The sequence below is a fragment of the Juglans microcarpa x Juglans regia genome, chromosome 2S (assembly GCF_004785595.1).
Source record: "Juglans microcarpa x Juglans regia isolate MS1-56 chromosome 2S, Jm3101_v1.0, whole genome shotgun sequence".
Classification (NCBI taxonomy): Eukaryota; Viridiplantae; Streptophyta; class Magnoliopsida; order Fagales; family Juglandaceae; genus Juglans; species Juglans microcarpa x Juglans regia.
This window is the reverse complement of record NC_054597.1, coordinates 12,195,064-12,267,152: the sequence shown is the minus strand read 5'-3', so window position 1 is coordinate 12,267,152 and position 72,089 is coordinate 12,195,064. Positions and strand designations below refer to the sequence as shown.

The following is a 72,089-nucleotide window of genomic DNA, read 5'->3' as shown; positions in this document are numbered from 1 at the left end:
TTAGCATAGTAAGGGACATGTAAGAGCCCTGGATAGAAGGAGAGTGTTTCCAAGGGAAGTGTAGTTCTATTCCTAGTTTAGTTGCTTACGTACTAGATAGAGAATGATGTTAAGTTTATGTGTATGCATGTAGGTTGGTTGCCGTCTGACATGCACATGAATGGACAACATATTATGAGAATAGCATAGAGACCAAGTAAGTATTATGTTCATACACTTCTATAGTTTTCTAAAGATACAAAAGAAACGAAAAGAAAATATTTCTCTTTACAACGATTTACAAAATGTACGAACTTTTATGAAAACATGCTAAGTATAAGTCTTCAATTATATGTACGAAATAGTCATTCTTGGCAGCCTCTTTTTATGCAAACAAAGTATCTAATTATATGCATGTGATGGATGACTATACGTAGAAGATATTGGATGTAGCCTTTTTAAAATGAAAAAGTGAGGCTAGTGCCTCATGCTTTTACGAACCGATACTTTAAGCGATGCAAAGAAAGTGTTTTAAAGTGTCCCTATGAATTGTATGCTTTATGGATGCCATGGACTGATGGTTCCAATGATGCCTTGATGACGTGATGTTTAAGTTTATACTTATGCATTTAAATGATGTTTTTCTATGAATGAATTGACTAATGAAAGAATGGAAGAAATGACTGAATGAATGAATGCTATGATGTATGAAAATACGTAACTACCATGATGAACGAACGAATGCATGAGGGTACCAATGAATGGGCAGATTGCCATGCCAGGTAACTAGTGCTGGTAATGCACCCAGATCGATGGATTCCCAACCCGCAGCATTAGGCAGAATCAGGGTCCAAAGGTAGATCCACTAACCCTAACACACAAGGCGTAATAGTGTGTAAAGGTCGATGGAAAGTGATAAGAGAATGCACAAGTCTTCAGACTTTTTAAGAAATGAAGGTACTGTCGGGAGAAATGTTTTAAGAAAAGAAAACCGTCTCTTTTAATAGAATCTCCACCTAATGACGTTTCCAAAATGAATGTATGCTTATTGTCTTGTATGTATGTACGTATGAGTGATGAATGCATAACTGAAATCCTATGTTGCTATATCTTTACGGTATGAAGTAATGCTTACTAAGTATTCGACTCATTTCAATTTTTATGTATGCCCCTCACCCCATAGGAATTAAATGAGTAGAACACGTCCGGAAGGACACGGCCCAAGGAGAAGAGCACAAAAGTCTAGGCATGAGAGTTTTAAATGTATGAGAGACATTTTTTATTTTTTATGTTTTCCGTTGTAAACCTCTTTTATTCTTAAAACATATCTTATTTTATAATGTAAAGTCTTGCACCCTGGGTATAGAAGTAAAAAGTTTTAAATCGAACAGTAATTCTTGTTGACCTTTCTAAAATCATTTTCTTAAAAGTTCCACCACAAGGCAGGCATTACAGCAGCAGAGAGGTGGGTTGGCCAGATATTCCTTAAGCCCCTTAAATGCTTGGTTGCGTTCGTCATTCTAAGACTTTGCCTTTCACAACACCTTAAAGAACGACAAGCACGTGTCCTTTGACCTGGAGAGGAAACTATTGAGCATTGTTATCCATCCCGTCAGCCTTTCTACCTCGTTTATGTTTCGATATGACATCATGTCCATTATTTCTTTAATTTTTTACAGGTTGACCTCTATTCTCCTTTTCGAGACCATAAAACCCAGAAATATTCTTGAATCTACCCTGAAGACACACTTTGCTAGATTTAGCTTAATCTTATATTGGTGCAGTACAACAAAGGCTTCTCATAAGTCATCAAGGTGTCGCTGGGCTCCTTACTTTTGATGATTAAATTGTCAACGTAAACCTCCATGTTGTGACCTATCTGCTCTTTGAATATACGGTTAACCATCCTTTGACAGGTGGCTTCCGCGTTCTTAAATCTGAATGACATAACTTGGTAACAATACAACGCTCAATCTGTTTTTTCTTCGTCGTTTGAGTTCATCAAGATTTGATTATATCCCGAGTAGGCATCCATGAAACTCAGCATTCGAGCGTCCTACCATGGAGTATACTATCAGGTCGATGTGGGGTAGTGCGAAACTATCTTTCAAGCATGCTTTGTTCAAATCAGTGAAGTTAACGCATACTCTCTATTTACCGTTTGACTTTTTTACCAATACCACATTGGATAACCATTCGAGGTAATGGGCTTCTAAGATAAACCCCGCGGCCAGTAGGCAGTCGACTTCATCAGCTATGGACACATACTTCTCTATGCTAAAACTTCTCCATTCTTATCCGACCTTCTTGGTTTCTGGGTTTACGTAGAGGTGATGCTTAATTATCTCGGTGTCTAACCCAAGCATGTCTTCGTGACTTTAGGCGAACACATTTTTATACTTGACCATGATTACTTCATCAACTGCCTCATCTCTAGCCCATTTTGGTTCCGAGTCTCATGATAGTCTCAAGATGGCCCGAATCCAAGGCTACCAACTCCAAGGGCTCGTTTGACTTTGCTTACTTTAGGTTTTGTTCATCCCTAGTTTCCACCTCATGGTCGATGAGCATTGGTGGTGGTGGTAGTGTCATCTTGTCGCATCTCTGTCATCCAAACATCTTTTCCTCTAATTTTGAGTTCTTGCATATAGAATTCTCGTGCTAGTACTTGCTTATCGCAGACCTCCCCTAGACTATTCCTTAGTATTGGTGGTGGTACTTCCTCTAGTTTTAGATGGTAGATGGATGTCACAACCCTTAGACTATTCAGGATTTGGTGCCTTAGGATGGCACCGTAGGGAGATGGAGCCTTCACTACCAAGAAGTTGGTCATGGTTTTGGTGGTGTGGGGACCTTTGCCTGTAGAGACTGACAAAGTTATGGTGCCCACGAGTTGCACTATATCCCCTGAGAACCCTTTCAGTGGCCTGGGTGATGGATGCAGTTGGCTACGATTGATCCTCATTTCCGTTAAGGCATCCAAAAAAGGATGTTGGTCAAGCTACTGTTGCCTATTAAAATCCTTTGGGTGGTATAGTTGGTGACTAGCAAGGTTACCACCAGTGCCTTATCATGGTGGTAAAACACCTTTTTGCAATCTTCATCACCAAACAAAATGGCGACTGTATCCAGACACCTTATTTCTTTTGGGGGTATTTCTAAGGAAAATACCTCCTCGTACCTGGCTCTCTATGCGTATGCCTTCTTGCTAGAGAAGGTGGTGCCGCCTCCGAAGAATCCTCTTGCTATTGTCCGGATCTAGCCTAGGGGTTTTCGCCACGACCTGGACTTTGGCAAGGTGTGTTCCAGGTATCCCCTTGATCTATTATTCACCATTTGGGGCTTTCACTCCTATGCGGCCTTTGGGGTGGTTCCACCCTTTGGCCTGGCAATTGCCTTTGGGGTGTTCAATGGTGGGCGACCAAACGTTCCAATTTCCCGCTCTATCTTTTTCTTAAGGGTGTAGCAGTCTCCGATCCTAAGGCTTTCAGATCGATGGTAGGTATAAAAGCGGTGAGTTCTCTAGTTGCGGTCATTACCGTCTTGGTTGCCTAAATCGTTTTCCACTTGCACGTTCAAACTGGCGTGTGCGTGCTTGGCACCCTACCCTCTTGAGGATGTGTTCCCGTCTCGCCTTAGGTCATGTTGGCTCTTCTTAGCTCTCTCCAAGGCTTTTTCGCTACCTAGTCTATTGGACCTTCTTTTTGCCTGCTCTAACTTGATTTTCATTAGGGCTGTCAAGGCCCTAGCGTATCTTTGGCATTGATGAAACCGCCAGTCTTGTTCATGAACTATCGCAGTGTTCTCAGAGTCTTTCTCGCCAACTTTGTCATGAATAGGATCTTGGGGCTAAATGCCCCCTTAAGAGTGCTGACAGCGTGAACTTTTCATCCTTATCATCTGTCGCCATATGTTCTTTGTCGTCATATGATAATATGATTTCTTATAAGTAATGTGCATATACTATAATAGCTTTACTAGAATTCTAATTTTTTGTTGCATATCATTTTTATATCTAGACAATTTTTTTAATTTATTGGTTTGTTGTTCTAAGCTTGACTTCCTAAGTGCTCGACCTTGCTAGTACATTGGGCAAGCCGGTAAAATCAGACCGAACCGGACCGAACTCGATAAAATCGAAAGTACTGGTTTCGGAGATGAATTGGTCCGATATTGGTTCTTCAATTCTCAAAAACGGTGTATACTAATTTGGTTATAAAATACGTTCAAAACCTGACTGAACAGGACTAGTTACACCTCTGCTCAAATACAAAATATTTTTCAATTTCAAATTTTTAATTCTTTCATCTGATCGTTACATAATCGTTATAACTTTTACAAGTTTCAAAATAAGGTACAAACACCAATACAACTTTTTCAAACTTTAAAAAAAAAAAAATATATATATATATATATTAAGTCATTTCTGTTTTCTTTCACAAAAATAATATGAAATTATTTCTATCTCATTTTCAAATGTTCAATAAAACATCTCAACTCAAATCATTTAATTACTAATAACAAAATTTTGAAGTACTTAAAAGTATGGAAACGAGTCCTTCCTAAAAAAAATTGTAAGATTTTAAATCATGTTCGAAGTAGCCATCAAGGCCATTAAAATGGTCATTTCGATCATTTGAATAACAAGTTATTAGGATTAGGTGCAACAATCAAATCTGTTGACGTATTGGACTAAGTTATCAACCTATTTTACCTAGAATTTAGAAAAAAAAAAATCCTTAAAATTTAGAAAAAAACATCCTTAAAATAATTGCAAAAAGCCAGAAAAGTGGATGGAACGAGAAACATGTTGCTTGGTTGACTCATAAATTTTGATCTTGTGTTGTGTGGGTCATCCCACAATGTCTTCGGTATTTATTATTTATAACTTATAGTTGCATATTATTATATTTCTATATTGCAATATATGTAGAATAACTTATACACTATAACTATATAGTTATGTCATAATGCACTTGTAATACACTAAACATAATATTAATTAGAGAAATGACATGATATAGTTAAAAGAAGTAGATAAATCTAACACTCACATGAAAAAATATGCGAGACTTGCACACATTAATACTATATTTAGCATTATTCTATTTAGTAATGTATGGTATATATAATCTCTTCATAAATATTTATATTTAACAATAATATAATATTACGGAACTGGGACTACTTATAACTTATCATGTTATCTATCCATAAATAAATAAATAAATAAATAAATAAATATATATTAAATGGTTTAATTTATTAAGTTCCTATATATTACTTTTTCAATTTAAAAGTCCAAGTTAATTTATATTTTAAAATGTCCAATAATAAGATTTATTTTTAATAAAAACTATTTGGTTGTAATAAAAGTACTATTTGATTGATGAATAGTTAAATGTTTAGAATTTATTGCAAAATTAAAAATATTTTATATTGATTAAAAGAAAATAAGTTAGTTTTTTTTAATAAAAAGTGCTCGATGAGCCGAATTCAAATAAATATATTAAAATTTTGAGTAATGTTAGATACAGTTCTAGAATTTACAAGTCTCATATACTCATTTTGAAAAAAATGAGATCTACTATTAAAAATTTGATTTTTTTCATAGTGATCTAGATTTATCTAATTTTTTTAAAGAGAATGCGAGAAACTTGCATATTCTACCATTGTAAACATCAATTCTCTAAAATCTTATTTGAAGAACTCGATATATATATATATTCCTTATTTGAATTAGTCTCCACTGAATTCGTTAGCAGCTCAATGGCAGCCTAATCATATTAATGATCGGTCGCCATTAAAATTAAAGGATATACTTTATTGTGTCCATCATCCTCCGGTAACAGTTGATGGAAATTAACTTTGGGAGCTGATATATATCTCTCGTACGACGTTAGAACACCCACCCAACGATAAAACACATGCACACAAATTAACACAGAAAGCAAAATAAGAAGAGCCGCTCAAAGAAGGGAGAGAGAAGAATGGCTACTACTGTGGTAGAGAGCAAAGAATGGTACATGGCAGCCTATGCACCAGAAGGAGTTCTGACCTCCGATCATCTCAAACTCCGGTCTGTGACTCTCTCCGTTGCCGGAGATTCCATACCAGATGGTCATGCCGTTATCGAGACCCTATTTATCTCCGTAGATCCCTACCAACGAACCAGAATGACCGGCATGCAAGACGGGCTTTACTTCTCCCAGTTCAACCTTGACGAGGTACGTACGCACGTAACCTATCTACAACTAAATCGGAGATTTACACCCTCTAATAAAAAATTCAACATCTATCTTTTTAAATAGAGAAATTCTATTTGCTTGAAGACTGTGTACAGTTTTATTGATGAATGAATGTAAAAAAGAAAAAAAATTATCATTTTAAAAAAATATATTATTGTAATTTTAATTTTTTTTTTATTAAATATAATCTATACACGGACTTGACAATATAATTTTTCTATATCAATCATGTATATATATAGGGTGTATGGCTACCCACTCCAAGAGATCATATGCACCTTGGTGCATGTAATTAAGGCAGTTTCCAATGCCGGGTTGATGAGATCGACTTTGGGCAGGGTGGTTTGCTGGCACCTCGCATTAGGGTGGCTAGATCCACCCTCAGTGTGTGGTGGTGCATGTGCAGCAGCCATCTCCATAGCTAGGGTGGATCTCTAGCTAGCAAGAGGTGACGACCCAGCCACCCCCTAAATTTTTGGTATCTTAGATCTAAAGTTTTGATACATGATATGCAATTAAGATTAAAAGGTTCCTAAATAACACGTTCTTAAAAGATATCATTGGGTTTTCAAAGAAGGGTAGTGATCGGGTTACTCGTACTATCCATTTACTACTTATAGTGTATTTGAAGGTTTTTTATTTTTTTATCATTTCCTTTTAAGTATTTTTTTAATATCCTTAATCATTAAGAAAAAATTAAAAAAATATATAATTTTATTAATAGTCACTTTATTAACTATTAAGTAAAATAAAAAATTAAATAAAAAATTAAATAAAAATAATAATAAATAAATAGTAGGAGAGTAATAACCCTATCATTCTCCTTTCAAAGAATCAAGACATGCTCTTAAACCTTAAGTTTTGAGTACTCAAACACGATTTAAGATTTTCTCCTTTGTTTTTATTCTAAAAATAAAAGAAAAATTGCATAAACTCTGCCACTCTGGTCATTTTTTTTTTCCTTCAAAAATGATAGAAAAATATTTGATGTATAAAGAGATTTTATAGAAGTTTCTTTTTTATAAATTCACGTGATCTGTTAAATAAATACGACATATCAAAATTGTCAATTTTATAAAATTTTTATAAAATTATTCAATAAATCTAATATAAGAAGAAAATATTATTTTTAAAAAATTACGTTTCATCCCTACATATACTATACTTATTTTCATTTTTTAATTTTTTTTAGTTTTATTCTTTCTAATCTAATTAAATTTTTCCATTCTTTATTCATACACTACATTTAAAAAAAAATTAAAAATTATGTATGATATATGATATAAAAATAATTAATAAAATTTTCCATTCTCGCGAAACTTGGATGTGGTAACCTTAGCGGTGGAAGGATATATTCAAAGTTGGTAAAATATTGTTTAGATAGTGAATTGAAATATGATAAGTTGAGATGAAAGTTAGAAATTAAATAAAATATTATTATAATATTATTTTTTCATATTATTATTATTATTTTAAGATTTGAAAAAATTAAATTATTTATTATATTTTATATAAGAATTTAAAAAAATTATAATAATAAAATACAAATGTGAAAGCGGTACCGCAGGTAATCACTGCATCTTCAATTGGAAGAGTAATTAGGTCGAAGGACAATAATTACAAAGAGGGTGACATTGTCCTTAATCCTTTCTCTCCGATTGCCGACTATTGTGTCGTACCGTCCAAGTCGTTAATACGAAAGATTGATCCAACATCTGGGGTTCCACTGCCAGATTATCTCAGTTCTCTGGGTAATTCTTGTTGTTGGGTTTTTTTTTTTTTTTTTTTTTTTTGAGTTTTTTTCCTCAATCATTGATGTTAATATCTTCAAGCTAGGCAGTACAATGAGATATGAAAAATGGGGTATATATATCTACATATACAGGGGTACCGGGATTTGCCGCATGGGTGGGGATAGAAATGTTGGGAGAGCCAAAGGCAGGGTCGAATGTGTTTGTTTCAGCTGCGGCTGGAGCGGTCGGAATGTATGCCGGACAATTGGCTAAGCTCAAAGGTTGCAGGGTTGTTGGCAGCACCGGGTCAGATGAGAAGGTATGTCTTATGCTATGCAACCCCGGTATCTGGTGCAGTGCTGCTAGTTGTTAATTGGAATATTAGATTGTTTAATAAGAATACTAGAGGCCATACATGGTGTTTTATCACGCATCAACACTTGAGATGAATGACAGCGTTAAAACCCTTCTATCAGCAAGCTTGTCTAAAGAGTTGTTAATGTACTTATTCTTGGATACTTGCCTGTCATAACCAAATCAGGAAACAAAAGGGGCACAGGGCACTCTAATATGTCCCAGATTATAATACTACCAGTTACATTTAAACAATTGACTGCCTTACATTAGTTAAATTACGTTCTGTTACCAAGTAGCTGAATGCAGAGTGGAGCTTGGAACCCGTTCTCTCTTTATATAGGAGGAAGAAAGATTATTAAAACCATAAATGTTCTTTGTTAAGGTTCGAATCAACAATCTCGACAAAGTCTAGGAAATCTAGAAAAGCTTTTAGCATAATCTACGCATTAAACACGACAAATTGCTAGAACGACAATAGTCTAGACAAATACAATCATTATATTTTTTGTCTCTTCAAGGCACTTCTATTGGAGTTCTCTGTTGGAACTATTATGCTTAGGTATTTGCAACTACTTCTGATGTTTAGTATTTTGCATTATTGGCCTATATTATGACGAATCCTTGTGTTATGCTCTTGACTCCCTACATATACATGAATTTCATTATTGTGTGCCAAATTTAGCCATATCATTAGGATTATATGCATTGCTTGCTTGTTTCTCATGATCAGACTCGTGACCCTGCAATAATTGGTAAACAATACATATGGATTTTTATTAATTGAGAACTACTAAGCTAGAGAAATAATGAGTGGAAACACAAGGTATTAGGTGGCATGTGGTTTTAGAGGTTGGAACTGGTTGCTTGTTCAAATCCCAGATTGATGAAATTTTCTAAAGATCAAGGGTTAAAACATGATACATGTGTCCTGTCTTAACTTTGTTGTTTCTTTTCTCACTTCAGGTGTAAGATGTTCTTACTAGTTTCTTACATTTTATATCTTTGTTGTTTGTGATTCTTAGGTAAAAATCATAAAGGATGATTTTGGATATGACGATGCATTCAACTACAAGAAGGAAACTGATTTAGATGCTACTTTAAGAAAGTAATTAGTATTTAACATTTTCTCCTGTATGTAATTAAATTAGTGGTATCATCACCACAAGCATATCTTGTTTTCTCAACACATAATTATCCATCTTAAATGTTATAGGTACTTCCCTGATGGCATCGATATATATTTTGACAATGTTGGTGGCGAAATGCTTGAGGCTGTGCTCAACCACGTTAACAAGCATGCACGGATCCCAATATGCGGCATGATATCTCAATATAAGAAGGTGAAACATATGAATAAACTACCATTGCAGTCACCATATATTATTCCTTTAAAATGCACGCACATGTAGTAGTGGAGATGCAAATATTTATGATTCTCTATATTAAAGTTTCCCGCTTATGTGTTTGATGCAGAAATGGACAGACAGACATGGGGTAAGAAATCTCCTGAATATGGTAGGTAAAGAGATAAGGATGGAAGGGTTTTTGGTGGGTTCATATTTGGATCGTTTTGGGGATTTTGCAAAGGAAATGGAGAGCTACATAAAAGAGGGCAAGATTAGTTCTAAGTACACAATCTACCATGGAATAGAGAGCTACTTGGAGAGCTTAGGCTCCCTCTTCACAAGCTCTAATATTGGGAAAGTTGTGATTGAATTCAAATGATAATTTGAACATTATCAACTCTATTTTCCTCTGGCTTAAATAATTAAATGGTGAGATTAAAATTTCTGTCATTGGGTTTCTGTGCCATGGTGAGATCTTTAATTATGGAATAATTTTTTTCATCAGTCACTTTTTACTACCCCACATCCTGTGAAAAAAAAAAAAAAAAAAGTCAGGTGTGAGATGTTAGGGTGAATAGTGACTGATGTATAGCAAATCCTTAATTATGAGCTCTCCATATTGTAATTGGAATAATTCTGTGATTGCAGCCTTCTTTTTTATCTAATTTCATTCAGTATGCCGCTGCTTCTACTTGTGGGAACCATTGGAGTTGATATATATATATATATATAAATATATATATTTATATATATATAACCTTATTGTGTGGAAATGAGAGAATTGCTATTTATTAATTTTCGATTGTAGATTAATCCCCATGGACGAGTATTGATTAATTCACTCTTTTATTCTTGCAATCTCTATGCTCCTCGGAAAACCCAGCAATATCTGATATCAGAGCAATCTGGTAATCTCCTGATGGGCAAAAAACAACAAAAAATGAGATTTTGTTCAATTTTTTCTATTTCCATTTTCAAATTTTTCTCTCATATCTCAAAACTCAATAAAATATTTGAATTCAAACTATTTCATTATTATTCAAAGATCGTTTCATTATTACTCGCAAAATTGAAACTACAAATGTTCAAACGACTTATTCCTCAAGAAAAAAGAAATCATGTAAGATCTTAAATAATGCTCGAAGTAGCCATCAAGGCTGTTAAAATGGTCATTTAGATCATTTGAATAACTAGTTGTAGATGAGAAAACGAAAAAAAAATAGTAAGGGAAATACTGCAGCTCTGTTATTCAACGTGAACACTCGACTACAAAACTTCATTTTACAGAACAGTAACGTCAACTATTAAATATGAAAAATGAATAATTTGTTACAGGAAAAATCGCATGACAAATAACGTAAAAAATCCTAAAAGATTGCATGATATCCGAATCTGTTCCGGCAACTTCAAGTCTAAGATCTCCATGATTTGCTCTTGTTATCATCTTTGAAATTCCAATATTGCCGGTGGATGATTTTTAGTTGAATCCGAGATATGCTCAGCTCCTTCCTAGGAGATCCTTATCTTGTTTGAATTACCATTTTGGATTGAATCTATTGCCCCTTAAGACTCCTTATCCTTCAAGATTGCATGATTTGCGAGATTTCTCATCAATTTCTCTAAAAGTTTTGAGACACCTTATCCTCCATTGAATCCCACAAATCAAGCCGGGCTGCTGGGTTGTGCTATTAGTTATTAGGATTAGGTGCAACAATCAAATCTGTTGACATATTGGAGTGAGATTGAATAAATCAACCTAGTACAAGTTGGTGGCACTTGAACCTCGACACTAGAGTAATCCATCTATTTACTTGGGATTTCGAAAAAACATCCTTAAAATAACTGCAAAAGGCCAAAAAGACCAGGGACGAACCTGGAGACTAGAGTAATCCATTTATTTACTTATGATTTGGAGGTTTACTGCTCATTATTTTATATACTATACATCACATTTATTTTTATTTTTTTTATTTTTTATTTTATTTCTGCTAAATTAATTGAGTCCTTCTACTCATTATCCCTATACAACATGCTTACTAAGAGAAAAAAAATAAAATAAAAAATCATGTATGACGTGTAGTGTGTGGATGGTGTGTAGAATTTTTCTTGCTTCTTGACCATCCCACAATCATGTCTTTGGTATTCATTATTTTCTGTTTGAATTTTGCAAGAATCAAATAATGACATTCTTATGTTGATGTTTTAATATTTTGGGCTCTGAATGTCTCTTTTTTCAAGCTTAATCTTAAATTAAAGGTGTGGTAATACAAAATATTGAAGAAAGGAAAAAATAAAATCAAAATAAAATTACAAGAGAATATATTGTATAGCATTAATTAGTGAATTCTTTTATTTGTAAGCTGGTGTGGAGAATAAAATATTTACACTGGTTGCATGATAAATTTTAATTTATAACAGATTTTATTTTTAAACTTGTCTTACAAATTCTTTATATTAGCTTGAGAAATTTGTTTTTCTTAATCAGCATTATGGTCTCAAGAGATGAGATCATTCATCAAAAAAATCATATTTAACACTAAATAAATATTATCTACTCAAGGTAAAATCTAGAATCCTATTCTGTCTACAATATCCAAATTAATTAATGAAACATCTTTTTACAAAGTTTTTGAAAAAAAATAAAAGCAATTTTACAGAATTTAAAATTCAAATTTAATAATATGAAAACCTAATTTAATATTGTGTTGATTTAAAAAAATTATTATTATTAAAAATAATATTTTATTATTATTTTAACTAATAAATAGATAATTCAACGTGAAAATCTCTCTTGAATGACAAAAATAAATGACAAAACATATAATTCTAATTAAATTTTATCTTTATCTTTGCCTCCATTATTATTAAGACCACTTGCATCGGTGTATGCATACACCAATGCAAACCAACTTTTACCTAATAAGTCCATTAAATCTACAAATGCATTTTTTTTTCATAATAGACTACATAATTCTGCATGTTTGGAGAAAAATTGTTCATCATCCATATATTTGTTAATATTCAATTTTAAGACAGCACAATTAGTGTATATTTGTAGATCTTATGTAATGAATTTTAATTGCAAAATGTATAAAAAAAATTAATTTTAAGAAAAAAAATAATAAATTATTATTATTTTAACTCTAATATGCATAATCTAAGAGTTTTTAACCATTTTCAAAATATATAATCTTGCATTTACATATACTACTGCCAATACTCTAATGCTAGCTCTAAGAGCACATCCAATGAATTTTATAAAACTTATTTTTATGTAAAATTTGAAGAAAAGTAGTTTAAAAGTGCCTCCAATGGATCATTTATTTTCAAATCTATTTTACATTTTACTACAATGTTCAGCTACATTTAGCATGAACTATTTACAAATGTAAAAATATTTTATTTATTTATTCTCTTTTCATATATTTTATCTCTCACAATAATTTTTTTCTCTTTATACTTTTTTTTCAACAAATTATTAAATAATATAATATAAAAAAATAGATAAATTAATGTATAATATATTATAAAAATTAATATATAAAATAAAAAAAAAATTTTAATAATATATTTTAAAAGATAAGATACATAAATCATTATAGTGCTCTAACCATCTCGTTTGAAGTAGGCTCCGGTGCTCCACTGAATATGCGTGGAGCTCAATATACCTAATCATCAATCATGGTTCATAATGTTCACCTTTCAAATCAAAGAACATACTTTATTGTGTCCATCATCCTCCGGTAACTGTGGTGGAAATTAATTAAAGTTTGGCTACTGACTTCTCTCCCGTACGACGTTAGATCACCCACCCAACGATAAAACACACAAATTAACACAGAAGACAAGATAAGATCAAGAGCCGCTCAAAGAAGGGAGAGAGAAGAATGGCTACTACTGTGGTAGAGAGCAAAGAATGGTACATGGCAGCCTATGCACCAGAAGGAGTTCCGACCTCCGATCATCTCAAACTCCGGTCTGTCACTCTCTCACTTGCCGGAGATTCCATACCAGATGGTCATGCCATTGTCCAGACCCTCTTCATCTCCGTAGATCCCTACCAGCGAACTAGAATGACCGGCATGCAAGACGGGCTTTACTTCTCCCAGTTCAACCTCGACGAGGTATGTAATTTAATTATCAACATCATCTTTTTCTTTAAAGAATCATATGGGTTGGTGAGATCGAGTTTGGGAAGGGTGGTTTGCAGGCAGGCACCTCGCATTGGGGTGTCCAAATGGTCTGCAGTCGCCTCGATACGGGTGGATCTCTAGCAAGAAGTGGCGGCCCGGCCAGCCACCCCCTAATAATTAATGTTTATTATCTCCATATATCTGATTTGTTATTTTTTTTATTTAAATATATATATTTATACATTAATATGTGTTTTTAATAGAGAGACAAAAGTAACAAATTATATGTTAGAATGTAGTATAAAAAATGATAAATAGAATTATTCTTATTTCTACACACCACATATCACACTTATTTTAAATTTTTTTTTCATTTTTTCTATAGTAAATATGTAATGTAGGATTATAAGTAGAACAAATCAATTAATTTAATAATAATAAAATATAATATAATAAAAAAAAAATATAATTTTAAAATATGTAAAATTAGTATGAGATGATTAGTAGCATCTCTCTTTCTTATATGATATTTAAAATGGTTCCTCAAATATTATGTTTCTTAAAAAATTTGTCGTGGCTTTCAAAGAATCAAACCATATTAAGTACTTTGTGTTCAATTAATAATGGCATTTTTTTATTCAAGTACTTTTGGTTAAGCTCGAAAACTGGTATGGACCCTTTCAATGAATCGATTAGGAATATTTTATTGTTCATAAAACTATTAAAAATAATATTTAATGCAATTGGGGAATTAAATATCATATATAAAAGAGTATAAAACAAATTTATTGACTAATTTTAATAAAAATATGACATGAATCTAAATAGTTTCAATAAATATATAATTTATATATTTAACCTCAATTGTTTTTTTTTTTTTTTTTTTTTTTTTGCCTCATATATAAAGTAGATAAAGACTACTAAGTTATAAGTACATAAAAAATATAATATTTTATGCACAACCAGAAATTTAATATAAAATACTCATTTATCTCTTAATTTTTTATTTAGCTAAAGAAAATAAAGAGCTGCATTTTTTATATTTTAATTTTTTGTGAATCTTATTGAATACAATGATGAGAAAGTTATATATGTTTAATTCTATTATATTTTTGTATAAAAAATTTAAAAAAAAAACTTTGTTCTTAGACAATTTTAAAGTAAATACAGTTTTGAATTAATTAGAATTAATTTAAATTGGTCTGAATCGGCCCAAATCGGTTGAAACGGTTTAATAAACAATTAAAAAAATCACAAAAATCGTTTTGATTTCTAATCGATTCAGTTTGAATCAGCCTAACACTTTTTTCTACTCTTACCTTTTTTTTTATTAAAAAATATATACATTTATATATTTGTTTTATTTTGATATGGTTTTGTAAATACTAAAAAGTTAAGATTTTATAATTTTAACACGTGTCAAGGGAGCGTTTTTTAAGAAAACACGAAATCTAAAAATTCAGTTTTGAAAACATTGATATTTTTTAAGGGTGTAGACTGTAGAGAACTCGAACACGGTTTAAAATTTCTTCCTTTATTTTTATGCTAAAAATAAAAGGAAAATTACATAGACCGGTCGTTTCTAACAAACACACATCATTTTTTTTTCCTTACAAAATGATCGAAAAATATTTGATCTATAAAGGTATTTTATAAAAAGAAATTTAAAAATTGAAGTGGGTTTGATATAATTTGTTAGAATCTTCTTTTTTTATAAATAAATATGATATATAAAAATAAATTACGCCAATTTATAATGTTTTAAAAAATTATTTTATAAATCTAATATAATAAGATAATATTATTTTTAAAAAAGCTTACACTAGACTTGCATGTTCTAGAAATATATCTAACATTACTTAGTAATTCTACCACGCCACTTAATTTATACTATTAAAAAAGTTAAAAACATGAACATAAAAAGATAAGAGGAATCTAAGATTTTAGTCTTCATCTTGTTGTGTTTTAAAGCGCTATTTTGTTTTGAATAGATATTTTTAATTTTTTTTAATTGTTTTAATAAGCCACATGGCGTATTGTGATACCACATTAATGAACAAAGTGTGTGATATAAGAGAAATGATATTTACAGTCATAGAATGTACAAACGTTGCGTGCTTATTTTAAAAAAAATAAATAAATATGAGATTCATTTATAAAAATTAATTTTAATTTTAGACTCTGCTATTTTTTTTAAAAAAATATACGGCACTACACATTTTATATAACATTAGCTGTTATTTGTTATATAAATCGGGGAGCATTACTCACATTGTGGTAAAAGTATATATTCGAAGTTGATAAATGTGAAAGCGGTAACGCAGGTAATCACTGCATTTTCAATTGGAAGGGTAATTCGGTCGAAAGGCAATAATTACAAAGAGGGTGATATTGTCCTTAATCCGTTCTCTCCGATTGCCGACTATTGTGTGGTACCCTCCGAGTCGTTAATACGAAAGATTGATCCAACATCTGGGGTTCCACTGCCAGATTATCTCAGTTCTCTAGGTAACTCTTGTTGTTGGGTTGTTTCTTATTTTGATTTTTTTTCCTCAATCATTGATGTTAATATCTTCAAGCTAGGCAATACAATGAGATATGAAAAATGGGGTATATATATCTACATATACAGGGGTACCGGGATTTGCAGCATGGGTGGGGATAGAAGTGTTGGGAGAGCCAAAGGCAGGGTCGAATGTGTTTGTTTCAGCTGCGGCTGGAGCGGTCGGAATGTATGCCGGACAATTGGCTAAGCTCAAAGGTTGCAGGGTTGTCGGCAGCACCGGGTCAGATGAGAAGGTATGCCTTATGCCATGCAGAAAATCTGGTTGGTGGGAGGTGTCTTATTCAGTTGATTAGGTGTTTGACACTATTTTAGGTGGAATTTCTTCTCAGTTCTTTTTTTTTTCTGTTAATATAAATATAAATAATTAAATCTACCTTTTTTTTAAACTTTTGAAACAAACGATAATTTCATATAGTATCATACCAGAAGTTGTCCCGAGTTCAAAATAATGGGTGATTTTGCAGTTTTCTTTCGAGTCCTTTGTTAATCTCTTTTCTGTGTAGTTGGAGTCAGATTCGAGCTCACACTAACTTCAGCAGGTACGGGCCGTGAGATGAATTTGCAATCTTTTTTCTAATCTAACCATTATCTAGACAAGGACATGTCAACTAAAATATCTCTGTACAGTAGATAGTAGGTGGAGACTGGGGATTCATTTCTGCTATAACACAATATTGCCGCCATAACAATAAGAAGAAGGCGAGGCAGCTTGAAGTGCTCGCTTTTAGCCCTTGATTTCTTATTCACGAATGAATTCCTTTGGTGGGGGGCTACGAGATCAGTTTACGACTGACTATAGAACACCTCATGATGGGCTTGGCACTTGGGAACGTATTACAGATGCAAAACCCAATTCCTCAAGAACTTCTTCCATTATGTCAGCCTATGCAACTATCTGCTATCTATAAGGATTGGATTATCTGATACCCAAGCAGAAGCCCAAGTCTTGGTTGGTTGTTCACCAATTCCATGAATCAAATACAATAGGCAATCAACTTCTTTTTGGTTTTAGGCCGAACAAAATTACACTTTAACCCCACATGCTGAAGTGTGTGCATGTGGGTCTCAGTATGTATGTGTGTGTGTATATATATATATATATATTGAGACCCACACGTGATACCAGAATTCTCACCCGTGAATTCTTGCAGCAATCATGAGCAAGAAAAAAATACAAAGGGAAGATTGTCACTCCTCCCCCAATTCCTGATATCAAGCTTGGTAAATATCTTCAGCATGTGGGTCTCAGTATGTATGTGTGTGTGTATATATATATATATATATTGAGACCCACACGTGATACCAGAATTCTCACCCGTGAATTCTTGCAGCAATCATGAGCAAGAAAAAAATACAAAGGGAAGATTGTCACTCCTCCCCCAATTCCTGATATCAAGCTTGGTAAATATGAGTCTGCTACTCATTTGGAAATTGCTAACAAGTTTACTGGTCTTGGTAGCATTCTTATTATTAAACCTGCTTTATTTTCATCTGCTGTCAATACACCTTATGATCCTTATGCTAAGCCTTTTTCTTCTATCTGATATTACCCTGCTTTAAAAATTTAATATATTAAAAAGCTTTATGCTCAGAGTCTGTTCTACATTGAACCAAACAGGTCCATGTATAAAGATACTTTCAAAACTGCTTAAGGTTATTTTCCCCTAGGTTTTCACTGGATTCCTGAGAATCTTGCTAAAAACCTCCAATATTATTCTGCTATTCTTTTACAAACAGAATCCTTAATTATTAAGCCTATCTTTGATACAACTCATAAAACCAAGCTAATCTACCATAATGCCTATATATTGAACATTGTTACTGAAGAAAAATGGGGAACTCATCCCTATACTTCAAAGAAACTCCCTCATTCTGATATTGTTTACTGCCATTATGATTACATTGATGCTTAGTTCAAATTCATGTTATTCCAAACCACAGAGATAACACACTCTTGGTTTCTTAGTTTCAATAAAAAATTCAAAACTGATTTCCCTCTTTGGTTCCTGAGATGATGGCACCAATTTGACCCTAGTCCAAAAGTCTTTCCTGATAAACTTCAATCATTTTGCCTTTTTGTCACTTCCAGGAACTTTTGTTTGAGTTCTCTGTTGGAACTATTATGTTGACTCTATTTGCAACAACTTCAGATGCTCAATGGTTTACATTTTTGGCCTATATTATGATGAATACATGCATTATGCTCTTGAATTCTTATATATAGATGCATTTCGTTGTTGCATGCCAAATATAGCCATTTCATTAGGGTCATGTACATTGTTTAGTTGTTTCTCATGATCAGCCTCGTGACCCTGCAATGTTTAGGAAATAATATACATGGATTTTTATAAATGGAGACCTACTAAGACAGAAAAATGAGTGGAAGCATAAAGTTATGTGCATTGTGTGCACGTGATTTTTGAGGTTGGAAATGGTGGCTTGTTCAAATCCTAGATTGATGAAATTTACTAAGATCAAGGGATAAAACATAATGCCTATGCCAGATGTTCTTACTGGTTTCTTACATTTGATTTCTTTGTTGTTCCTCTTTCTTAGGTAAAGCTCATAAAGGATGATTTTGGGTATGACGATGCATTCAACTACAAGAAGGAAACTGATTTAGATGCTGCTTTAAGCAAGTAATTGGCATTTACCATTTTCTCCCGTATGCAATTGGATAATATGTTTGCAAGCGAAGAGATGGCTATTTATGAAGTTTAACTTGCGATTGGATTATACTAGAGTAGTGGTATCATCACTACAAGCATATCTCCTTTTTTCACCGCATAATTGTCCATCTTAAATGTTTTTTAGGTACTTCCCTGATGGCATCGATATATATTTTGACAATGTTGGTGGCGAAATGCTTGAGGCTGTCCTCAATCACGTTAACAAGCATGCACGGATCCCAATCTGCGGAATGATATCTCAATATAAGAAGGTGAAACATATGAATATACTACCATTGCAGTCGACAGATTCGTTTACGATGCATGCAAATATCCATGGTTTTTCTATTTGAAGTTGCACGCTTTTTTGTTTGATGCAGAAATGGACAGACAGAGATGGGGTAAGAAATCTCCTGAATATGGTAGGTAAAGAGATAAGGATGGAAGGGTTTTTGGTGGGTTCATATTTGGATCGTTTCGGGGATTTTGCAAAGGAAATGGAGAGCTACATAAAAGAGGGCAAGATTAGTTCCAAGTACACAATCTACCATGGAATCGAGAGCTACTTGCAGAGCTTAGGCTCCCTCTTCACAAGCACTAATATTGGGAAAGTTGTGATTGAATTCAAATCATAATCTGAAGATTATAAACTCTATGCTTCTGGTTCGTGTAGTTAAATAAATGCTGGCATTATGTGCTTTATGAGCTCTTCATATTCTAATTGGAATGATACTGCCTTGTGATCTAATTTTGTTGCTTCTGCTTGTGGGAAGAATTGATGTTTATGAAAGAATCAATTACTTTGTGTTTTTTCTTCTTCTTTTGAAGTATTTATTCATTTATTTAGTAACTTTGAAATTTATCGATTCTAAACTTTCGCTTGTAGATCCATCCAGTTGAAACTCATCCTAATCAGAAACAAAGAAGTTTGAGTTCATAACTTGGAAAGCAATATGGAAGCAATACAATACCCTGTTTACCATGATTGGCATTAAAATGCGTTCAATTTTTGGGAGTGATAATCTGAAAGCAGATATGATTTTGCTCAAGTGGATTTCTTAGAGATCTACGAAAGGAACCGATTATTCACATGAAGAATGTTTTAAGAGTATCGGTTTAAACAAGAACCAGAGATTCCACCAAGCGGAAAAGGCATAGCTTTGTCTTTGAAGTAGAGAACAAAACTAAAAAACTGGGATCATTCACTTCTTCATGGTAACGTTAAATCTTATTGGAGGATGGACATTATATTCACATAAGTGGAGGGATAAAATGCACATAGCCCATAATTGGGCCCAGCCTACCAAGCTACCACTAGAGACAAGAGGGATATGAGGGCCTATAAGTGTCAGAGGGTCAAATGGAGAAGGGAAAGAGTTTACTCAAGGGAGACCTGCCACCTCATGACAGGCTGACATGTGCAATAAAGGGTTAGACAACATATAAATAGGGATGCCCAGACAACATCAACGAGGATTTAACTACTCACGCCAACTCAACTCCCCCTCAATCAGATCATCTTCTTCAACAGCCTTTCGAGGAAGATAGTGTCTCCAACAAGAAGAGCTCCAATATTCTCTATACAGTGAGATATGAAAAACCATGAGTAACAGTAAACAGATATATTATAGGGACTCCACTCTGGATATAGGCCTGTTACCGAACCACGTAAATATTAGTGTCCATCTCTCTTTACTTTCCCTGCACTTATTTTCCATTCACCGCCATGGACGTACGAACCGCCTCCATACAGCCGCACTAAAACACTGCCAGGGGTTCCAAATAACACCTATCGTAGCACTGTTAGCATAACTGTTAGCATAGAGTTGCCTAAGCCCACGAAACACGACATCAACAGTGACGTCGTCTGTGGAATCTTTGTTGTCCCATAAATAGCGTGTCTTTTATATGTCGGCAACGACACGCTCTCAAAGCTCACGATATGGAGAAGAACAACCTGAAGCGATTGAAGGAAGAGCTAACGAACAGGTTGTGATAACACAGAAGAAGAACGCAATGAAGGTGGAAGAAGGACGATTTTCCGGTGCGCTGAATAAATTCCAAATGATGAATAAAGCTTCCTCCAGATAAATATTCTTAGCTTTATGAATTTTTACATTCACAAAAAAAAAAAAAAAATGTTGTTAGAAAATGGGCAAGTAAATCTTCCCACGCCCAGGCAAAGAACCAAGCTCCTCACTATTGCACTTAGTTCATTCTAATAAATTGTGCAAAGATTAAGCGCCAGTAAAGACTGACTGCGTAAAAGTCACACTACCCGGACTTTACAGGGTGAATAAGTACACAGTGGCACACAAGCACTGCACACCACATGCACAGTACTCGGGTGGGCACTTTGCACTTAAGTGCACAATGCCATGTATACATGCACAGTGGACGTGCACTCACAGTGCACGGGGCACGACCTCTCGTGCGCCCAGAGCTCGCGACGCTAAGCTGCGAGCCCAGTCACCAGCTGGCAGTCACCACCTGGACCGCCGACTGTCTTTGCCTCCAAAGCCACGGCCCCCACTAAGGGGTCGTGAACAGTGCATCCCATGCGCATCACGTCGTGCGCACGGAAACCAGACCACCACTAGAGATAAAAGGGAGACAAGAGAGACATGAGAGCCTATAAGTGTCAAAGAGCCAGAGGGAGAAGGGAAAGAGTTAACGCAAGGGTGACCTGCCACCTCATGGCAGGCTGGCATGTGCAATAAAGGGTCGGACAACATATAAAAGAGGATGCCCAGACGACAACAATGAGGATTTAACTACTCACGCCAACTCAACTCTCCCTCAATCAGATCATCTTCTTCAGCAGCCTCTCGAGGAAGATAGCATCTCCAACAAGAAGAATTCCAACCTTCTCTATACAGTGAGATATGAGGAACCATGAATGACTGTAAATAGATATATTATAGTGAAGACTCCCTTCCCCAAACTCCCGTGGATGAAGGCCCGTTGCGGAATCACTTAAATCTTGATGTCCATCTCTCTTTACTTTTACTGCACTTATTTTTCATTCACCGCCATGGACGTATGAACAGCCTCCATACAGCCGTACCGGAACACTGCCGAGGGCTCCAAATAACACCTATCATAACACTGTTGGCATAGAGTTGCTTAGGCTCGCGAAACATGACATCAACAAGGCGCACGTTACTAAAGCAGTAGAAGTTCGGAATAAAGTACCGTAATTTCCACTAAAATCAAATATAACTCATTTTCCGAAGCTTCTGTCATGAATAGCTCCTAATTTTGGTATTTAGTTTTTCAGTCAATACTCTGCAGTTTCAATTGTCTGAGAGTTTAGATGTAATAGTCAACATTTGGAGCTATTCCTGAACAGCAATCTGCCAGTGAGAGGAGGATGGATAATCCGACTCCTTTACTTGAACTGTGTGTATGATTTGGGGCTAGAAGTTGCAGACTTCATAAATCCAAGTCATAGTATATAATAAAAAATAAAATTATGAAAATGCAGCAAATCTTAAACGATCAATTTTCTTCTTTTTGGTCGGGAAACATCAATGCCCAAGAAGGGTGTATAGGAAACAACAAATACGATGATAATATGAGCAAAGGGTAGGAAGAACTGGTTGTGCCTTCTCTACTTAATGAATTTTAATGTATTGAAGATTATCAAATCCATTTACAAAAGCGAAATAACTCTATGGGAAATAAATAGGAGATAGAATATCATAAAAAAAAAGTGTGAAGAAAATAGTTACTACCTACATATTGATTGGAGTGTTGGAGTACTTTCCTCCGCCATAAGTGAGGACTATCAAGAAAGCAATGAAGGTACTGTCCTATTTCATTAAAAAAAAAAAATGTTGGAGTGGAACAGAAGATATCTATCATCCAAAGAACTTTCCAAGTTCCAACAAGAGACACCCAAGAGAGCTCAATTACCAACCATCAAACAGAAGAGAATGTAACTGAATATCTTCATAGGATTTGCAGGGCACAAGATATTAAAGTTCAAAACACATGTTATGCCGCCAATATCGTTAATAAAAAATTATTTACAGGACTATAGAAAGGATCTCCTATTGGATGAAAAGAACAGTCGAGACGCCATGAGTACCATCCTTGTAATGTTTTTGGGAAAAGCAACCACAATATACCAAGCATTCTCAATTATAACAGTTTGTCTCCTCTGTGGTCATCACTGGCAACCAGTGTGATCAAAGAACAGCTTCATAGATTTTTCCAAACTCAAGCCAACCTCAACCTTCTGAGGCCTTGAAAGCACTTACAGCAAATCTTTGATGAAATCAAGGTTAAGTGTGTCCCGAACAACGAGGAACAACCCTAGGAGTATAACAAGCATAATCCCCGATGACATAATTGTCTGCTCTATTTCTAGAGGGAGCTTTCTCCCACCCCTAGCTGCCTCTAGGAGGACCAAAGCCAAGGAACCCCCATCTAAAGCAGGTAATGGAAGAAGGTTTATTACTGCAAGGTTAAGATTAAGCACCGCCGCAAATTGGTAAAGCCCATCAATATTTGACCTTGCTACTTCAGCACCAACAGCAATAATAGCCACGGGGCCTGAAACCTTACTTGCAGTTTGGGAGAAGTTTAGAAAAGTCTGTCTTAAACCCTCCAAAACATTGGATGAGAGGCCCCAAAATTCATTCCCAGTATAATTAAAAGCCTCCAATAAATTCTTAGGTAGAACCTTTGAAAACTTTAAATTTGGTGATAACTGAACACCAATTTTACCAGTTCCATCGAAATTCTTTTCTGGGGTGACCCCAATTTGAAAATCCTCCTGGCCCCTCTCAATCTTAAGCAACACATTTCTTTTAGGATTTTTCTTAATCACATCAACAAGTTCAGAAACTGCATCAGGCCCAATTTTTGGCAACTCCTTTCCATTAATCGCAAGTATCACATCACCTGGAAGCAAACCGTCTCGGGAAGCAGCCGAAAAGGCTTGAACCTCGGGCACAAGCACCCCGGGAAAGGCCTCTCGTACAGGCAAACCAACTGAAGATACTTGAATAAAGATGATCACATATGCAAATATTATATTGGCAACAACACCAGCTGAAATCACAATAATCCTATCCAATACGGGCCGATTCTTAAGCAAATTCTCATCATCAACTGGAATGTCACTGTCTGGATCATTATCAGGGAACCCCACAAAGCCCCCTAGAGGAAAAGCTCTAATAGAGTATTCTACATTTTTTGCATTGAATTTAGCTAAAATTGGACCAAACCCAACAGCAAATTTACTTACATGGATTCCTTGGAGATAAGCAGCAAGGAAGTGACCACTCTCATGAACAATGATTATGGCTGTTAACACTGCAGCTGCCTCCAAAACAGACTGAGCATTCTCAAAGTTCCCAAAATCAAATCCAGGAATTGCCCAAGACCTAAAATCAAATCTTTTGCCAAGGGGGTTTCTACTCTTTGCAAAGAAAAATTGGTTGTTGAAATTCAAACCGAGTTGTGATGGAGAAAATGAATAGCATATAGAAGAACAAGGAGATTTTGAAAAATGCGCTTTAGGCTTTAGTGAAAATTCTGAGATAGGCGACTTTGAATTTGTTAATCTAACGAGGGAAGAGGAAGAACATGGTGGACAGGAGGAGAGGTTTATAACCATGGTTTCTTGGAAGGGGTATTAAGGGGGAGACGTTTTGGGCTATGGGAGAAGAGTGGACGGCATAGAAACTAGAAAGATGGAATGGATAATACATAGTTATTTGGGTCTGTGACTCGTGGACGGGAAAGCAATGGTGCGTCTCCCTCTTATTTTCCACAAGTTGGATGTGTTTTTTCCCACCTTTTTCTTAAATAATTAAGAGAAAAAAAAAAAAAAAAAAAACTCATCTTATTTTACTATTTTTCTTCTTTTATTTATTTTTTTTACATCTATCAAAATAGTTATAAAATCAATTTTACATCCTTACTATTACTCGTTTATTAAATTATACTATACTTCAAATTATTAAAATGAACAATGTAGTGCCAAAATTATAAGTCTTTTAGGCCTCGTTTGAATTCACAAACCACCTCAACTGATCTCATCTTCATTATTATAATTTTTTCAAATTCCTATACAAAATATAATAAACAATTCAATTTTTTTATATTCCAAAACAACTTTTATAAATTCTCACACAAAATATAATAAACAATTTAATTTTTTCAAATTTTAAAATAATAATAATATTAAAAATAATATTTTAAAAATATTTTATTTTATTATTCACAAACTATCTCAACTCATCTCTAAATCCAAACCACTCCTTAATTTACATCCTTCTACCCAATGAGGATCTATTAAATATGACCAAACCATAAATTTAGTTTCTCTAACTTAGAATCCTGTTTGGTTTCTCTTATTTAAATGAGAGATGTTTTTTTTTTTTTAATAAAAAAAGTGTCTATTTGTATGTTGGTATGGGTGTTTCATTATCATCAATCTTAGCGTTGTAAATGAACATGCATGGCTACTTGACAAGAAGCTTGAACTTGACTTGTTTAAGTTTGAAGTCGACTCAATTATTAAATAATAAAAATTCGTATAAAATTAGACTCGATTGGTCAATTCGACTCGTATATGTTGATACATATATGCACAACTATATATATACACATTATATTATGTGTATATCGTCCACTACATATACTATATATATATATATATATATATATATATATATATATATATCTTACGAAAGTTATGATGAATACATATGGTATGTATGTATGCTATATGTGTTACGATATTAGCTATAACTTTATCAAATGCTGTACAATAATTTATATGCTTACATATAAACACAGTTGTATAATAGTATTTATGCTTATCTATGGTTATCACTTATCGTATTATTAGTAATATCTTATATAACTTATGAGCATATTTAATATTCATATGTATTGTTAATAATTAATAAACTCATATTAAGAAAATTGCAATTCAAAAAACAACCAACATCTCAAGCCGAGTTGAGCCGAGGTCAGTCTCATGTTTCATTTAAACAAGCCGAATTTGAGTAGGATTTTGGGCTTGGCTTAGAGCATTGGCAATGGACTAGCCATTTGCCAATGTAAGTCTAAATTGAAAGCAAATAGGAGAAAAAACATCTGCAATGACCTAGCTAAATTCTGAAAGTTTAACATATCTGCTACAGTATATCTTAGCTCCTCTCCATACTTGGCGAGGTACTGTTCATCATTGAAAAGAATTTTTTATTATTTCATTTGCGTTCTCTCTTTCCCTCGTTCTTTCTCTTTCTTCATCTCATTTCCCTCGTTTTTCTTTTTCTTCATCCCGAAATGTGCGAAACACAGAGACATTTGGGTCTTCTTCAATCGTCCACGCTCTCTTCTCTTCGTCGATTGTCCGCGCCATCGTCTTCCAGCCCACAAATCAACCACGCCGTCGTATTCCTACCCACAAAGAGTCCACACCATCGTCTTCCAGCCCACAAGAGACCTGCACATTTCCTCTCCAAATCTTTCACAACAAAATCACCATTTGGGTATTTCTTACAAACTGATTTCTAATTTGAGATTCGATTTACATGGATTTCACATGGGTTTCGATTTACATGGATTTCTTACATGGGTTTCGATTTACACTCATACAATGTGGAATTTATTCTTTTATTGAGCCTTGTTTTTTCTTTTATTGTTTTGTTTTCCGTTGTCTTGAAAAAGTTGAACAATTGATCGAAAACCAATCAAAAAAGTTTTCCATTGTCTACATTTCTCCAAATATTTACTTGTTGATGCACGTAAGTTTCATGTTAAAGATCTAGATTATGCATATTTGGTTTAGTTGAAGAGTTCACTGAGTTAGTAAAGAAGAAGTTTGGTTAGTTGTTCATCTTCTAATTGACTCTTGTAAAGAAAATCTTCTGTAAGTTGTGGTTGGTTTGTTTGAAAATACAGATGAAAAAAAGTACTACAGTTGTGCCATGAAAAACAAGTACTATAGCAGGTTTGTTTGCAAATCCTCTTCTTGCAATTACTGAGATCGCTGTTTAGCTGACCATTAGATTATTCATATGCATACTATAGTTGTTTCAATTTCCATGATTTAGCTACCACTTTATAGTTGTGCCATGCTACTTTATGGTATCTAGCTGCCCCTTTATGTATGTGGAATGTGTTTGTATTTATTTGTGGACTGTGTTGCGTAATACTAATGTTCATTTTATATATGTTGGACTATGGACTGTGTTGGTACCTAAAAGGAATGTGTTGGTATTTACTTGTGGACTGTGGACTCAGTTTTGGCTTGTTGGTTGTAAATAAATTTCTGTTATAGTGTCCTTCTTAGTATTTTTAGTAGGTCTGAATTTTAGTGTAGTAGACAAATCAGAAGGTCTGAATTTTAGTAGGTCTGTATTTGTATTTTTGATTCCTTCTTATGAATGAGAATAGAGTTTTGTCTCAATTCCTTTTGTCTTTTGATTTCCTTTTGATTATACTTGCAATTTTAGGCACATTGCATAAGAAATAAGTTGAGGAAACAATAATTTGAAGTAAAATATAAATTATTAATTAATATATGAAGTGTATTTGCAAAATATAAAATTAAAAAATTAAAAAATATAATATTATATTATTATTTTCACTTTAAGATAGCTAGTCTAATGTGGACTCAATTAATCAAAAATTAATACTATAGTCAAAACTTAAAATTCTAGTCAAATTTTAGACTTGACAATGACTAGGCTATTGCCAATGTTCTTATAATTGAGTCGAATCCAAGCCTATTAAGTTACTAAATGAGCCTAGCTCAAACAGCTTAAGCTCATTTGAACCCGGCTCGAATACAACAGTACTAATCATGATTCAATTCTCTCAATAAATTCAGAGATGAAATTTTAAAAAATACTAATGAACTTGTTGATTTTCATTTTTTTTTTAAATCCCAATTCCCATTATATTTAAATTTTGGTAAATTTGTACTACTCACTGGCAAACTATCTTGAATTTATATGCTAGCATTCTAAGGTGCTGTTTGGATAGTGAATTTAGATAAAAATTGAAAATTAAATAAAATATTGTTAAAATATTATTTTTAATATTATTATTGTTTTGAAATTTGAAAAAGTTGAATTGCTTATTATATTTTATATGAAAATTTAAAAAAATTATAATAATGAGATGAAATGATAAAATATTTTTTATATCCAAACCGGCCCTTAGATTACTAAGACTTACATAATACCCTCAAACTACTAAAGACTAAAACTTTGCACGTATTCTCGTTACAATCTTAAAAGTCGGATCTTAAAGAAGGGTATGAAGTGTTCATTTTTTTATAGTTTGAAATTGATAAAGGTATAAACTTTAATAATTAATTGAATGGAAAAACTGAGAATTCGTGGCAGTCTAAAACTAAAAGTGCAAAGCGTATTGATATCATTATTTATTATTGAATAATATTAAATACAATTATGAATTCATGTGCAAATGTCGCACATTTTTTTTGAAAAATAATGGGGCATATTATTAAAAAATTAATTTTTTTTATGTGAGTTTTATTTTATTTACTTTTTAAAAAAAGAATAAGGGACGCTTGTGTACTTATAACTGCAAATATCATTTCTCTTTTTTATTAGAATGACTCATTATCCAAACCTAATTTAATTGTGACACAGACACAAGTAACTTAATTCTCTTTTTTATTGGATCCAAAACTCATCCTAACTCATTTTAACTCATCTAATTATTACAATTTTTTCAAATTTCAACACAAAATATAATAAATAATTTAACTTTTTCAAATCTTAAAATAATAATAATATTAAAAATTAATATTATAACAATTTTTAATTCAATTTTTAACTATCATCTCAACTTAATTTAACTGAGTTTAACAATCAAATGCAACCTTAGTTCACAAAGACATGTCATAGTTTAACTAATGATCTTATTCAACCACATAGTTTGCGAATTCTATTTTTTTTTTTATTTTCTTTTTTTGTGAATCTAAAAGTAATTAATAAGTAAATATGATAATGCACTAATATCATTTCTTTCAAATCATGTAAACCCTAGATGGAAGATTTTTTCCCTACGATAGCAAATTAATTATCAAAGGAAAAGTCTACTCGCACCGCTCTTAGATCCCGTTGAGTTATCCCGCTTGACGTGGAAATGAATTTATTCACATTTTAAAACACACGTAATCTCATGCGTCCCGCACTGCCTCTGCATGTTATCTCTCTCGTGGAAAAGTCTCTGCACGTTATCTCCTGCGTCCCGCGCTCCATCGACTTCAACCCTGTGAGCGGCTCATCTCCGACGGAATCTCTAGACCACAGCTCCATCTTCGAGCTCATCTTCGTCCTCATCTCTGCATCAACCCTTTTTTTTTCCTCCCAGACCCACCATTTCGCCTGTCGAGACCCACCATTTCGCCCGCTGAGACCCACAATTTCGTCGTGTCCCTAGCCCCACCAGTTCAAGCCCCACCATCTCGGCCATCTCTCTGACGGAATCTCCAAGGTATTTTTTTTCCCTGCTCGATACATCAGTTTCTTTTCCCTGTACTAGATGCCAAATCTAAAGCATGTAATTTTTTTTTTTGTCTGAATTTTTTTTTTCTTATAAGCTATGTTGTTATGATTCTTGCTTATTGTACTAAGGAAGGGAATGAAAATTGAATGTTGGAGACATGTGTGAAAAAATGAATTGCAGTTAACATGTTTGTGAAAATACTTGTGAGAAGTGAAATTAATTACAGTGAAATGGAATAGTCTCTCCATTTGACATGCAGCACTAAATATTTAATAGATGTCATAATGTAAAACAGAGTCTAGTTCTCGTATTACAACTACTTTCTTAAAGCTTTGTTTTAATATCCTTGTTTCACATGTTATATATTTGTAGATAATTTAAACGTTGCAATGGATACCGACATAATTTTCAAATAATGAATGTGATGAGGTAGGAATTGATAAGGAGATTGGAGGTGATGAAACTATTGAAGAACCTACGGTTGGAATGCAATTTTCATCTACAGAAGACGTGCATGCTTACTATATGAAGTATGGTAAGAAGAAGGAGTTTGGAGTATCCTAAAGGAATATTAGACAGGATGACGATAGGACGGTAAGATGGTTTTGCTTGGCATGCGCACGAGGAGGCACATCAAAGAGTACGGTTGCCAATGTTATGAAATCAAGACAAACAGTAAAGATAGGGTGTAAGGCTAGGATTAATGCGGTATTAAATGTTGAAGGTGGATATACTATATCTAAGGTGATATTGGATTACACACACGCCTGTAGTCCGGGAAAGGCAAGACATTTTAGATGCTTTAAGAAGGTTGATGCTCGTGTCGCTAAGAAGTTTGAAATAAATGACGAGGTAGGAATATGGTTGTCCAAAAATTTTAAGTCTGTGGTTGTTGAGGCAGGGGGTTATGAGAATGTAACATTCGGGGAAAATGAGTGTCGAAACTATATTGAAAAAGCACAAAGACTTCACCTCGGGTTTGGAGGTGGTGTAGCTCTATGTAACTATTTCGAAGATGTGCAAAAAAGAAATCCAGAATTTTATTATAAGATTGAGGTTGGCAATGAGATGTGGCTAAAGAACCCTAGATGAAATATTTTTTCCCTACGGTAGCAAATTAATTAACAAAGGAAAACTCTACTCGCCCCGCTCTTAGATCTTGTTGAGTTATCCCGCTTGACGTGTAAATGAATTTATTCACATTTTAAAACACATGTAATCTCCCCCGTCCCGCGCTGCCTCTGCACGTTATCTCTCCCGTGGAAAAGTCTCTGCACGTTAACTCCAGAGTCCCGAGTCCCGTGCTCCTTCGACATCGACCCCATGAGTAGTTCATCTCCGACGAAATCTCCATATCATAATTCTATCTCCGAGCTCATCTTCATCCTCATCTCTGCATCAACCTTTTTTTTTTTCCTCCCAAACCCACCATTTCGCCCGCCCAGACCTATAATTTCGCCGTGTCCCCAGCCCCACCATCTCGGCCATCTCTCGGACGAAATCTCCAAGGTATTTTTTTTCCCTTGCTCGATATATCAGTTTCTTTCCCCTGCACTAGACGTCGAATCTAAAGCATGTATTTTTTTTTCTTAGTGGTTTCCATTCTGGAGAGTGTCTTATTTGATTTATTTGTCTCAAAACAAGTGGATTTGTGGCTCTTGTTCCTAGTCACAAGCATTTTTACTTCTCACAAGCATTTTCACAAACATATTAACTGCAATTCTTTTTTTCACACATGTCTCCAACATTCAATTTTCATTCCCTTCCTTAGTATAATAAGCAAGAATCATAACAACATAGCTCATAAGAAAAAAAAAAATTCCAAACAAAACAAAAAAAAAAGAAAATTACATTCTTTAGATTCGGCGTCTAGGGCAGGGGAAAGAAATTGATGTATCAAGCAGGGAAAAAAATTACCCTGGAGATTCCGTCGAAGAGATGGCCGAGATGGCGAGGCTCGAACTGGTAGGGCTGGGGACACGGTGAAATGGTGGGTCTCGGTGGGCGAAATGGTGGGTCAGGGGGAAAAAAAAGAAGAAAATGTTGATACAGAGATGAGGACGGAGATGAGCTCAGAGATGAGGTTGGAGATAGAGGTGTGGTCCGGAGATTCCGTCGGAGATGAACCTAGGGCTCACGGGGTCAATGTCGAAGGAGCAATAGGCGATGGGCGATGATGTGCAGAGGAACCCGAAATGAGAAATTTTAAAATGATCTGTTACCGTTGCTAACATGTGTTTTAAAATGAATAAATTCATTTCCACGTCAAGCAGGATAACACAACGGGACCTAAGAGCGGGGCGAGTAGCAACATCCTAAAATGAATAAATTCATTTCCACGTCAAGCGGAATAACACAATGGGACTTAAGAGCGGGGTAAGTAGCAACGTCCATTAACAAATTAAAGGGTTGTAATTTGGAAAGTTGGCTTTTGATTAAGAGGTTCGTAAGTAATCTAATGGGGACAAAGTTACTATAAAATGAAGAGAAATGGTTTAACCACAAAGAGATTCTATAAAAATAAACTTAGCTATACACTGACGTGGCTTGACGTAGTGTAATAGATTATAAAACTATTTTTTTTGTAAAATAAATCTAACGTATCATATGCATCTACAAAGAGATCGCAAAAAATTAAACCCACAAATTAATACGACTTTATATGATATGTTAGATTTGAAATTACCGAAGTATCCCTGTAACGTAGCGAAAATATCTACTAATTCATTTAACAAATAGTTAGCCGTTAATCATGCAATTATTTAATAATTAAGTAATAACGTAAAGTAAATAAATTGCATAACACCAAAATTAGTATCGAAGGAAAACCCTTTAAAGAACTCTTTAAAGGTAAAATCCTATCTGACAGCCAAATCCAGAAAAGTCAATTTTATTATTTGAAAATCAATTTACAAGTAAAGCTCAATTACAACCTTTGTCAATTGACATTCTTACTTGACCAAACAAATGACTCATTTGTCTTTTACCGCAATAGCAACCAGAATTTCTGACAATCTTCAAACATTGACTTTTCTCCTGGAACTTCAGTTGCTGAAACTCGGCCAATCAATTCTCCAACATGGAGTATGATCACACTCTTTGAGAGAAACAATATGAAAATTCTCTAAGGATTTTTCTCGCCAAAATATGTACTATAAAGTGCTCTAAAAAAATCTAGATCTGAATATCTACAGATCCTAACCAATATGATCCCTTATATAAACAATCTGAAAATCAATTTCAATTGCAGTAGGATTCTGCTGACGCGCTCAGTCTGTTAGGACTTCCAGGTATAGTAGGAATCGGCTGACATGAGAACTCTGTTGGAAAACGATTCTGCTGACACCTGGCGCTGAGTCTTCTTATCAAATATATATTTCATTCAACTGGATAATTTCAGACTCATTGAAACTCGATTTTCCTACTTATAATTTGGTTTGTAATTCTTAAAACCAATCTGTCATGAAGACATATCTTGATGGAATGCTAACACCCGCGATAACTCTTCATTGTAGTAATAGATTTCAGATCATCCTCTTCTCTACATAAGTGCAGATTCCTTGGTACTCAATTTTTTCACTTATGACTTATCTAAATAACTTCTAATACCTCTTAGATAAATTTAATATTGTTATAGATAAAGTCAATAAATAATTTACATTCACCCAAAATTACCAACTTAATGATAGGATAAATTCTATCATTTTAGTGACCTAATCCTATATAAATTTATCAGCTTAGTCACTTAGTCCTAACCAAACTTTTATATCTACAACCTTCCCCTTTGGCGGATTGGTGACAAAATCAATTTGAGAAATATATTGCATCTACAATCTCCCCCTTTGACGGATTGATGAAAAAATCAACTTGATGAATGTAAAGTGTACCTGAGACAAACACAACCAGCAGACCAAGATCTAAAAGAAAATCTTAATACAGTAATAAAAAGAAATGACATAGAATACTCTTTGAAATTAGTCTCAACAAAATCAAAGGTTAAACGTAATCTTAACTTACTAAAATAGTGTTCTAGTCATCATCAATAACCATGTCCAGTACTTAGTTCTCTCCCTCAATATTCTGCTGCTCCCCCTCAATCTCTCTCTCTCTCTCTCTCTCTCTTTTCAACAATACACTTACTTCACTTATTCTTTCAACTCTCCCTCAGCTCGTTCAACTCCCCCTCAACAACACATTTAAATCTCTCCATTTTTGTCATTAATCTGACAAAACTCATAAGATAATAAATACCACTTATGTGAGCTGAGATGAAGACACTAAGAAAGATATGATGAACAACTCTTATGTGTCTCAACTTTTCATGGATTAAATGCACTTGATGTATGAGTATGAATGCAAATAAAATCATGGTAAAATAAATGAAATAGCTTGGTTGAGACATAAAAACAGACACTTGGTGGACATTAGTTTAAAATCAATATGAATTATCCCAGCACTGACCGATACCTCAATATATTTTATATTTTCATATTTATTTTATATAAACCAAAAATAAATAAATAATAAAAAAATTAACAAAAGTTTTTATTTATATATATATATAAGCAATGAGGCAAGTAACATATCTAAATGCATCTTAGTTCAAACATAGTGTCACTCACAAAAATTCAATAGAGTACACCTTTTTATTTGCAGCAATCACCATGGATGTTCACACCCCATAAAATCATCAATGTCAACGTTCATGTGAGTGTGTGACTGAGCAAACTTATTTTAAAAAATAACTTTTTATTTCTTTTTCTCTTCAATATATTTTTTATAATATTATTCATGAGTATTTTTCTTATAGATACTCTCAAGAGTTTATCACTTATCTCAAAAGTCAAACTTTATTCTAGGGCCTAGATACATGAGTATCTCCTCAAAACACTAGTTTGCACAACTCATTTCATGTCCATTTTGTTGCTCATCTTTTTCCACAATGATTTGAGCCAGATTCTTTCTATAAGGACTTAAGAGATAGATTTGTGTATGGTGTTTGTTTTTCTTCGCAATGATATAATACTAACTTTTTCTATATGGATCAACTATTTGTGTTTGGCAAGGGAAGATCTCTCTCTTTATTATTGTACTAGCTAGGTTCAACTAGTATTAGTCAATTCAAGGCATGGACCCCCTATATGGTGAGCATCTCAATAATAAATATAGAACTTAATTATAAGGTGCATACACATAAGTTTCTCACAATGCTTTGTAAATGAACTTTGTCAAGATGATCCAAAGGGTTAGTATGTACAAAGTGAACTACACAAAGTAGAGAGATGCATAAGTTAAAAAATTTATTTTGTGAGAACACATGTGCTCAAAACTTTGACATATTAGGCATGCAGTTCCCAAAAAATTAGAAACAAGCCAGAAGAGGTTTTCTATTATTTGTCTTATTTAAAAGCTGAAAACATAAACATAAATTAAAAACAGAAAAATAAAATGCATGTCCTAGACTAATAAAATGAAATGCAAGGAATGCAAGAACATACAAGTGGTCCTATCAATTAATGTGACACGACATCTTTTTTGACCACCCACTTTGCTTTAAATTTTGGCTTATTATTTTCATCAACACCACTTTGTATGATTTTTTCTTTATTGTGAAGGCAAAATTCTGCTAGTTCACTAAGCCTTAGAGTTATGAAGGTGATTCGTTGACTTATCTCATCAAGTTGATTTTCTAGAGTCTTTCCCTTGTTTTCTAACTTTCTTTCATCTCCATTTTTCTTTACTTTATTCAAGTTAAAGCAATATGACCTTATATGGCCAAGAATACCACAATGATGATAAGTAAGAATAAACTTACCTTTGGACTTACCATGATTGAGCTTCTTTGTCATTGATCTATCGTGTGAGGCTCTTGGAACATGAGTTTTAGACACGGCTTTCTTTGGATGCACCACTAATGTAGCGGCTTGTCGAGCATTTGACAAACTCACACCATCTATTCCTTTAATAAAAATGATACATTTTGATGAAGTGGTAGCGGATAATGAGGCTTTAAGTTCCATACCTTGGGAAGTCATGTACTCCAAACTCGTGCGATCACAACTAGATTTTTGATAACTCAACATCTCATCTAATTTCTGAGTAGCAGTTTTTTGTTGGCACTCTTGAGAACTCTTCAATTCTTTATCTAGTGCATCCTTTTGAGGTTTCAATCTTGATATCTCAACTTTAGAATTTTTCAGTGCCTCATAAAGGTTATTCTTTTTATTCTTCACAACTGTGAGTTTATTGTACAGCTTCTTGTTGAGTTTTTTCAAATTGATCACTTCTTCACATAAATCATTATAAGTTTCATGTACACTCAACTCATGGTCAACATCAACAATAGCTATATTTGAGTCACTATCATCAAATTCACTTTCAGATTTTGTTTGTACAATATCAGAAAAATCATTAACAACAGTAGAAAAAGCCACAAAAGATTTTTCATTATCAGATGATGAACTTGAAGTTTCATATTCTGAACTATCACTAAGTGTGACATTCAGTGCTTTTCCTTTATTTTTCTTAAAGTTTGGACATTCAATTCTTATATGATCATAACCTGAACATTCATAACACTTCACTTTATCTTTTTGCTCATATTTTTCTTTATTCCCTTTTTCAGAATATTTTTTCTTTGTAGGAAATTCCTTACCTTGTTTTTGTTTTCCACCAACTTTCTTGTTGGATAAGAATTTTCTGAATTTCTTTGCAATGAAATCTATATCCTCATCGTTTAAATTTTTTTTATTAGAAAAATCATCTTGATCGTCTTTTACTTTTTTTAAAAGCAATGGACTTACCTTTTTCTTGTTTGAGGAAGAGATGACTCATATGTTTGTAGAGAACCTACTAGTTCTCCAACCTTGATTGCATCTAAATCCTTGCTTTCTTCTATGACTGTAACTTTTGGGCGAAATCTTTCAGGCAAGGACCTTAAAAATATTTCTTACCACTCTTGAATCATCCATCTTCTCGTCGAGATTAAATCTGGAATTAACAATATCATTAAGTCTAGCATAAAAATCATTAAATGTCCCATCTTCTAGCATTTTAATCTCCTCAAATTTAGAGATTAGCAACTGTAATTTTGAATTTTTTACAATTCTTGTGCCTTCATGTGTAACCTCGAAAATATCTCATGCTTCTTTAGCAATCTTACATATTGAGATTCTTTTAAATTCATCGGGAGATACGGCCATGAAGATAGCATTAAGTGCTTTGCTATTCTAATTAGAGTTAGTGATCTCATCTCTTGTCCAAGCATCAATAGTTGTCTTGGGTTTTGTCCATCCTCGCTCAATTGTACACCACACATGTTTATCCAAAGATTTGAGAAAATCCCTCATATAAACTTTCCAATATGCATAGTTTTCACCATCAAAGTGTGGCGGGACATGTAGCGACATAGTCAACAGGGGAACGGATCACACTTGAATGAGTGAACCATACTCTGATGCCAATTGAAATTACCCAAGTACCCCTGTAACACAACGGAAATATCTACCAATTCACTTAACAAATTAGTTAGTCGTTAATCATGCGATTATTTAATAATTAAGTAATAACATAAAGTAAATAAATTGCATAACAATATTGGAATCGAAGGAAAATCATTTAAAGAACTCTTTAAAGGTAAAACCCTACGGGACAGTCAAACCTAAAAAAATCAATTTTATTATTTGAAAATCAATTTACAAGTAAAGCTCAATTACGAAACCTATGTCATTTGACACTCTTACTTGACCAGACAAATGACTCATTTGTCTTCTACCGCAGTAGCAACTAGAACCTCCGATGATCTTCGAACATTGACCTTTCTCCTAAAACTCCAGTGGCTGAAATTCGACCAATCAATTCTCCAACATGGAGCATGATCACACTCTTTGAGAGAAACAATATGAAAATTCTCTAAGGAATTTTCTCACCAAAATATGCATTGTAAAGTGCTCGAGAAAATATTTAGATCTGAATCTCTATATATCCTAACCAATAGGATCCCTTAAATAAACAATCTAAAAATCAAATTCCAATTGCAGTAGGATTCTGCTGACGGAACAAATCTGATAGGAGTTTGAGCTGTAGTAAGATTTTGCTGACGGCCTTAGTCTATTAGGACTTTCAGGTGTAGTAGGAACCTACTGACAGGAAAACTCTGCTGGAAAACGATTCTATTGACACCTGGTGCTGAGTCTTCTTATCAGATATATATTTTATTCAACTGGATAATTTCAGACTCATTAGAACACGATTTTCCTACTTATAATTTAGTGTGTAATTCTTAAAACCAATCTGTTACGAAGACGTCTATTGACGAAATGCTGACACCCGCGATAACTCCTTACTGTAGTAACAGATTTCAGATTAGCCTCTTCTCTAGATAAGTGCAGATTCATTGAGACTCGATTTTCCAACTTATGATTTATCTAAACAACCTCTAATACCTCTTAGATAAACTTAATATTGTTATAGATAAAGTCAATAAATAATTTAAATTCATCTAAAATTACCAACTTAATGATAGGATAAACTCTATTATTTTAGTCACATAATCCTATACAAACTTATCAACTCAGTCATCTAGTTGTAGTCAAACTTTTATATCTATAAGATTTACTTTAATTTATAATAAAAATAATTTTATAATCTAACGTATAATATTAAATAATGTTAATTTATTAATTTATTTTTATATAATTGGCTGAAGCTTTTCTCTATATTAGATTAGTGTATAATAATTTATCTATAACTATTAGTGTATTAGTTAAGATATTTGTGTCTGTGGATGAGATATGTGTGTCGGGTAGCATATTCGTTGTAGTAGTTAAGAAACTCGAGATATTTGTTGTGGGTTTATCAGAAGTGAATGATAAAGTCGGTATTAATTTATTTTCTTAACTCATGTGGGTCCGTTGATTTGGATAACCTAACAAAAAGTGGTACAAGTAGTGGCAGGGGAAGTAAATAATGTCATCTCTCAATCTCTGTCCCCCTTCCTTTCCTCTTCCGACTGGCAGATTCTCAGATCGATTATCTTTATTTTAAGTGATAAAAAGAATTGTAAGGCCTTGTCTAGATTTAGAAATGGTTTCACTTTATTATTATAATTTTTTTAAATTTTAATATAAAATATAATAAATAATTTAAAATTTTTAAATCTTGAAATAATGATAATATTAAAAAATAATATTTTAATAATATTTTATTTAACTCATCTAAAATTATCTTATCTTATCTCATCTCATCTCACTATCCAAATCAATCTTAAATATGTAGAAATGAGACCAGTATTGTATAATCTGAAGCGGATGATATTGAAGCTTATTGCAAATGATGCGTAATGAGAAATTAATTAGTAAAATTATCTTCGAAGCGGGCTTGTGATCGCCCCATCTTGGAAGAGATTAGAACTCTATTGGAGTCATTTGAGGATACTCTGATTTGGTAGGGTGACTCTTGATTTCATTATTAATGCACCAAGACTCCAAGCTTGTTGATGCTATATATCATGTAATTTGCTCTCAATTGCATGGGTTGTAAAAAAGGAATAATTCTACAAATTGATCAGGGGGTGGAAAGGCTGGAATAGGCACTGCAAATAGGACTACTCTTCAACTTTATGCATATGCATCTGATATGAAACTCTCAATCTATATGCATATATATGGAAAGAGTAATATTAGATATAATTATGAGTTGTGTAAAAGTTTGTACACACTTTTAAAAAAAGAGTGAAGTATATTATTAAAAAATTAATTTTTTCATATAAACGGTTCTATAAAAAACGGGAGAAAAAAGTGAAAAGTAAGACATGCACTTGCAAGTTGCAAACTTCTTCTGAACATAGAAAATGGAGTACTAAGAGTAAGATGTTGGAAAGAGATTATGAGTAGTACATACATACCAATTAAGAATGTTGTTGCTGGTCGAGGAATGGAGAAAGGGTGCAAAATAATTGAAAGAGATATTGGCGCGGCTCAATCAAAATCACATGGCTAATTTCTATCCTTTTTAACCATGTCTTCAAATTGAGACTCGCCAATACCTTCGTTTCAAAGCATTTACCTTTCCATGCATCTCTGCACCTTCTAATTATTGCCTCATCATCATCGTCGTCGTCTTCCCCAAAAAAGCTCTGAAATGCAGAGAGAGAGAGAGAGAGAGAATGATCCCTTTATATATAGGGAAGAAGCAGGTCACATAGTTATAGAGGCCGGGGATTTGGTTACCCATCACTTGTATTTTTCACTTGAACCGCATGCGGCCCCTAGGCTCTCTCATTGGCTGAGCTTTTGACCTCACACATCAATCATCATTGACATTTGCTGCCTAAAGGGAAGCAAAGCAGACAGGAAAATGCTACAGCCTCCGCTGAGGTTCTAGGATTGTTGTTTCAAGTGTTTTTTTTAAAGTTGTTTATTATATAGATTTTTTATATATTTTAAAAAAATAAAATAAATTTAGAATATTATTAAAAAATATTTTTTAATGAAGGTAAAAAAATATTAAAAAATACTTTCTTAATTATGAAGTAAAATAAAAAAAATACTTCATAATTAAGAAATTATTTTTTAATAATATTATGAATTTTTTTAAATATTTAAAATTATTAACAAAATCTATATAGAAAAAAATTAAAAAAATATACATAAAAAAACACTGATACAAGCGGTAGTTTCTAACGGGAGCTGGAAGCGGGACGCATTTTCCAAGCAGATAAAACAACCGCAATCCAAAAGGGTCTCCAACTAATGGCGAAAACAAGGACTATTCTCGTGATACGAGCTGGATACCGATAAATGCTGCATGTGTCGACAATCATATATATATATATATATTGTCAAAAATTGCATTGTAAATTACACGTTTCCACTTTCCATTCATTTATAAGTCGGTTCAGGAAAATATTTTTATCTAAAATTAAAAAATATTAGATGAATATAATATATCTGATTAAACTATGAATTTTATTTAAAATTGGTAGTCCTATACTTTTCAATTCAAGTACCGTTTGAATAGTAAATGAAGATGAAATGAGATAAATTGATATAAAAATAAAAATTTTTAATAAAATATTATTTGAATATTATTTTTTAATATTATTATTATTTTAAAATTTTAAAAAAATTGAATTGATATTTAAATTTTATATAAAAAATTTTAAAAAAATTATAATAATCAGATAAAATAAAATAAAATATTTTCATTATACAAACGAAACTTATACGATTTTACCTTGGAAATTGGACAAAATCTCAGCATGCCAGAATTAATACGAAATCTTGGGATACTGAAGCTGTGTGACAAAAGGCCCAAGTTTTGTTTGAATCCAGAAGCTGAAGTACAATTACCATCCAATAAGGCTAATAACGTTGGTCTGCTTGGACCCAGCTCTGGAAAACCTTTTAAAACCCATGTCTTGGTCTCATCAAGTTCTGATACATCCAAAACTCCCTCACATCTGTTCGTAAACATAGAACATTTTTTAATTTTTAATTTCTAATTTTTTTATCTAATCAACGTAATCATTATAATTTTCATAAATTTTTAAATAAAATATAAAAAAATTTAATTTTTTCAAATGTCAAAATAAAAATAATGTTAAAAAAATTATATTATAATAATATTTTAACTTTATAATATTTTTATTTAATTTTTTTCTCTCATTTATCAAAATCTCGTAAAACATCTTAACTCAAAATACTTAATTATTATTCACAAATTCCTCATCTCAACTCATTCCCTAAGCATCCCTTTTGCTAGTTGTGTTTTTTTGATCCACTGTTCACAATGAATGAACAGAAATACACATGTTCGAAATTGGAGTTAACATGAGACTGATTTTACTTAACAATTTTCGCTATGGAGCTTAAGCAAATACAGGTAGACAAACTTCAACATCCCAAGAAAAAAGTACCCAACCAAACAGTACCAAGAAAATGGCTCTGTCGCATGAGGCCAGCAACTGCATGCCCCAAACTATTTGATTATAACAATAGAGATTATTGATCATATCATGTCCAAGTTCCGTACAATCACATTACATTAGTAAGCAATGATTAGAAAATTCATTAATTGCATTAGTTAAACTATTGATAATAGAAAATTTAGAAATTTAGAAAAAAAGGGAATTAAATTAGGATAATCATATACTGATCTAAAAAAGGGAAATAAATTTGGATAATCAAATAAAATATAAGGAAGGACGCATAATCTTCACCCACTTATTGATCATGACTTATATTAGGGTTTAATTATTTGATCGATATGGTTTGGTAGTACCTATATCTAATATCACGCCCCTAGCTACCTAATTGGTCCAGCTAATCCAATGATCTACCCATTTCATCCAAAACACAACTTCAACAGCTCGATTCCAAAATAACAAAAAAAGAAAAGTCCATATCCATCAGTTTGAAGGAAAATGCCACCAACAAGAAAATACAAAAAGTGGCCCCCATTTTTATAAATAAGACTTTTTTGAAATTTCGACGTTACACCGAAGAAAAAAAAAATTGAGAAATATTTTAATTATAAAGAGATTATATAAAAATAAATTTACAGATCGTAAAGTAACGATCTACAAATCACATAAAATTACGTCAATCTGTGAATTTATTTTTGTATATATAGATAATACTTGTCAATTATATTTTGGGTCTACCTAGCATCCCATTCAATATTTGATCCATAAGGGTGTGTAGGTGATGACCCTTATGGGGTGGGCTTGAAAATAGGGGCGTAATCATCGTGCCAATGTCACAAGTGCAAAGGCGATCAACTCTATCTTTGGGTATCTCTTCTCGGTCCCTCTTAAGGCTTTGTTGACATAATACACCAGCCTTTGATCCTTGCCCTCATCTCTGACTAGAGCAGCGGAAACCGCATCTAGGGTGGCAGCTAGATACAACGACAAGGGTTCTCCCTATTTGGTTTGACTAAGCAGCTGTGGGTGGGTCAAGTATTCTTTCAGTTGTGCAAATGCTTCCTCACATTGTGCATCCCATTCTTGAGCCTTCTTCAATACTTGGAAAAAGGGCATGCATTTGTTCGTTGAGTGGGACACGAACCTGCTGAGGGACCCTCTTCTCCTTGCCAGTTTTTAGACTTCATTAAGTGTCGTGGGAGACTTCATCTCGATGATCACCTTGAGCTTTTTGGGATTCACCTCGATGCCCCTCTCGAATACCATGAAGCCCAAAAACTTACCTGACTGTGCCCCGAACACGCACTTGGTTGGGTTGAACTTCATCCTATACTGCCCCAGCACACCAAAAGCTTCCTTTAGGTCTTTTATGTGCTGCCTAAACTCCATGCTCTTCACTAAAAGGTCATCCACATATACTTCCATGTTCTGACCTATCTAATTCTTGAACATGGTAGGTTGCTCCTACATTTTTCAGCTCAAAAGGCATGACCATGTAAGAGTAGAGGTCTTGATCGGTTATGAAGGCCATCTTATCCTGGTCAGCATGACCCATTTTGATTTGGTTATATTCGGAGTAGGCATCCATGAAACTCAACACCTTGTAACCCGCCGTGGCATCTATTATTAGATCTATCTAGGGGAGAGGGAAGCTATCTTTTGGGCAAACTTTGTTGAGGTCCGTGAAGTCTACACACATTTGCCACTTGCCATTTGACTTCTTTACCAACACAATGTTTGACAACCAGCCAGGGTATTGAGTTTCCCTGATAAATCCTGCCGCCATTAATCGATCCACTTCTTTTACTATCGCCTTGTACTTCTTAGTGCTAAAATTCCTCTTCTTCTACTTAACAGGCCTTGTGTCCGGGTTGACGTTCAGTCGGTGCTTTATAACCTCTTTGCTTATTCTTGGCATATCTAGATGATTCCATGCAAAAATGTCTTTGTGCTCCAAGAGGAGCTGGATTAGCTGGTTCCTTTCCTCCTTTGTCATTGTAGTTCCGATCCTCACATGGTTATCTAACTGGGTTGGATCAAAGGGAACAAATTCCCATGGCTTGTCGACTTCTCATTGTCTCAGCGTTTCCTTGTCCCTTGTTTCTACCTCCATTATAAAGACTTTTGGCAGAGGCGTCGGGAGGGTCCCATTGCCGCATTCCTGCGTCTCTACTATTTTTACATCTCGCTCTCCTTTCCTCAATTCTTGCACGTAACACTCTCGGGCAAGTACCTGCTAGCCACGCACCTCGCCAATTCTCGCTTTCGTCGGAAATTTCATTTTCAGATGGTATGTGGATGTGATCGCCCTCAAGGCGTTCAATGTTGGTCGGCCTATTATGACATTATACGCCAATTGCGTCCTTACCACTAAGAACTCAGTCAAGGTGGTGGTAAGATAAGGGTCAATTCACACCAACACTGGTAGCATAACGGACCCCATGGGTTGAATTGCATCTCCCATGAACTCCTTTAATGTGGCCGGTGCTTGGTGAAGCTGACTCATGCTTAACTCCATCTTCGTGAAAGCGTCCTAGAATAGGATGTCTGCCGAACTTCCATTATCTATCAATATCTTCCGCGTCGTGTAATTTGCTACCAGCATTGTTACCACCAACACGTCATTGTGTGGGTATACTACCCCTCGAGAGTCTTCATCGCAAAAAGAAATTGGGGGCAAGGTTTGTACCCGTGCCTGCTTGACAGGCCTCTCCACGCCGTATATTTCCTCGTATCTTGCCCATCTTGCATATGCCTTTCTTCCCGAAGAGGTCGGTCCACCCCCTGCATAACCTCCAGCTATTGTAGGATCTCCCTCAGAGGTGGGTTTCTTCTATCCATATCCTGCTTGGGTCATTGATTCCTTGGTTCCTGTGATCTCCTCGCCCTCTTAGGTGACCCTCTCCTCCTTGGGCTCTCGCTCCATCTAGGCTTATGCTCATGCCTTCTGTCTTCTAAACGCCGAGGTGGAGAGGTGTTCTTGGCGACAATGCATTCTAGCTCCCCGTTACCCTTTATCTCCTTAATTTTTTGGTTAAGCGTGTGGAAATCCTCGGTTCGGTGACCATTCACCCTATGGTACGTACAATACCTTTGGCTCTGCCGCCACCGGTCCTCATCACGCCTAGCACCTTGAGCCTTTTTGTTGTCTTGTACACTAGAATAGTGTACATGGTTGCTACTGTATCGCCTCACATGTGTCTCTCGCTTCCTCTCATACTAACGCTTTCTAGGTCTTAGACCATTTTCTCAGAGTTTACAAAGTCATCCGCCTAGTCCATAAATTTTTGCAAATTGGGGGGGTTTTCCTCGCCAATTCAGCCATGAAATGACTCCTTGGCTAAATTCTCCCGAGTAGTGTGGCCAACATGATTTTCTCGTTTTCATCGTCGACGGTCATTCTTTTTGTATTGAATCGTGCCAAATATGCATTCAAACTCTCATCCTCCATTTGCTTTTACAGTAATAAGTACGCTATTGGCTGCCTCCTCTGTCGGCTAGTCATGAATTGAGTGATGAACTGCCTGCCCAGTTCCTCAAAATTCTCAATGGAGACTGACTATAGTTCTCTGAACCAACCCCAGGCTGCTTGTAACACCCCGTATTTTAGTGTATTTTCACTGAGGGATTATTTTTAATAATTCAAAAAATTATTCTCTTATTTTATAATTGTCGGATATTTTAAATGGGTTATTTTATGATCTTTAAATTGTGAAAATTAAATTGTTATGTTTTCTTAATATTTATTTACTGCTGTACATTTAAATTGTTCTTCTTTTAATTTAATTGATTGTGGGATTTAATTATTTTATTTTCATTGTATCATTACGTTTAATTTAATTTAATTGATTTGCTGTTTTAAAATCATTTTCGTTAGATCATTTTCTGTGACCCAAGATGTGAGTATTGGACCTCATTTCTTTCCGTTCATTTTTCATTTTTCTCATTTTCTTTTCTTCCTTTTTTTTTCTCCCAGTTTTCTTCTCTCCTGCGCGACTCACACTCTCTCTCTCTCTCTCCGTCCAATTTTGCCTTCCGCCCAGCCTGCCGCCGTGAGCCGCCGGTGACCGACACCACCCGCACCGTTCAACTCCCCACCAGCCGGCGACCTTCCCCCTTAAATCTCAGCTCCTCCATCTCCGGCGTTCTCCTCCATGCACGGCTTGAAGCCGCGGCCTTCTCTTCCTTCGCACGCCGCCGTCATGCCACCTCCGGCCACCATCTCTTCACCACTTCATCCCCGACCTCTTGGCAATCCAATGGACCCAACCCCGGCTCCGATCCGTCACCGGTGAAGCACAACCAAGCCCATCTCCGATTTCGACTATTTGGCCTTAAAACTACCCTTTGCACCGCCACCCACGGCAAACCACCACCACCATTGGCTTCACCGACCTCTCTAGGCCCTACCCTATCAATTTCGGGTCTTAGTTTGTCCCCATTCAAAAGTGGGTATTTGAGACCCACGCCACAGTGTATTTTACACTGTTACGTTGTTGAGTCACCACTTCTTGCACCTCCGTGATCCTTCGAAAATCATATTATAGCGCTATAAGTATTTTTCTAAAGAACTATTGTGATTTAAATATATTTTTGCACTAACTCATATTATTGTGAACTGGTTGGTTGGACATGCCGGACTGAGATCGAGGAGTTCGGGGGTCGGATGGATTATGGACGGAGTTGTGTGATTGATTGGTATTGTGAATTATTGGTTGTTGGTTTTGGTGTTCATGTACATAGCATATTGCACGCATGATCATGTTTGTAAAGGAAACTGAGTTTTCGTGTACATGCATCATGTTCATGTGTTTTATAAAAACTGGATTTTCATGTGTTAAAGGATTTTGGGTGCGTGTGTATCACGACCCCAAGCCGGGATGGGGTATTATCTTAGTGGAGTTCCTCTGGTTACTCGGGAGCGGAATATACTAAGTGACGTCCCCTATCGGACGAGTTGGTCTCGTGCCGACTCCGTGGCCCTTTGCTGGTGGGGGCTAGAGGATGCTTGGCCACGTAATCGCTGGGCGCGAAACTGGGCATCGCTCGTTGCGTAGTGGGTGCTTGGCCACGAAGCCAGGACGTGCGGATGATCTCTAGAGGAGATTATGATGCATTGGTTAATGGAATATTGGGTTATTTTCTGGAAAAACGACAGAGTATTATTTTTGGGCCAAAATGAGATTTTGGCGTGTGTTAGAAAATATCTATTTTCGGGAAAAATAGTATTTTTAGATTTAATGCATATCTAATCATATGCATGCATGTTTGTAGCATTAATGTATTTTTATCTTGTGGTTATTTGGGTTATAATTACCTGCGGTACCATTCTGTGGTAACGCAGATTTTGATGCAGATGAGGATGAGGGTGAGCCTGAGGAGTGATTAGATCACTCGTATTTTGGTTGGGACTTGTAAACATTTATTATGGATGACTGTATAATTTTTAAACCTTTTAACTGGTTGTTTAAATTGTATTAACAATTCTGGTACTTAGTTGTATTAATTATCCGCTGCATTATTTTTGTACACTGTTGCTTGTACACACACTTGGCACTAACGTTGGGATGTGTGACCCTGTTGTCATCATTCTGGTGTCTCGATTCCCGTGTCTCCTTACATGGAGGTTGTGGGCGCAACAGGTGGTATCAGAGCGTTCGGCTCTGGGTAAATCCACATGTCCCTTAGGTGAAGTACCAGAAATATTATTTTAAAAATATAAGTTAAATTATTTATTTTAAGGTATCTTTTAATTTGGATTTGTTATTTATTTTGTTTATGTTATATTATTATATTTTACTTTATCTTAGTTATTTCAATGTTACTTTGTTTTGGTGTTTGATTTTGTTCGGGTATTTAAACGGAGTTAAAGATTGCTATGACACGAAGATGGTGAGACCAAGAAGGCAAACTAATGAGCCCGAAGATGAATTACCAAGAGGTGATGGAAATTACGCCATGGCGAGGGCATTGAATAAGATGATTGAGTTCCTTCAACAGAATTTCCGACCGCCGCAAGGAGATTTAAATAGAGCTGTCCATGTTGGGTGCACCTATGAGCGCTTCCTAGCGCATAAGACTCCTGCCTTTACTGGGGAGGAGGATCCACTGCTAGCTAGGAGGTGGATAGAAGATCTTGAGAGAACATTTGAGGTTTGTGGGTGTACGGAAGCCCAAATGGTATTGTATGGAAGCTATATGCTGCAAGGTGAAGCGGCAAACTGGTGGCAGACCAAGCGGCAACTCCTATAAATGGAGTTGGGATCTTTTGCTGCTGTGTCTTGGTAGCGATTCAAGAAGGAGTTTGACGACCGTTTCTTTCCTGTTGCGGTGAGACGGCAAAAGGCTCAGGAATTCAATAATTTGGTACAAGGAGACATGACGGTCGAGCAATATGCTAGGAAATTCATGGAGCTTGGGCGATTTGCTACTCATCTCATTGCCACTGAGGAGTTGCAGGTTGAGCACTTCCAGGAGGGTCTGCGCCATGATATACGCAGACAAGTGGCCTGTCTAGAGATTGTGGATTTTTAGAAATTAGTAGATTTGGCCACTATTGCAGAGCGGGAGAATACTTTTGTGGTAGGCTCCCCTCCAGGCCAGAAGAGGCGGAGTTTTGCTGGTGAGGGCAGTAGTTCTGGGTCACCGCATAAGTTTGTTCAGAGGACTGGGGCCCGTTCGCAGGCAGCCTCTGGGGTTCGTGCATGAGGTCGAGCTCCAGTTTGTAGCAGGTGTAATAGAGCCCATGAGGGTGACTGTGGCCAGAGAGGGATCCAGTGCTTTAGATGTGGCCAGTCGGGTCACTTTGCTCGTGAGTGTCCCAGTCAAGCTCAAGGAAGTCAAGGAGGACGAGGAGGTCGTCGAGGTGGGAGGAGCAGCCAGAGACAATTGGTACAGGCCCGAGTATAAGCTATGACTCCTGGTGATGTGGATTATGGGACTCTAGAGACCCACGATGCTGGGGTGATTACTGGTATGCTTTTAATTTAATTGTTGGACTTGATGTTTGGTGTGAGTTGATTTTTTTTTTGGATTTATCTGGTGTATGTATTTGCTTCAGGTAGAGTTCATCTGTATGATTTTTATGCATGTACCTTGTTTGATTCTGGGGCGTCTCAATCTTTTGTGTCCGCTACTTTTGCGCGGATGTGCAATCTAGTCACCGAGCCGTTATCACAATCCTTGGTAGTGACTCTTCCAAATGGTGAGCTGGTGTGGTGCTCCAAAGTTGCTTTAGGCTGTCCTTTGGATTTTGGTGGGAGGACATTGGATGCGGATTTGATTGTATTCAAGCTGCTTGGATTTGACATAATTTTAGGTATGGATTGGTTGCATCGATATTCTGCGAATATCAATTGTAGAAGTCGGATAATTGGCTTACAACCTTCAGATCGAGAGTATTTGGAATTTGTGGGAAGCAAGTTGAAAGCAAGACCTGTAGTTATATCTGCAATCCAAGCTAAGAGAGACATAGCATGTGGAGCAGATGCTTTTTTGGTTCAAGTGGTGTCTACGCCATCCGAGAAGAAATCTTTAGTGGATATTCCGGTTGTGGAAGGATTCCCTGATGTATTCGTGGATGAGTTGCCCGGATTGCCTCTCGTTCATGATTTGGAATTTGTTATTGATTTGGAACTTGGAGCGGCTCCTTTGCATAAAGCTCCTTACCGTATGGCACCGTTTGAGTTAAAAGAGTTGAAGACTCAATTGCAGGAACTTGTGGATAAATGATTTATTCAACCTAGTACTTTATCGTGGGGAGCGCCTGTTTTGTTTGTCAAGAAGAAGGATGGTACACTCAGAATGTGCATCGACTATCGGGAACTTAACAAGGTAACTATCAAGAATAAGTATCCTCTTCCTAGAATTGATGATTTGTTTGACCAGCTTCAGGGAGCTGCTGTCTTTTCGAAGATTGATTTGAGATCAGGGTACCATCAGTTGAGAATAAGAGATAAGGACGTGCCCAAGACTACTTTCTGGACGAGGTATGGGCATTATGAATTTAAGGTGATGTCTTTTGGGTTAGCTAATGCCCCTGCCTCTTTTATGGATTTGATGAATAGGGTGTTTCGGCCTTTCTTGGATTCTTTTGTGGTGGTGTTCCTTGATATTCTGATTTATTCGTGAGATGTGGAAGAGCATGCTTGTCATCTTCGTTTGACATTTGGAAAATTAAGGGAGCATCAGTTATATGCTAAGCTGAGTAAGTGTGAATTCTGGTTGGAAGAAAAATTTCTTGGACATGTGATTTCCCAGGAGGGAGTGGCCGTAGATCCTAGTAAAGTGGAAGCTGTTTTGTTATGGCCTCGCCCTTTAACAGTTCGTGAGATACGGAGTTTCTTGGGACTTGCCGGTTATTATCGGAGATTTGTGGAGGGGTTTTTTCGACTATCTGGACCTCTCACTGCTTTGACTAGAAAGAATGTTGAGTTTGTATGGTCTGATAGATGTAAGAGAAGTTTCCTTCAATTGAAGAGAAGATTGACAACGGCACCTGTTTTGGCACTTCCGGAGCCACACAAGCCATTTGTGATTTTTAGTGATGCATCTAAATTCGGGTTGGGATGTGTTCTTATGCAAGAAGATCGAGTTGTTGCTTATGCATCTCGCCAGTTGAAAATTCATGAGAGGAATTATCCCACCCATGATTTGGAATTGGCAGCTATAGTTTTTGCTCTTAAGATTTGGCGGCATTATCTGTATGGTGAAGTTTGTGAAGTCTATACTGATTACAAGAGTTTGAAGTATCTGTTTACTCAAAAGAATCTCAATATGAGGCAGAGGTGGTGGTTAGAACTGATTAGCGACTACCAATGTGAGATCAAGTATCATCCTGGAAAGGCGAATCTAGTCGCAGACGCTTTAAGTAGGAAGTTTCAACAGGTGGAAGAAGCAGAGTCGTCAGATGTGGATTCTCTCCTTTGCGGGATGAGGAGACTCCTTATTGAAAGTTCGCAGCAGGAAGAATTATTATCTTCTGTTTTAGATGTCTGGGTTGTGGGTTTTGAAGAATTGAAGACTATTCAAAGAAGGGATCCTAAGTTGTTGGCCATCAGAAAGAGAGTCAGAAAGTCTAAGGGACCCTTACACTATAGTCTGGATAAGGATGGTATCCTTCGGTTTCGGAATCATAGGGTGATTCCCCGAGATTCAGAATTTAAGGAGCAAATTTTGGCAGAGTCTCATGCGGCTCCTTATTCAGTTCATCCAGGAAGCACGAAAATGTATCGAGATTTAAAGAAAAATTACTGGTGGGAATGAATGAAGGTGGATATTGCCATGTTTATCGAGAAATGCGACACGTGCCGTCAAGTTAAAGCTGAACATCAAAGGCCTGCTGGTAGGCTTCAACCTCTCCCTATTCCTGAGTGGAAGTGAGATGATATTTCTATGGATTTTGTTGTGGGTTTGCCGAGGACTCCTAGTGGAAAGAACTCAGTTTGGGTGATTGTTGACCGGTTGACCAAGAGTGCCCATTTCTTGCCTATCAATAACACTGACTCTTTGGGTAAGTTGACTCGGTTGTATGTTAAGGAGATAGTGCGTTTGCACGGAGTGCCTAAGAGTATCGTGTCAGATCGGGACCCGCGGTTCACGTCCCATTTTTGAAAGAGTTTGCAGGCAGTTTTAGGCACTAAATTGAAGTTCAGTACTGCATATCACCCACAAACAACGGTCAATCAGAGCGTACTATCCAAGCTCTTGAGGATATGTTGCGTGCTTGTGTCTTGGAATTTCAGGGGAGTTGGGAGAATCACTTGTCGCTAATTGAGTTTGCCTACAATAACAATTTTCATTCCTCTATTCAGATGGCCCCGTATGAAGCTTTATATGGGAGGAGGTGTAAATCACCGTTGTGTTGGGATGAAGTCGGCGAAAGTAAATTGATTGGGCTTGAGATAATTCAAGAAATGAAGGACCAAGTTCAATTTATAAGGACTAAAATGGAGGAAGCCCAAAGTCGCCAAAAGAGTTATGCGGATACAAAGAGAAGAGACTTATCATTTGAGATAGGCGATTGGGTTTACCTTAAAGTCTCTCCGATGAGAGGGGTTAAGCGCTTTGGCAAGAAGGGTAAGCTTAGTCCAAGTTATGTTGGCCCTTTCCAGATTGTAGAGAAAGTTGGGCTATTTGCTTATAGAGTTGCCCTGCCGGATTATTTTGGGGATGTCCATGATGTGTTCTATGTGACATCTTTGAAGAAGAGTTTTGGTCAGCTAGAGCCGCGTTTTGTCGACTCTGAACGCATTGAACTTCGGCCTAATCTTTCTTATGAAGTTGCCCCGACTCAGATTGTGGATTGGAAAGAGCAAAGGTTAAGGTCTAAGACAATACCTTTGGTGAAAGTGTCGTGGGGCAATCCGATGGCTCAGGATTTCTCTTGGGAGAGAGAAGCTGACATGAGAGAGCAGTACCCGTATCTGTTCGATTGATTCTGGCGGTATGTTCTTAAGTTTGCTCCTAGTTGAATCTTATTACTGTCTTAGCCTTATGTTTGACTTTACCAATTTTGAGGACTAAATTATTTTTTAAGGGGGGAGGATGTAACACCCCGTATTTTAGTGTATTTTCACTGAGGGATTATTTTTAATAATTCAAAAAATTATTCTCTTATTTTATAATTGTCGGATATTTTAAATGGGTTATTTTATGATCTTTAAATTGTGAAAATTAAATTGTTATGTTTTCTTAATATTTATTTACTGTTGTACATTTAAATTGTTCTTCTTTTAATTTAATTGATTGTGAGATTTAATTATTTTATTTTCATTGTATCATTACGTTTAATTTAATTTAATTGATTTGCTGTTTTAAAATCATTTTCTTTGGATCATTTTCTGTGACCCAAGATGTGAGGATTGAACCTCATTTCTTTCCCTTCATTTTTTCTTTTTCTCCTTTTCTTTTCTTTCTTTTCTTTTTCTCCCAGTTTTCTTCTCTACTGTGCGACTCACTCACACTCTCTCTCTCTCTCTCTCTCTCTCTCCGTCTGATTTTGCCTTCCGCCCAGCCTGCCGCCGTGAGCCGCCGGTGACCGACACCACCCGCACCGTTCAACTCCCCACCGGCCGGCGACCTTCCCCCTTAAATCTCAACTCCTCCATCGCCGGCGTTCTCCTCCACGCACGGCTTGAAGCCGCAGCCTTCTTTGCCTTCACGCCACCTCCGGCCACCATCTCTTCACCACTTCATCCCCAACCTCTTAGCAACCCAATGGACCCAACCCCGGCTCCGATCCGTCACTGGTGAAGCACAACCAAGCCCATCTCCGATTTCGACTATTTGGCCTTAAAACCACCCTTTGAGCCGCCACCCACGGTAAACCACCACCACCATTGGCTTCACCGACCTCTCTAGGCCCTACCCTATCAATTTCGAGTCTTAGTTTGTCCCTATTCAAAAGTGGGTATTTGAGACCCACGGTCATAGTGTATTTTACACTGTTACGTTGCTGAATCACCACTTCTTGCACCTCCGTGATCCTTCGAAAATCATATTATAGCGCTGTAAGTATTTTTCCAAAGAACTATTGTGATTTAAATATATTTTTTCACTAACTCATATTATTGTGAACTGGTTGGTTGGACATGCCGGACTGAGTCCGAGGAGTTCGGGGGTCGGATGGATTATGGACGGAGTTGTGTGATTCATTGGTATTATGAATTATTGGTTGTTGGTTTTGGTGTTCATGTACATAGCATATTGCACGCATGATCATGTTTGTAAAGGAAACTGGGTTTTCGTGTACATGCATCATGTTCATGTGTTTTATGAAAACTGGATTTTCATGTGTTAAAGGATTTTGGGTGCGTGTGTATCACGACCCCAAGCCGGGATGGAGTATTATTTTAGTGGAGCTCCTCTGGTCACTCGGGAGCGGAATATACTGAGTGACGTCCCCTAGATTGTCGCTGGGCGACGATGGGATCGGACGAGATGATCTCGTGCCGACTCCGTGGCCCTTTTGCTGGTGGGGGCTAGAGGATGCTTGGCCACGTACGCGCTGGGCGTGGAACTGGGCATCGCTCATTTCGTAGTGGGTGCTTGGCCACGAACACGCTGGGCGCGGAACTGAGCATCGCTACGAAGTCAGGACGTGCGGATGATCCCTAGGGGAGATCATGGTGCATTGGTTAATGGAATATTGGGTTATTTTCTGGTAAAATGACAGAGTATTGTTTTTGGGCCAAAATGAGATTTTGGTGTGTGTTGGAAAATATCTATTTGGAAAAATAGTATTTTTGGATTTAATGCATATCTCATCATATGCATGCATGTTAGTAGTATTAATATATTTTTATCTTGTGGTTATTTCGGTTATACTTACCTGCGGTACCATTTTATGGTAACGCAGATTTTGATGCAGAGGAAGATGAGGGTGAGCCTGAGGAGTCGGTTCCGCCCGATGAGTGATTGGATCACTCGTATTTTGGTTGGGACTTGTAAACATTTATTATGGATGACTGTATAATTTTTAAACCTTTTAACTGGTTGTTTAAATTGTATTAACAATTCTGGTACTTAGTTGTATTAATTATCCACTGCGTTATTTTTGTACACTGTTGCTTGTACATACACTTGGCACTAACGTTGGGATGTGTGACCCTGTTGTCATCATCCTGGTATCTCCATTCCCGTGTCTCCTTACATGGGGGTCGTGGGCACCACACTGCTCCCTTTAATATCAAAGGAAAAGCCCTGCATACAATCTCCCTTGGAAATCCATGGAGAGTCATGTCAGCTTTAAAAGTCTCCAAGTGCTCCACCGGGTCTTTGGAATCATCGTATATGTCTATCGACGAGACCTTGAATTTCAATGGTAGCAGTACCACCATGATCTCCGAAGTGTATGGCAAGTAGGTGCTTGTCAGCAGCTGATCAACCGAAGACGAGGTTCCTATCTTCTTGGCCATTTCCTTGTATTTATCCATCAGGTTGTGCAGATTGTGATGCATCTTCGTTGTCTCCTCGTTCTCTTGAGGGGCTTTACCGTGCTCGCGCTATGAGCCTCCATCTTCACCTTGTTAGCCTGATTAGCAATCGTGTCTTCTCCTGATGGCCCATTCTTTGCCTTGAGAATCTCATTCTCCTTTCGTAATGACTTGACTTTGGTGTTGAGTCTCCCCACTACTTCTTCCATTTCTGCTAGCCTTCATTCCATGTTTCGCGACGTCTCTTCCTAATCTCTAGTTGCCTGAGATCGAGTGGTGGTGGGCATGTGAAAAACATGTTGATTGTAAGATAACTGAACCCCACAGATAGTGCCAACTGTTGAGGATGTGTTTCACTGCTATGCATTCCCGATCTCTTACAACCAAAGAGTAAGATAGCTTGGGGGTTGAATGAGCCCCCTCTGATGCCTAAGTCAGTAACGATATAAGTCTTCTTAGAGCCCATTATCCCAGAGAGATCATTAGCGTACCTGAGTTCTTTAAATAGAGGACTTGCCTTTTTGGGATCAACCGAACTAGCCGCCTTGCCCATTATTTGAAATTTGAAGCCCAAAGCCTTTGGGTTATCCACTTCTTTTGAATTAGCGAATATCCTAATTACTCCAGGATAAGCAGGCTGATGTTCTTATCTTTAACAAACTAGCCTGATCTTTAATGGGACAGATGAGTTTGAGCCTTGAGTGACGTGATTTGTCAGGCCCCCATGACCCAGGCCCGGGGTGGTACCCTGTGAACCCTTATGATGGTATTAAATCCCTTCCAGTTACCCCGCGAAGTCTCATTACACATGATGTGACGGGACTTTCATACTAGATGTCGTTGAACCCTTTTAGTAGAATTAATTGATGCCTTTCCATGACCAATGGGCCATATCCTTGTTACTTGGCAAAAGCCTAGAAGAAGATCAATGTGTTAATCGATTTGATGTAGTCCAACAAGTGGACTAAAAATGTAATAGTCAAAGGCCACAATCGGGATGCTGCAAGCAATTATTTTCATGGGTTTGCTAGAGATTACCAGGCATACTACATTCATGTCCTCGTTCAAGAAAAGCACGAACATTGTTAGATGTCTTGAGTTAGAATGATAGGGTTGTTAATGGTTCATTGGTGTTGCACGACGGTATATACCAGCACTTGGAGCTCACACGTTGAAGGTGGAAATGGCAGTGGAGGCTGGTTTTGAAAGATTCGAGACCAGAGAGTCGAGTGGTACGTCACATGTACTATTTGCATGTGCCTATGTGTGATAATGCATGAGCAACACGTGGTTCACGCACTGGTTTGTTTGAAAAATTGCTCTTTGAAATTATAGACTGGTGGTCTCTGAATCAGACGGTGGGATGCATGCATAACTTGAGTGGTTGGGAAGCGATGATCTAACATTTTCAATTTAGAAGAAAAAGTAAGAAAGAAATGGAAAGACAAACAACATTTACAGTTGGACAATAGAGAAAAAGGAGTGAAGAAGAGAGAGGAGCTGAGAGCTCTTCCCCCTCCTAGGAAGAGTCAGTAAGGTAGAGTGCTTTTTTCTTCGAGAGATTAGAGAGAGAGGATTTGTAACATTATTTTAAATCAATGAGAAAATTCATTTAGCGGTCCCATTGAGAAAAAAGAGTGAAGAAGAGAGAGGAGCTGAGAGCTCTTCCCCCTCCTAGGAAGAGTCAGTAAGGTAGAGTGCTTTTTTCTTCGAGAGATTAGAGAGAGAGGATTTGTAACATTATTTTAAATCAATGAGAAAATTTATTTAGCGGTCCCATTGAGAAAAAGGAGTGAAGAAGAGAGAGGAGCTGAGAGCTCTTCCCCCTCCTTGGAAGAGTCAGTAAGGTAGAGTGCTTTTTTCTTCGAGAGATTAGAGAGAGAGGATTTGTAACATTATTTTAAATCAATGAGAAAATTCATTTAGCGGTCCCATTGAGAAAAAAGAGTGAAGAAGAGAGAGGAGCTGAGAGCTCTTCCCCCTCCTAGGAAGAGTCAGTAAGGTAGAGTGCTTTTTTCTTCGAGAGATTAGAGAGAGAGGATTTGTAACATTATTTTAAATCAATGAGAAAATTTATTTAGCGGTCCCATTGAGAAAAAGGAGTGAAGAAGAGAGAGGAGCTGAGAGCTCTTCCCCCTCCTTGGAAGAGTCAGTAAGGTAGAGTGCTTTTTTCTTCGAGAGATTAGAGAGAGAGGATTTGTAACATTATTTTAAATCAATGAGAAAATTCATTTAGCGGTCCCATTGAGAAAAAGGAGTGAAGAAGAGAGAGGAGCTGAGAGCTCTTCCCCCTCCTAAGAAGAGTCAGTAAGGTAGAGTGCTTTTTTCTTCGAATGATTAGAGAGAGAGGATTTGTAACATTATTTTAAATCAATGAGAAAATTCATTTAGAGGTCCCATTGAGAAAAAGGAGTGAAGAAGAGAGAGGAGCTGAGAGCTCTCCCCCCTCCTTGGAAGAGTCAGTAAGGTAGAGTGCTTTTTTCTTCGAGAGATTAGAGAGAGAGGATTTGTAACATTATTTTAAATCAATGAGAAAATTCATTTAGCGGTCCCATTTATGCACAGATTGTATAATTTTTATTCATAGGAGAGCGCATGTATATGTGCTTGATCATGTCTTACAGCTCAGATCTCTTCCTATGCTTCTCTGATTCGCTTTCAATGTGCATTAAGGGAACCTTCATTTTGGTTAAGTGATGCCGATGGGAGGAAAGAGTTGGCCATTTTGTGCCTAGAGTTTACATAACGATGAGCACGACTACTTTTCGTAGTTTTTATTTTTTATTATAAATTCTTTCATTTTGATGTAAGCGTCATCATATCACCAATTAGACCCTTAGATATGGGAATGAGTTTCATCTCGTTTCATTATTAAAATTTAATTAAATTCTTACACAAAATATAATAAATAATTTAATTTTTTTAAATTTTAAAATAATAATAATATTTTAAATTTTTAAACAAAACATAAAAATTTTATCTCACTCTCCAAACCTGCGTGATGCAAGCTATATGCCTAATGATTGATTTCTCAATGGTCGAGTTTTATTCCATCCAAAATCATTTACCAAAAAGGTTAATGATATGCTTACAATTATTTTATAAACGATTTTACAATCAATCAATACAGTAATATTATTATCTCATCATTATTTCATTTGTCAAAAATTCTGCTTTTAATTTTTATTATTCTTTTTAACTGATGTGTGGTGTAAGAGTGTTAAATAAGAGAAGTTATTTTTAAGTTTACAAAACCAACCTTTCAAGTAGGACAAAACATACACAAGGTTAATCCTAAAAAATTTGCACAAGAAACAATTCTCGTGACAAAACATTTGTGAGTGATGGATGATCTTAGTAAGCGTTTTTTATACTCTGTTTGTAACTTTATGTCACATTTCATGTAACAGAACAGAGTGGACAGCTCCGATATTCTTTTCTATTCCCTCATCACATGCTCCTTCTCTTGTCGTTACCTTCGTAATGGACTAATCCCACGCCTCATAAAGTCTCACCAGGCCCCCCATCTAACGGTTAACTTTCCCCCAAAGATATTCCATTTCGTCTATGAACGGACACGATGTTCTCTCCTAAATATAAATATTACTGATTGCTTCGATCTACAGATTCCCAGTTTCAGCGCAGAGCATCGCCGACACGTTCAATGACTCTTTCAGCGGAAATGACGATTTATATTTCTTTATTTATTAATTCATTACAACATTTTCGAAGAGTTCGAGAAAGAACCGGATGTGTGTGTACTTTGTGTGTGTGTGTGTGTGTGTGTGTGTGTGGGGAGAGTTGAAACGCTAAGCAGATCTGTCAATTCCGTCTCAAAGTCTCTTTGCTGATCCACATTCGGTTATCCATCTGAACAGGTCTCATTCATAGAAAGCAATAGCATTCTCCACCTACTCTTCACGCGCATTTATGCTCACCTATTCGACGTAAGTCCCCAACCAACACTTCACTCCTACTCCTACACCCATGCATCGTTATAAGCCTTCTGCGTTCCGTTACACGGTTAACACATTCCTGAATCCCGGTCTTCAAATTCGTCTCTGATGTCTCTCCAACTTAGAATGCATTGCTAGAAACATATTTTTGTTTCTTTTAATGGCTTTGAAGGCTATGGTTGCTTTTGGGTGCTCAAGTCCTCACGATTTGGGGTCTAAGCCATCTGAGTTGGCATTGAGTTGGATTAATGGATCAGGGGAAGTGTGCAAATGGATTCGTTTTGGTGGCTTCTCGAGTTTCTCGGCTTGCCGGGCCATACGGTCCGTAGAAGACGGGAACACGTCGAAGCGGGGCACCGAGTTGCAACGAGTAATTGAACAGACGGGGAACGATGTTTCAATGAGATTGCAAAAGGATTTGAGCTCATTGCCAAGTGGGTTATCTTTTTGCAGTTTATCTGATTTATGGATTTTATTAACTTTCGAACTTTCTAATTTGTAAGTTCTAGGATTGCGTACAGGTTTGGGGTCATTTCAGTGTGCCATTTATTCGAAGTTTGGTCACTATATGACTTTAGAATCTTTGAATGTGCACATTCTCACGAAGCGAGGCTTACTTTTTAGTGGCCACTTCGTGGGACTAGTACGGTTGACTATCCATGCCATGCCTATGCAGTTAATGCAAAGCCGGATTTTTAACGAGCGTGGAGGGCATACTTGTGTCTAGACTTTACCCAATTGAAAATTCACGAGGAGTTTACGCTGGTTAATTGTTGAGAATACATTAACTGTAAGCAAACTTAAGATGGCAAATCATCCAGAAAATGTAAGACAGTATCACTGTATAAATATAGACCATAGGACTGGAATTTGAAGGTTGATCTCAGAGATTTAAAAGCTTTTGAGTCAATAAGGAAAAAGAGCGGAGTTTTCAAAGAGTAATTGATGATTACATGCTATCTACCACAGGGGATTTGATGAGTTGTTGCTGTTTGGAAACTAGGTGAGATGAATAAAGCGCGGCTATGACAATATTCTCGTATCTGAACACGGAATTCTTTTACTAGTAAGGAGTAGAAAGCCGTTTCCATCAAATAAAGGCGAAGTGTATCTTTTCGAAAAAGTTACTCTAAAAAGGACATAAATATTACTACTATGCTTGATTCGTTTTTTTGTTTTAGGCACCGTTAAGCATACTGTACTTTGTGTGTAACATCTCGTCTTTGATAAGTTTTAGTTGGATGCGTGCTGACTTTGTGCAACTTTCTACTCAATATTCTTGACAAACGCAGAACCATTATCTGTATCTGACCTTTCTAGTACTGCTGATGATGGTTCGAAGGTGCGAATATCATTCAAGGTATTGTATTTACTCAGTGGTTGCTAGTTTGTACATGCAACGATAAGATCGATATTGCTCACTGCTAAAGATTTAATCCACTGTTATTTCTTATTTTGTTGAATCTATCATCCACAGGGGTTTCCAGGGTCATATAGTGAGGATGCTGCACTCAAAGCCTACCCTAAATGTGAAACTGTTCCTTGTTACGAGTTTGAAGATGCAATTAAGGTTTAGTATGACATAATATTATATCTGTAGGCTGAAGTTAGGACATAAAAAAGAATGCAACCCGTCACTTTTCTTAACCAGCTTTTGGAAATAGTAATCTGATTACGTAAGTGGCATCCTGTATTTTATTCAAGGCAACATGTAGCTGGTGCAAACAACTGATAAAATAAGTTGGTACAAGTCCTTGCTTCATTCATTTTTGTGCATCATCTGCAGGCTGTTGAACTATGGCTGGCTGATAAAGCAGTTCTCCCAATTGAGAATTCTTCAGGTGGAAGTATCCATCGCAATTATGATTTACTCCTTCGTCATAGGCTTCATATTGTAGGTGAGGTGCAGTTGGCTTTTAATCTCTGCCTTCTAGCCCTGCCAGGTGTCAGAGCAGAGCACTTGAAACGTGTTATAAGCCATCCACAGGTAAATCTTTAATTTCTCTTCCTCTCTTTCGATCCTGCAGGGGAAGAGGGTGCAGAAGAGTATAAAAGACAGGTCTATTACTTTTTTTGCATATGAAAACTCGTTATATTGACATAGCTTACTTGTTGTTTAATCTGCATGGTCCAAATGTTCGTCTTTTCCTCGTTTAAAACTTGAAAGTTCTTGTTTAGGCACTCTCCTCAAGTGATATTCTCCTGAGTAAGTTAGGTGTTGCCAGGGAAAATATGGATGATACAGCTGGGGCCGCTCAGGTGAATGATTGACGTCATACCTGTTTTGATTTGTTCCATATCTTGCCACAGTGATTTTAATTAAACCCCATTTTGGTTTAAACTCAATTTTGGTGTAGTATGTAGCCTCAAACTGTCTGAGAGATGCTGGTGTTGTTGCAAGTGCTCGAGCTGCAGAAATCTATGGGCTTAACATACTTGCTGAAGGAATCCAGGTTAATTTTTCCGTTTCATTTGCTGTATGTTTCTAATTTATGCCTTCTTACCACCACTTGGTTGTGAAGAACTTGGACAAGAAGAAAGATATTAAATAAATTCTACTTTTGCTCCTCCAATATTTATTGATGTTTCCATATTCATCCTTATTTTTCTGATTGCATCAATGCAATCAACCAATTTCCATATCATATCAATTTTCTTATTCTGACCAAATCTATTTACACTGGCATGACTCTCTTATGTCTCATTCTTAAGTAAATAAATATCCATGTGACATATATTACCATTTAGAATGAACATGTACAGTAGAAGAACTGTCAATTTTATTAACAAATGTATTAAGTATGTTTTTTTTTTCTCTCTTTTCATCCAAACGCTAACCCAAGACACTTCCATCCTCCACCATATCAACAATCGAAACCCTACAATTCAGACTTGCCCAAAACAATGGCATAATCTTTGTGTTGCCCGTGAAGTATCTTTTGCTTCGTGATGACTGCCAAACAATTTGGTGTTGTCCTTCATAATGCAAAGGAAGCCTTGGCTGTTGATCTAGATGAGACAGTCAATCGGGGGTTGGGGCATGGATGCATTCTTGTGGCTACGTTTGTCTGGGTGATTTGGGAGGTGGACATCCCTTTGGCAAGTAATTGATTGTGGATGGACAATTGCTGTGTGGTTTTAATTGGGCTTGCTTTATAATTGGTCATGGACTTTTGTTAGTTCAAGGATGTGTTTGGATTTGCTGATGCAATAGTTTTAATGTGATAGGGATTTGGAGGAATCGTGTTTTCGGTAGGACAAAAAAAAGGGGTGATGGTCACTGTTTGGAGGGTGGGGGCGTTGGGGCAAGGGGAGAAAATGGCTTTACTAGATACAAATTTTGAACTAAAACTCTTTAGCTAGATAATGCTCACTTGGGATATAGCCAACTTCTTTGTAAAAGAATACAGCGGCATGCCACAAACAGCTTGTAAATAAAATTTATATATTCTATTTTGTGGGACCTTGAATTCAAACTTATCTCCTGATTTTGGCAAATTTGGAAGCACGTTTACCAGAAGAATACTTTTCCAAAATGAGAGCAAGTGGGTTTTTTTTTTCATATATAAAAAATGGATAAAAATTTAGAACCTTTTTAGTAGACATTGCATATGCCATTGCCACGCAAACTAGTTAAGTCTGTGGTTTTAATAACATGTGATTGATTTTCTTAATTTAAGAGACTTCAAGGGAAGGAAAAAATTGAAAGTGTTGGAAGTTGGATGGCGACATTTCTACAATTAGAAAGAAAGGGATGAAATAAATTTATTGGTGAAATTTTGGCGGACCAAAAATGCACTTTACTTCTGTGTTTTTCCCGTAAACCACATGAAACTGATAGGGCTTTTTCTCTTGGACAAGAATGGGCTCCCAAGCTTCAGACACTAGTTTTTTCTGCTATTTGTCTAGTTTTCTGCTTCTTTGCTTTATACTTCCTTTTGCATATGCAACTTTTATACTAGTTGTAAGCATGGTATTCCTCCACCAAAAGGAAGGGGTGATTAATAAAACATGGGGTCTAATCCTCTTAAAAATAAAAACCACATTAACTGCAGCTCTAACTAAAATAGTTTAAATTATATATGACCTTTTACTTCTTTGAAACCAAGATATCTCCTGAGAATACTATCGCTATCTCTATAAATATAAAGGAATTAATACATTATTGTACACTAATCATTGTTATGTTCATTAATAATTTTGCATACCATCAGTTTAATTGCTAAACTTTTTATTTTCAAAAGAACGTGTGTGTCATATGATGATTGTGATCTCTCCTTCAATTGAGGTTTCATCAGGAGGGGCAAAAACTTAGCTGGGGGACTCACATCGCCACAGTCTACGTATATGATTTGAGATTTCTTCCCGTTTAGTTGGGTTATTCTTATTTATATCATCAATAAAATTCCTGTTTACTGATAAAAAAATGATTTGAGATTTCTGTAATGTTAATCTTGAATGCCAAAGCTACCTTATGTGTATTTTTTTTGACCATTTACTCTTAAGGTATTCTTTTTGATTTGAGGCGAGTTAGTCTCACTGAACAAATTAATCCCACCAAATTGTACTTAGTTTTTAGGATATTTTTTTCATAAGAAATGCTACTTACTTCTTATTCAATTCCATGGCATATACAGGATGACTCTGATACTGTTACTCGATTTCTGGTACTTGCAAGGGATCCAATAATTCCAAGAACTAATAAGCCATTTAAGGTAAGAGATTTGGATTTTTTTTGGGTTTACCCATTAATTTTTTAATGTTGAATATCCCCGTCCTTAATTTCAGACAAGCATTGTGTTTACTTTGGATGAGGGCCCTGGAGTTTTATTTAAAGCCTTGGCAGTGTTTGCACTGAGGGACATAAATTTGACAAAGGTATCTTTGGAAATGAGGTGTTTTAAATAGTCTGTAGCATTGGCCATGAACTTTGATCTCCATGCAATTTCAGATTGAAAGTCGGCCACAGCGTAAACAACCATTAAGGGTAGTCGATGACTCCGACACAGGGAGTGCCAAGTGAGTCTATCTTCACAACTTTTGAGGACCAGATCGATACCAAAAGTGCCCTATTAGACAATATCATGTGGTTGGTTTAAACAATAAGTAGAAGTGTATTGGGGTGACTTTTGTCAAATGTATGTTTTGCAGCAATGCATAATTGTTGCACATGCTGATGCATTTAACTTTGACTAACTAGTGCCAAATTGGATTGAAACCATGTCAAATTGGATTGAATGCCTCCTTTCTGAGGATTTCCTTTCATTATATAGGCACAAGTGTGCATGATACAAGGCTAGAATCATACCAAATTTACATCAATCAAATCTGTCTATAAAACGAAACTAGGACTATTTACATAATCTGTCTAAATAAGGAACATGATCTGTTTAAGTAAGGAAGTATATATGTACAGATTAGGAAAGCTAAATAAGGAAGGTCTTGCTGTCAATTAGGAAAGCTAAATAAGGAACGTCTTGCTGTCAATTAGGAAAGCTAAATAGGGAAGGTCTTGCTGTCAACTAGAAGATGAGTGCAGCAAGGCACGGCTTCCATTGTGTCTAAAGACAACCAATCATTTTCTTATGCTGTTGCACTTGGCAGTTTAATTTAATTTAACCTCTTCATTTATTCTAGTTGTGGGATTTAACTTCAACATTAAGATTTTTGAAGCCTTGACATATTTTACCCGTTGCATCTATAGAACCAGCACATTTTCCTTAATTATCACAAAAGTAAATAATCTCTATCAAGTAAAAAAAAATCTCACGGGTTGCATCATTGGCCTATTTATGCCCTAGTGCATCCATAGTGATAGCACCAGCATAGTTTCCTATCTATCTCTCTCTCTCTCTCTCTCTCAAGTTAACTTTGGTCACTTCTCCCGTAACAAATCACTAGCCCTTTTCTCTATCAGATATTAAGCAGTTGCAAAGAATATTGTTCTTCAGATCTTGATTGAATAGCGGAGAAAATAATTATCTTAGCTGCCTTTGGTAATTATCACTTACGGAGTAAAGATGCTGTCATCACAACTATAGCATAGCTAGTGATGTTTTATATACCTTAAGGGAAGCCAATGCTATTGGAATATAGGGGCAATACACCGCCTTTCTTCTATTTCTATCAGAAGCACATCCTACCTATCAAATTATTGTTCTTAATCTTTGTTTCTTCGATTATTTCAAAATGTCAATATTTAGCTTGAGAGCATCATTGACTACATTGAACATCTATTACTGTGTGCTCTTCTTAACTTGATAAAGGGCGAGTTCTTTTATATATGAGTTGAGAATGAGAAAGCCCTTGCTTTTTGATTAAATCATTTGTGGTTGCAGATATTTTGACTACCTGTTCTATATTGATTTTGAGGCTTCCATGGCAGAGCCCCGTGCACAAACTGCTTTAGGACATTTGCAGGTTTGCTTTTTGTCACTCTCCACTGCACAAATTATGCCTTCTTATGCTAGTTGTCTTGTCATCACTCAAAATCTAATGATGTCTTGACTGAATATATTCAACATTTTCCATTGTTTGATAATCCAAAAATTCGCAAACTGCATCTGTAGATTTTAAGGTTGAAAGCCCAAAAGATTCCTCTCTTCTCTCTCTGTCTGTCTGTCTGTCTCTCTCTCTCCTCCCACTTCTACATGCATACATGTATGTATGTCGCATGTATGTTCATAAACTCTGGACCCGCCATTAACTTTTGTAATGGACAGCAATGCTTCTTGAATCTGTCCATTCTAGGCTACTTTTAACTTCAGCAAGGAAAAATAAAATTCCCATCCTTAGTTCTCTATCTCGTTGTTAGAGGTCAAGAGGTTTTTCTCATCTATCTGCAATCCATATGTTTCTAGCACTCCATTAGTATGTAAACTCTGTCCAACATTTGAGTTAAAGACCCTCACTCCTTTGTTAGGTTTTTACTTTTAGGATTGCTAAAGTAATTTTGTCAATGCTAAAATTCTACAGTGTAAGCCATAATATCGCTGACTCGTGCTTAAACTATATACTGATGTCTTGTCCGGTGTTATCAATACATAGCATCATCCTTGTGGGTTTGCATTGATAATTATTTAGTACTAATGCTTCACACTGTTGGCCCACATTATTACTCTACAAAAAGCAAATGGAATTAGATCCTCTTGAGTTTCTGTCCTAACTTTTAGGTTCTAGATTGTGAGAGAGACAAATACATAAAGTGGCTCCCACAAAATTTATTATTACGTGTGTGAATAATCTCCCAGACCAAATTAAATACTTAATAAACGTTATGAGATCTACTTCATGTTTCTGTCTCTCTCTCACTATCCAAATTTTAAGGTCTAATTTGGGTACTCAGGTATTTTCAGAATATCTCATTACTATTCATTATTTTATTATTATTTTTCACATACTTTTCATTACTATTCACTACTATTCAATATTCCTAAGAGATTTAAATAAGCAAACATTGTGCTTTTCTTGAACTCACCTTCTTTTGAGTTTTGCATCACAATGTTATTTCTATTTCTTTGACAGGAATTTGCAACATTCCTTCGCATACTTGGTTGCTATGCCATGGAAACAATTCTATAGTTTATGTATTCTTTGCAGCCTTCTTGTGTTAAGCCTTTGGCCTGGAGGGTTTGTCCAATTTATGAATGGGCTTTGAGGTCTCTGTGTAGACGAGGAAGGCTACTTCACCACCAGTTTGTGTTTGATGACACGGATTGAATGGTTGGTCTCAAATCCCTTACTGCTTAACAAAAAATGAGCCATTTGTTACCATGGACGTGGGAGGAGGGATGATCTTTCTGTCTCTTTTATTTGAGCATGATGGATTTTCTATTAAAGACAATATCAAGGATTTTGGGACACATAGGATTCTACAAAGAACATAATAATTTCAAATCCATGCTTGGAAGCAATTGGGTGCTTGGGGAGTTTTTGACCGTAATCAAGAGTTTTTTTTTTTTTTTTTGATAAAATGAGAATATAATTAATCAATAGAAAACGATTACAGACAATTATCAAGCCATAGGGCTTGAGAAACACAGTCTGGAATACAATCCCACCAAACATCCATACTTTCCACCCTGAAAGCATGTTTAGCCAACTTATGGGCTACCATATTTCCTTCCCTATACACATGTGAAAACAAACAATTCTCAAAGCGTGTGGCAAGCTTCTTTATCTCATGATATAACACCCCTGCAAGAGAATTACTCGTACTATCATCTTTTAACGCTTCAATGCTTAGCAATCTATCACTTTCCACAATGATATTAGAAACACCCATGGTAGTGCAGTGCTGCATACCCCTGAAAACAGCAAGCAACTCTGAACCTTCAATGTCTTCTGACAGGACCTCCGCCTTGCTAAGTGCCATAAGAACTTTGCTTGTTCCATCCCGTAGAACAGCTCCAATACCTGCTCTATCCCATTCCTGAAATACTAAAGCATCCACATTTAATTTGAGCCACCCAGATGGAGGAGGCTGCCACTTGTAGTGTCACATAAGCTGAGTTCTTGTCTTTTGCCGAACTTGATCATAACTGTGCAGCATAACTGACGCATTCTCGGCAACCACGCTAGGACTTAGCAGCTCTTGATCATGCACATATTTGTTCCAGCGAAACCAGAATCCCCAGGCCAACACAAATAAAACATCTAATTGCTCATACAACTTCCTTTCACAGATTTGCATGGCCATCTCAATCAAGGAAATATTATTTGCAATCAAATCAGGCAAAAAAAATCCTCCACATACCTTGAAGAGCAGCACAACTGACCACGGCGTGAGTAACATCTTCCTTTGCTGCTAAACAGAGTTTGCAAGTGTCATCAGTAATCACTTGTTTCTTCATCAAGTTTATAGCAGTAGGTAAACCATCTTTGCATGCACGCCATGCAAAGATTTTAATCTTACTTGGCACTTTCATCTTCCATAAATGCTTCCAAAATACTTGTTGAGCCTGCATATTTGAGGATTCAACACACTGGTGACCAAGCTGTGCTTGTATAAATCTGTAACAGCTTCGCACACTAAAGATTCCATTTATTTCATATGCCCAAACCCTTCTATCTTCTATATTGTCAGAACATAATGGAACTTTGAGAATAGCTGAAACCACATTTGGAGTGAAGAGAGATCTTAACTTTTGAATATCCCACATGTTCACATTTTTAGAAAATAAAGAATCAACAAACCCAGCTCCTATACCATCCCTGCTCATTGCCACTTCCGAGATCAAAGAATTGTGCCCTGGAATCCAATGATCTTTCCAAATATCAATAGATCTCCCATTCCCTATCCTCCATCTACAACCTGCCACAAGCCATTTACGTGCCTCCCAAATGCCCTCCAAGTATAAGATGGGCATTTTCCCAAACTAGCTGCCATGAAACTGGTATTTGGAAAATATTTCGCCTTGAGAAGCCGATGAAGTAAAGAACTTTCATCTTGTGATAACCTCCATCCCTGTTTTGCTAGTAATGCAAGATTGAAACTATGTAAATCTTTAAAACCCATTCCGCCTTGGATTTTCTTCTGACACAATTTACTCCAACTCAACCAATGAATTTTCCGTTCATTTCCTTTTTGTCCCCACCAAAACCTTGACATCATACCTTCCAACTCATGGCAAAAACTAGAAGGTAACAAAAAACAACTCATCGTATAAGCTGGAATGGATAGGGCAACAACTTTCAAAAGAATTTCTTTACCTCCTTGTGACAGTAGCTTTTCTTTCCAAGCTTGAAGCTTTTGCCATACCCTTTGTTTAATAGATTGGAAAGCTCGGTGTTTGGATCTCCCAACAATAGGTGGAAGGCCCAAATATTTATCATATTGTTGCACCTCACTATTGCTCCAAAGATGCTTAATCGCAGTCTGAATTTCCACACTCACATTGCCACTAAACACAATGGCAGGTTTTTCTTTATTGATTCTTTGACTTGAAACAGCTTCATACTTTACCAACAACCTTTGTACTCTTTTATTTTCTTCCACATCAGCCCGACAAAAAACAATACTATCATCTACAAAAAGCAGATGATTTATGTTTGGTGCCCCTCTACTAATTTTTATACCAGAAATATCCTTTCTCAGCCCTGCAGTTCTCAATAGGGAAATTAGTCCTTCAGTACAAATAAGAAACAAATAAGGGGACAGTGGGTCCCTTATCTTAACCCCCTGGTTGGCACAATGGGACCTTTGGGCTCCCCATTAAGTAAGACAGAAAAGGAAACAGAACCAATACAGTACATAATCAGCTCTATAAACCTCGGATGGAACCCCATTACTTCCATGACAGCCTTTATAAAACCCACTCAACCCGGTCATGAGCCTTGCTCATATCTAATTTCAAAGACATAAAAGCCTTGTTACCTTTCTTTTTGTGTTTGAGATAATTAACCAACTCATAAGCAATCAAAAAATTATCTGAAATGAGTCGGCCAGGGACAAAAGCACTTTGACTCTCACTTATAATGCTCGGTAAAACAGACTTGAGTCTATTAGAAAGGACTTTTGCAATGAGTTTATAAACGACATTACAAAGACTAATAGGTCTATAATCACCCATTTTGACAGCACTCTTCTTCTTGGGAATTAAAACAATATGAGTATGGTTCAAAGCTGATGGGAAAGAACCTGAATTAAGCACTTGAAGCACTGCAGAGGTAATATTAGCACCAACCACATGCCAATATTTTTGGAAAAATATTGGAGACATGCCATCGGGTCCTGGGGCCTTTGTGGGATCCATTTGATTTAAAGCTGCCTTCACTTCATTAGGAAGGAACACCTTCGTCAAGTCCATATTCATATCGGCAGAGACTTTCCCAGCTAGAGGTTCTAAGAAAGCTAAAGAGTCAGCACAACCAGCCGGAGATGAGCTTGAGAATAGATTCTGAAAATAACCAAGTATAACCCTATCTCTTTGAGCCCCTTCTTGCCAATGACCGCCTTCATCTTGGATCTTTAATATATTATTCTTTCTTTTCCGCTGGGATGCCTTCATGTGAAAGTATCTCGTATTTTTATCTCCCTCCTTAAGCCACATAGCCTTTGAACGCTGCCTCCACATGATCTCATTTCTTTCCAACCAAATCTGCACTTCATCCCTTGCTACATTCAGCTCTTCAATAGGAATTAAATCTGATCCCCTTTCATATAAATTACCCAAATCCCTTTGAGCCTTACGCAGCTTAGTCTGAACATTTCCAAAGCTATGCTTGTTCTAGCCCTGCAACTGAGTTCCACACTCTTTCAGCATACCAGAAATATCTTCCAGATTAGTAGGCCCATCACACCTCCCCCAAACATCTCTAATAATGTCTTCACAACCAGTCTCCCCAACCCACATGGCCTCAAACTTAAAAGGTTTTTGAATATAATGGGCGATGGCGCCACCCTCCAAATTTACCCAAATAGGTAAGTGATCAGAATAGGCAACCACGCCATGAGTTACTCGTGCATTAGGATAACTGTCCCACCAAATAGAATTGGCAAAAAATCTGTCAATTCTCTCACTGATACAATGTGACCCAGCTCTCCCATTAGACCATGTAAACTTTGGGCCTGAAAAACCCAAATCCCTCAAATTACAGTCCTCAATAACCTCTCGGAACGCATATAGTTGTCTCTCAGACCTGGGTTGGCCTCTTCTCTTCTCATGATTGAACATTACTTCGTTAAAATCACCCAACACTAACCAAGTTTCAGCATTACATCTACACAAAGATCTAATCAGAGCCCATGTATGATGCCGCAGGTGAGATTCTGGAAATCCATAAAAAGCAGTTAAGAACCAGGACCCCATTCTCAGATTCAGAGCTTTAACAGCAGCATCAATATGATTCGCAGAGTAATTAATAATAGACAAATCAACATCAGCTCCCATAACAACGCAATACCTCCCTTCCTACCAACTGAACTAACAACCAAACAATTTTAAAAATTTAATTTGTATTTACAGGATTCAAATTCACGGGCGGTGAGTCTGGTCTCCTGCAAGAACACTATCTCGGGCCCTTCCCTCTTGATTAAATCACAGAGGGTACGAATGCCACGTGGATTCCCAAGCCCATGGGCATTCCAACTGAGGAGTTTCATGGCTCCCGGCGGTGCTGTTCCATAGCCACCGCCGATCTCGCAGAGTTCGTATCACACTTCTTCCCTTCCCTGACATGGTCCACGTGAATACGCTTACCTGACCGTCCTCTCAGAAGTCCCTCCTTTGGAGCCCCCTTCCTCTTTTTAGAAATCCCTTGCAACTGGTTTCGCACAGGTCACAACTCCAAAGAGGGCTCTATGGTTGTCGCATGAAGCAGCGACGTGCGTTTCCACCTCTTGCTTCTGAGCCCATCAGGCTTCTGCACAGCAACCTCCACAAAGCCATCCGTTACATTGCTAATGGGCTCCCTGTGAGGCCCAGTTGGCCCAGGAACGTGGGTCTGACAAACCTTACCCAAAGCAATATCAGAGTCTTTCACACACGAAGTGTCGAGTACAACCGTCTCGAACCTCTCGCCCATCCCAGACTCCCCTCTTTCACGTTCCTGAAACTGCGCACCCACACATTCCGTAACTGCCGCCGAGTTAGTTTGAGTTTTTGCCGATAGCAGTGCATCGCCTTCCACCACCGTACCTTCCACCGTCTTACCCTTGCGTTCTTTTTCCCCGGCTACATTCAGATCCCCAGAAGCAAACACAGGAGAAAATTTGGGCTTACCATGAGCTCTGGTTTCTCTACAAATGGACGAGTCCCAAAGCCATGCCCTGCACGAAGCCACGACCCATATGGAAAATCCTTCGTGGCAAACAACTCTGATTCCCGAGCAGCAATGGCACAATCCGTCGCACCATGTCCCAGACGCCCACACTAGTAGCAGAAATTGGGAAGTCGTTCATAGGAGAAACGTACCCACACCGGTTCCCCCCTTCAATCAAAAATTTCGAACTCCTGAGCAACGGTTTATCAACCTGCAGAGTAACCCAAACTCGCAAAAATTCCCCCACTCCATCTCCCCTTCCTCAACATCCACCTCCTCAACAATTCCAATTTTCCCACCCAATAAGCGACCCACATACTCAGTGTGGGCCATTAAAGGCAAATCATGAAACCTGACCCAGAAAGTTGCCGATGGTAACTGGATCTGCCGGACTTGTCGCCTACCATCAACCTCAGTCATGAGAACTAGATGTTTATCAAATGACCAAGGGCCCTCGCGAAGTACCTTTTCCTTATCCCTCACGTCTTCAAAATCAACAAGCATGAGAGTGGAATTTAGATCTCTAAACTTCACCCCCCGTCCCAGATGCCATGCTTTCCTCATCGTACTCTTAAAAAAATCCCTATTGTAGTGTTTCTCGATGAAAACCTTCATAATCAAGCATTACCCCCACTTTGGAGAGCATCCACCAACTTCCCTGATTCCACCACCATTTCCGCATTTTCCTTGTCGGTCAGAGAGAGGCGCTGATACAGAGCATGGAGAGACTCGTCCATGAGAACAAGAAAACTAGACCAGATAGCGGAACCTGCACAGACGGCAGAGGTAGTGACCTCTACGTAGGGAACCCACAGTAACCTAGAGAGGAATAATAAACATATATTCAAAATAGTAATTAGTTTGAATACCGTAATCAAGAGTTAATATTTGATTTTTGTGTCATTTTCTCAAGGGAAATTGATTTTTTTTTTTTTTTTGAGAACGCTTTGAATCTTTCATCCTGTTT

At 36.5% G+C, this 72,089-nt stretch overlaps 4 protein-coding genes and 1 long non-coding RNA gene across 5 annotated transcripts; 3 read left to right on the top strand and 2 right to left on the bottom strand.

Annotated features, from left to right (window-relative positions):
* Positions 1-5,692: 5,692 nt before the first annotated feature.
* On the top strand, positions 5,693-10,328 carry LOC121251987 (2-alkenal reductase (NADP(+)-dependent)-like). The gene is made up of 6 exons (XM_041151421.1): positions 5,693-6,206; positions 7,795-7,978; positions 8,113-8,279; positions 9,340-9,422; positions 9,531-9,657; positions 9,791-10,328. The coding sequence occupies exons 1-6, from the start codon at positions 5,970-5,972 to the stop codon at positions 10,040-10,042; spliced, it is 1,050 nt and encodes a 349-aa protein (XP_041007355.1). The 5' UTR covers positions 5,693-5,969; the 3' UTR covers positions 10,043-10,328.
* Positions 10,329-13,390: 3,062 nt separating this feature from the next.
* Positions 13,391-19,839, top strand: LOC121251984 (2-alkenal reductase (NADP(+)-dependent)-like). Its single transcript, XM_041151420.1, has 6 exons — positions 13,391-13,787; positions 16,121-16,304; positions 16,429-16,595; positions 18,919-19,001; positions 19,177-19,303; positions 19,412-19,839. Exons 1-6 carry the CDS (start codon positions 13,551-13,553, stop codon positions 19,664-19,666), a joined length of 1,053 nt encoding a protein of 350 aa, XP_041007354.1. The 5' UTR covers positions 13,391-13,550; the 3' UTR covers positions 19,667-19,839.
* Positions 19,840-22,967: 3,128 nt separating this feature from the next.
* Positions 22,968-24,784, bottom strand: LOC121252762 (membrane metalloprotease ARASP, chloroplastic). The gene has a single exon (XM_041152557.1). The coding sequence runs from the start codon at positions 24,658-24,660 to the stop codon at positions 23,293-23,295; it is 1,368 nt and encodes a 455-aa protein (XP_041008491.1). The 5' UTR covers positions 24,661-24,784; the 3' UTR covers positions 22,968-23,292.
* Positions 24,785-44,191: 19,407 nt separating this feature from the next.
* On the bottom strand, positions 44,192-58,323 carry LOC121253113. Its single transcript, XR_005938357.1, has 3 exons — positions 58,167-58,323; positions 57,660-57,663; positions 44,192-44,204 (listed from the first exon to the last, which is right to left on the bottom strand). It is a non-coding gene; the product is annotated as an uncharacterized LOC121253113 (long non-coding RNA).
* Positions 58,209-66,306, top strand: LOC121253112 (arogenate dehydratase/prephenate dehydratase 1, chloroplastic-like). The gene is made up of 11 exons (XM_041153033.1): positions 58,209-58,794; positions 59,653-59,720; positions 59,838-59,930; positions 60,147-60,347; positions 60,539-60,619; positions 60,718-60,813; positions 62,998-63,075; positions 63,149-63,238; positions 63,312-63,379; positions 64,699-64,780; positions 65,885-66,306. Exons 1-11 carry the CDS (start codon positions 58,521-58,523, stop codon positions 65,939-65,941), a joined length of 1,188 nt encoding a protein of 395 aa, XP_041008967.1. The 5' UTR covers positions 58,209-58,520; the 3' UTR covers positions 65,942-66,306.
* Positions 66,307-72,089: the final 5,783 nt, after the last annotated feature.

Excerpts from the sequence above, each read along its gene's own strand:
- LOC121251987 (XM_041151421.1), top strand. The coding sequence starts at position 5,970 with ATGGCTACTACTGTGGTAGAGAGCAAAGAATGGTACATGGCAGCCTAT. Across the intron at positions 6,207-7,794 it reads CCCAGTTCAACCTTGACGAG|GTAATCACTGCATCTTCAAT; the intron begins GTACGTACGCAC and ends GCGGTACCGCAG. Across the intron at positions 9,423-9,530 it reads TTAGATGCTACTTTAAGAAA|GTACTTCCCTGATGGCATCG; the intron begins GTAATTAGTATT and ends TAAATGTTATAG.
- LOC121251984 (XM_041151420.1), top strand. The coding sequence starts at position 13,551 with ATGGCTACTACTGTGGTAGAGAGCAAAGAATGGTACATGGCAGCCTAT. Across the intron at positions 16,596-18,918 it reads GCACCGGGTCAGATGAGAAG|GTAAAGCTCATAAAGGATGA; the intron begins GTATGCCTTATG and ends CCTCTTTCTTAG. Across the intron at positions 19,304-19,411 it reads TGATATCTCAATATAAGAAG|AAATGGACAGACAGAGATGG; the intron begins GTGAAACATATG and ends TGTTTGATGCAG.
- LOC121252762 (XM_041152557.1), bottom strand. The coding sequence starts at position 24,660 with ATGGTTATAAACCTCTCCTCCTGTCCACCATGTTCTTCCTCTTCCCTC.
- LOC121253112 (XM_041153033.1), top strand. The coding sequence starts at position 58,521 with ATGGCTTTGAAGGCTATGGTTGCTTTTGGGTGCTCAAGTCCTCACGAT. Across the intron at positions 59,931-60,146 it reads AGTTTGAAGATGCAATTAAG|GCTGTTGAACTATGGCTGGC; the intron begins GTTTAGTATGAC and ends CATCATCTGCAG. Across the intron at positions 60,620-60,717 it reads ATACAGCTGGGGCCGCTCAG|TATGTAGCCTCAAACTGTCT; the intron begins GTGAATGATTGA and ends ATTTTGGTGTAG.